Source organism: Lepisma saccharinum, chromosome 2 (assembly GCF_977018435.1).
Source record: "Lepisma saccharinum chromosome 2, izLepSacc3.1, whole genome shotgun sequence".
In the NCBI taxonomy this organism is placed as follows: Eukaryota; Metazoa; Arthropoda; class Insecta; order Zygentoma; family Lepismatidae; genus Lepisma; species Lepisma saccharinum.
The window spans coordinates 1,149,447-1,221,535 of NC_139230.1; positions in this window are offsets into that span (position 1 = coordinate 1,149,447).

The following is a 72,089-nucleotide window of genomic DNA, read 5'->3' on the forward strand; positions in this document are numbered from 1 at the left end:
ATATGCTCCACAGTGATTTTGTAATCTGTGTTTTGGCCACTCGTTCCTTTAGTTTGGTTTCCTTCAGCGGCCCATCCTTTTTATAACCATTCCATATGCAACATAGGGTTTTTGAGACTTGTTCTTTCGCGATCAAATCTTTTACCGATTGTCCTTCGGCGATCCAGTGTTTTTGTGACATTTCCATATCCAACACAGTGTTTTTGAGACTTGTCCTTTGGCAACCAGTTCTTTTAGCGACGAGCCTTTCGGCGACCAGTTTTTTGTGATCTTTTCATAAGCTGGACAGTGTTTTTGAGACCTGTCCTTTAGCGACCCGTTCTTCAAGCGACGTGTCCTTCGGCGAACCAGTCTTTTTGTGACCTTTCCATATGCCACACAGTCATTTTGAGACTTGTCCTTCGGCCAGTTTTTCCTTTAAAAAGCGTGTATTTCGGCGACACAGTCTATTTGTGACCTTTCTACATGCTGCATAATTTTCTTGAGACTTGTCCTTTGGCGACCCGTTCTTTTAAATACGTGTCCCTCGGAGGCTCAGTCTTTCGGTAACCTTTCCATATTCTACACAGTGCTCTTGAGACTTGTCCTTTGGCAACCCGTTCTTTTAAAGGCGTGTCCCTCGGAGCTCAGTCTTTTGGTAACCTTTCCATATTCTACACAGTGCTCTTGAGCCTTGTCCTTTGGTGACCCGTTCTTTTAGCGGCGTGTCCTTCATCGACCCAGTCTTTCTGCAACATTTCCATTTGATATACAGTGTTATTGAGTTTTGTCCTTTGGCGACCTGTTGTTTAGCGGCGTGCTAAACGGCGACCCAGTGTTTTTTGTGACCTTTCCATATGCAACACAGTGTTTTTGAGACTTGTCCTTTGGAGACCCGTTCTTTAAGCGGCGTGTCTTTCGGCCACCAGTCTTTTTGTGATCTTTTCATAAGCTGGACAGTGTTTTTGATACATGTTCCATCGCGATCCTTTCTTATAGCGGCGTGTCCATCGGCGACCCAGTGTTTGTGTTACCTTTCCATATGCAACACAGCGTTTTTGAGAATTGTCCTGTGGCCACCCGTTCCTTTAGCGGCATTTCCTTCCTCGACCCAGTCTTTGGTGACCTTTCCATATGATACACAGTGATTTTGAGACTTAGTCACTTTCGACCCGTTCTTCTAGTGGTGAGTCATTCAGCGACCAGACCTCTTATTACCTTTCTATATGCTACACAGTGTTTTTGAGACTTGTTCTTTTAGCGATCCGTTTCCTTAGCGGTGTGTCCTTCATTGACCCTGTGTTCTTGTGACCTCTCCATATGCTACACAGTGATTTTGAGACCTGTCCTTTGTTGACCCGTTCTTTTAGCGGCGTTTCTTGAGGCGACGCAGACTTCTTGCGACCCTTCCATATGCTACACAGTGATTTTGTAATCTGTGTTTTGGCCACTCGTTCCTTTAGTTTTGTTTCCTTCAGCGGCCCAGCCTTTTTATAACCATTCCATATGCAACATATGGTTTTTGAGACTTGTTCTTTCGCGATCAATTCTTTTAGCGGACTGTCCTTCGGCGATCCAGTGTTTTTGTGACATTTCCATATGCAACACAGTATTTTTGATACTTGTCCTTTGGCAAAAAGTTCTTTTAGCGACGAGCCTTAAGGCGACCAGTTTTTTGTGATCTTTTCATAAGCTGGACAGTGTTTTTGAGACCTGTCCTTTAGCGACCCGTTCTGGAAGCGACGTGTCCTTCGGCGAACCAGTCTTTTTGTGACCTTTCCATATGCCACACAGTCATTTTGAGACTTGTCCTTCGGCCAGATTTTCCTTTAAAAAGCGTGTATTTCGGCGACACAGTCTATTTGTGACCTTTCTACATGCTGCATAGTTTTCTTGAGACTTGTCCTTTGGCGACCCGTTCTTTTAAATACGTGTCCCTCGGAGGCTCAGTCTTTTGGTAACCTTTCCATATTCTACACAGTACTCTTGAGACTTGTCCTTTGGCAACCCGTTCTTTTAGCGGCGTGTCCGTCATCGACCCAGTCTTTCTGCAACATTTCCATTTGATATACAGTGTTATTGAGTTTTGTCCTTTGGCGACCTGTTCTTTAGCGGCGTGCTAAACGGTGACCCAGTGTTTTTTGTGACCTTTCCATATGCAACACAGTGTTTTTGAGACTTGTCCTTTGGCGACCCGTTCTTTAAGCGGCGTGTCTTTCGGCCACCAGTCTTTTTGTGATCTTTTCATAAGCTGGACAGTGTTTTTGATACATGTTCTATCGCGATCCGTTCTTTTAGCGGCGTGTCCATCGGCGACCCAGTGTTTGTGTTACCTTTCCATATGCAACACAGCGTTTTTGAGACTTGTCCTGTGGCCACCCGTTCCTTTAGCGGCATTTCCTTCCGCGACCCAGTCTTTGGTGACCTTTCCATATGAAACACAGTGATTTTGAGACTTAGTCACTTTCGACCCGTTCTTCTAGTGGTGTGTCATTCAGCGACCAGACCTTTTATGACCTTTCTATATGCTACACAGTGTTTTTGAGACTTGTTCCTTTAGCGATCCGTTTCCTTAGCGGTGTGTCCTTTCGTTGACTCGGTGTTCTTGTGACCTCTCCATATGCTACACAGTGATTTTGAGACCTGTCCTTTGTTGACCCGTTCTTTTAGCGGCGTTTCATTAGGCGACGCAGTCTTCTTGCGACCCTTCCATATGCTCCACAGTGATTTTGTAATCTGTGTTTTGGCCACTCGTTCCTTTAGTTTGGTTGCCTTCAGCGGCCAGCATTTTTATAACAATTCCATATGCAACATAGGGTTTTTGAGACTTGTTCTTTCGCGATCAAATCTTTTAGCGGATTGTCCTTCGGCGATCCAGTGTTTTTGTGACATTTCCATATGCAACACAGTGTTTTTGAGACTTGTCCTTTGGCAACCAGTTCTTTTAGCGACGAGCCTTTCGGCGACCAGTTTTTTGTGATCTTTTCATAAGCTGGACAGTGTTTTTGAGACCTGTCCCTTAGCGACAATTTCTTGAAGCAACGTGTCCTTCGGTGAAACTGTCTTTTTGTGACCTTTCCATATGCCACACAGTCATTTTGAGACTTGTCCTTTGTCGACCCGTTCTTTTAAAGGCGTGTCCCTCGGAGCTCAATCTTTTGGTAACCTTTCCATATTCTACACAGTGCTCTTGAGACTCATCTTTTGGTGACCTTTTCTATTAGCGGCGTGTCCTTCAGCGAACCAGTCTTTCTGCTACATTTCCATATCATTCATAGTGTTATTGAATATTGTCCTTTGGCGACACGTTCTTTAGCGGCGTCTCTCTCGGCGATCCAGTCTTTTTGTGACCCTTCCATATACTACACAGTGTATTTGAGACTTATTCTTTGGCGACCCTTTCCTTTAGCGGAGTTTCATTTAGCGGCCCAGGCTTTTAATCAAGTTTCAAAACAGGCACAGTCTTTTGGTAACCTTTCCATATTCTGCACAGTGCTCTTGAGCCTTGTCCTTTGGTGACCCGTTCTTTTAGCGGCGTGTCCTTCGTCGACCCAGTCTTTCTGCAACATTTCCATCTGATATACAGTGTTATTGAGTCTTGTCCTTTGGCGACCCGTTCTTCAGCGGCGTGCTAAACGGCGACCCAGTGTTTTTTGTGACCTTTCCATATGCAACACAGTGTTTTTGAGACGTGTCCTTTGGCGACCCGTTCTTTTAGCGGCGTGAATTTCGGCGACCAGTTTTTTGTGATCTTTTCATAAGCTGGACCGTGTTTTTGAGAACTGTCCTTTAGCGACCCGTTCTTGAAGCGACGTGTCCTTAGGCGAACCAGTCTTTTTGTGACCTTTCCACATGCCACACAGTCATTTTGATACTTGTCCTTTGGCGACCCGTTCTTTTAAATACGTGTCCCTCGGGGGCTCAGTCTTTTGGTAACCTTTCCATATTCTACACAGTGCTCTTGACACTTGTCCTTTGGCGACCCGTTCTTTTAAAGGCGTGTCCCTCGGAGCTCAGTCTTTTGGTAACCTTTCCATATTCTACACAGTGGTCTTGAGCCTTGTCCTCTGGTGACCCGTTCTTTCAGCGGCGTGTCCTTCATCGACCCAGTCTTTCTACAACATTTCCATTTGATATACAGTGTTATTGAGTCTTGTCCTTTGGCGACACGTTCTTTAGCGGCGTGCTAAACGGCGACACAGTGTTTTTTGGGACCTTTCCATATGCAACACAGTGTTTTTGAGACTTGTCCTTTGGCGACCCGTTCTTTTAGCGGCGTGTCTTTCGGCCACCAGTCTTTGGTGACCTTTCCATATGATACACAGTGATTTTGAGACTTAGTCACTGGCGACCCGTTCTTTTAGTGGTGTGTCATTCAGCGACCCGACCTTTTATGACCTTTCTATATGCTACACAGTGTTTTTGAGACTTGTTCTTTCAGCGAAATGTTTCCTTAGCGGTGTGTCCTTCATTGACTCGGTGTTCTTGTGACCTCTCCATATGCTACACAGTGATTTTGAGACCTGTCCTTTGTTGACCCGTTCTTTTAGCGGCGTTTCTTTAGGCAACGCAGTCTTCTTGCGACCCTTCGATATTCTCCGCAGTGATTTTGTAATCTGTGTTTTGGCCATTCATTCCTTTAGTTTGGTTTCCTTCAGCGGCCTATCCTTTTTATAACCATTCCATATGCAACATAGGGTTTTTGAGACTTGTTCTTTCGCGATCAATTCTTTTAGCGACGTGTCCTTCGGCGACCTAGTGATTCTGTTACCTTTCCATATGCAACACCTCGTTTTTGAGACTTGTCCTGTGTCGACCCGTTCCTTTAGCAGCATTTCCTTCCGCGACTCAGTCTTTGATGAACTTTCCATATGATACACAGTGATTTTGAGACTTAGTTATTGGCGAACCGTTCTTTTAGTGGCGTGTCATTCAGCGACCCAGTCCCTTTATGACCTTTCTATATGCTACACAGTGTTTTTGAGACTTGTTCTTTCAGCGAAATGCTTCCTTAGCGTTGTGTCCTTCATTGACCCGGTGTTCTTGTGACCTCTCCATATGCTACACAGTGATTTTGAGACCTGTCCTTTGTTGACCCGTTCTTTTAGCGGCGTTTCTTGAGGCGACGCAGTCTTCTTGCGACCCTTCCATATGCTACAAAGTGATTTTGTAATCTGTGTTTTGGCCACTCGTTCCTTTAGTTTTGTTTCCTTCAGCGGCCCAGCCTTTTTATAACCATTCCATATGAAACATTGGGTTTTTGAGACTTGTTCTTTCGCGTTCAATTCTTTTAGCGGATTGTCCTTCGGCGATCCCGTGTTTTTGTGACATTTCCATATGCAACACAGTATTTTTGAGACTTGTCCTTTGGCAACCAGTTCTTTTAGCGACGAGCCTTTCGGCTACCAGTTTTTTGTGATCTATTCATAAGCTGGACAGTGTTTTTGAGACCTGTCCTTTAGCGACCCGTTCTTGAAGCGACGTGTCCTTCGGCGAACCAGTCTTTTTGTTACCTTTCCATATGCAACACAGCGTTTTTGAGACTTGTCCTGTGGCGACCCGTTATTTAGCGGCATTTCCTTACGCGACCCAGTCATTGGTGACCTTTCCATATGATACACAGTGATTTTGAGATTTAGTCATTGGCGACCCGTTCTTTTAGTGGTGTGTCATTCAGCGACAAGACCTTTTATGACCTTTCAATATGCTACACAGTGTTTTTGAGACTTGTTCTTTTAGTGATCCGTTTCCTTAGCGGTGTGTCCTTCATTAACTCGGTGTTCTTGTGACCTCTCCGTATGCTACACAGTGATTTTGAGACCTGTCCTTTGTTCACCCGTTCTTTTAGCGGCGTTTCTTTAGGCGACGCAGTCTTCTTGCGACCTTTCCATATGCTCCACAGTGATTTTGTAATCTGTGTTTTGGCCAATCGTTCCTTTAGTTTGGTTTCCTTCAGCGGCCCAACCTTTTTATAACCATTCCATATGCAACACAGTGTTTTTGAGACGTGTCCTTTCGCGATCCGTTCCTCTAGCGCCGTGTCCATCGGCGACCCAGTGCTTTTGTGACATTTCCATATGCAACACAGTGTTTTTGAGACTTGTCCTTTGGCGACCCGTTCTTTTACCTGTGTGCCTTTCGGCGACTAGTCTTTTGTGTTATTTTCATAAGCTGGACAGTGTTTTTGAGACCTGTCCTTTAGCGACCCGTTCTTGAAGCGACGTGTCCTTCGGCGAACCATTCCTTTTGTGACCTTTCCATAAGACACACAGTCATTTTGAGACATATCCTTCGGCCAGTTTTTCCTTTAGCAAGCGTGTATTTCGGCGACAGAGTCTATTTGTGACCTTTCTACATGCTGCATAGTTTTCTGGAGACTTGCCCTTTGGCGACCCGTTCTTTTAAATACGTGTCCCTCGGAGGCTCAGTCTTTTGGTAACCTTTCCATATTCTACACAGTGCTCTTGAGACTTGTCCTTTGGCGACCCGTTCTTTTGAAGGCGTGTCCCTCGGAGCTCAGTCTTTTGGTAACCTTTCCATATTCTACACAGTGCTCTTGAGACACATCTTTTGGTGACCTTTTCTATTAGCGGCGTGTCTTTCAGCGACCAATTCTTTCTGTTACATTTCCATATCATTCATAGCGTTATTGAATCTTGTCCTTTGGCGACACTTTCTTTAGCGGCGTCTCTCTCGGCGACCCAGTCTTTTTGTGACCCTTCCATATACGACACAGTGTATTTGAGACTTATTCTCTGGCGACCCTTTCCTTTAGCGGAGTTTCCTTTAGCAGCCCAGGCTTTTAATCAAGTTTCAAAACGTGTCCCTCGCAGGCACAGTCTTTTGGTAACGTTTCCATATTCTGCACAGTGCTCTTGAGCCTTGTCCTTTGGTGACCCGTTCTTTTAGCGGCGTGTCCTTCATCGACCCAGTCTTTCTGAAACATTTCCATCTGATATACAGTGTTATTGAATCTTGTCCTTTGGCGACCGGTTCTTTAGCGGCGTGCTAAACGGCGACCCAGTGTTTTTTGTGACCTTTCCATATGCAACACAGTGTTTTTGAGACGTGTCCCTTGGCGAACCGTTCTTTTAGCGGCGTGTCTTTCGGCCACCAGTCTTTTTGTGATCTTTTCATAAGCTGGACAGTATTTTTGATACATGTTCTTTCGCGATCCGTTCCTCTAGCGCCGTGTCCATCGGAGACCCAGTGTTTGTGTTACCTTTCCATATGCAACACAGCGTTTTTGAGACTTTCTCCTGTGGCGACCCGTTATTTAGCAGCATTTCCTTCCTCGACCCAGTCATTGGTGACCTTTCCATATGATACACAGTGATTTTGAGACTTAGTCATTGGCGACCCTTTTTTTTTTTGTGGTGTGTCATTCAGCGACCAGACCTTTTATGACCTTTCTATATGCTACACAGTGTTTTTGAGACTTGTTCTTTTAGCGATCCGTTTATTTAGCGGTGTGTCCTTTCGTTGACTCGGTATTCTTGTGACCTCTCCATATGCTACACAGTGATTTTGAGACCTGTCCTTTGTTGACCCGTTCTTTTAGCGGCGTTTCTTTAGGCGACGCAGTCTTCTTGCGACTCTTCCATATGCTCCACAGTGATTTTGTAATCTGTGTTTTAGCCACTCGTTCCTTTAGTTTGGTTGCCTTCAGCGGCCAGCCTTTTTATAACCATTCCATATGCAACATAGGGTTTTTGAGACTTGTTCTTTCGCGATCAAATCTTTTAGCGGATTGTCCTTCGGCGATCCAGTGTTTTTGTGACATTTCCATATGCAACACAGTGTTTTTGAGACTTGTCTCTTGGCGACCCGTTCTTTTAGCGGCGTGACTTTCGGCGACCAGTTTTTTGTGATCTTTTCATAAGCTGGACCGTGTTTTTGAGAACTGTCCTTTAGCGACCCGTTCTTGAAGCGACGTGTCCTTCGGCGAACCAGTCTTTTTGTGACCTTTCCACATGCCACACAATCATTTTGATACTTGTCCTTTCGCGACCCGTTCTTTTAAATACGTGTCCCTCGGAGGCTCAGTCTTTTGGTAACCTTTCCATATTCTACACAGTGGTCTTGAGCCTTGTCCTCTGGTGACCCGTTCTTTCAGCGGCGTGTCCTTCATCGACCCAGTCTTTCTGCAACATTTCCATTTGATATACAGTGTTATTGAGTCTTGTCCTTTGGCGACACGATCTTTAGCGGCGTGCTAAACGGCGACCCAGTGTTTTTTGTGACCTTTCCATATGCAACACAGTGTTTTTGAGACTTGTCCTTTGGCGACACGTTCTTTTATCGGCGTGTCTTTCGGCCACCAGTCTTTGGTGACCTTTCCATATGATACACAGTGATTTTGAGACTTAGTCACTGGCGACCCGTTCTTTTAGTGGTGTGTCATTCAGCGACCAGACCTTTTATGACCTTTCAATATGCTACACAGTGATTTTGAGACTTGTTCTTTTAGCGATCCGTTTCCTTAGCGGTGTGTCCTTCATTGACTCGGTGTTCTTGTGACCTCTCCATATGCTACACAGTGACTTTGAGACCTTTCCTTTGTTGACCCGTTCTTTTAGCGGCGTTTCTTTAGGCAACGCAGTCTTCTTGCGACCCTTCCATATGCTCCACAGTGATTTTGTAATCTGTGTTTTGGCCACTCGTTCCTTTAGTTTGGTTGCCTTCAGCGGCCAGCCTTTTTATAACCATTCCACATGCAACATAGGGTTTTTGAGACTTGTTCTTTCGCGATCAAATTTTTTAGCGGATTGTCCTTCGGCGATCCAGTGTTTTTGTGACATTTCCATATGCAACACAGTGTTTTTGAGACTTGTCCTTTGGCAACCAGTTCTTTTAGCGACGAGCCTTTCGGCGACCAGTTTTTTGTGATCTTTTCATAAGCTGGACAGTGTTTTTGAGACCTGTCCTTTAGCGACAATTTCTTGAAGCAACGTGTCCTTCGGCGAAACTGTCTTTTTGTGACCTTTCCATATGCCACACAGTCATTTTGAGACTTGTCCTTTGGCGAACCGTTCTTTTAAAGGCGTGTCCCTCGGAGCTCAATCTTTTGGTAACCTTTCCATATTCTACACAGTGCTCTTGAGACTCATCTTTTGGTGACCTTTTCTATTAGCGGCGTGTCCTTCAGCGACCCATTCTTTCTGCTACATTTCCATATCATTCATAGTGTTATTGAATCTTGTCCTTTGGCGACACGTTCTTTAGCGGCGTCTCTCTCGGCGACCCAGTATTTTTGTGACCCTTCCATATACTACACAGTGTATTTGAGACTTATTCTTTGGCGACCCTTTCCTCTAGCGGAGTTTCCTTTAGCGGCTCAGGCTTTTAATCAAGTTTCAAGGCGTGTCCCTCGCAGGCACTGTATTTGGTAACCTTTCCATATTCTGCGCAGTGCTCTTGAGCCTTGTCCTTTGGTGACCCGTTCTTTTAGCGGCGTGCCTTTCGGCGACCAGTTTTTTGTGATATTTTCATAAGCTGGACAGTGTTTTTGAGAACTGTCCTTTAGCGACCCGTTCTTTAGCGGCGACTCTCTCGGCGACCAAGTCTTCTTGTGATTCTTCCATATACTACACAGTGTACTTGAGCCTTATTCTTTGGCGACCCAATCCTTTAGCGGAGTTTCCTTTAGCGCCAAGGCTTTTTATCAAGTTTCAAGGCGTGTCCCTCGCAGGCACAGTATTTGGTAACCTTTCCATATTCTGCACAGAGCTCTTTATACTTGTCCTTTGGTGACCTTTCCTTTTAGCGGAGTGTCCTTCAGCTACATAGCCTTTCTGCTACATTTCCATATGATATACAGTGTTATTGAGTCTTGTCCTTTGGTGACCCGTTCTTTCAGCGGCGTGCCCTCTCCGACACAGTATTTTCCGACCTTTCCATATGCTACACATTCTTTTTGTAATCTGTATTTTGGCCATTCGTTCCTTTATCGTTGTTTCCTTCAGCGGCCCAAACTTTTTATAACATTTCCACATGCAACACAGCGTTTTTGAGACTTGATCTTTCGCGATCAATTCTTTTAGCAGCGTGTCCATCGGCGTTCCAGTGTTTTTGTGACCTTTTCATATGCAACACACTGTTTTTGAGACTTGTCCTTCGGCGACTAATATTTTTGTTACCTTTCCACAACCTGGACACTGTTTTTCAGACTTGTCCTTTAGGGACCCGTTCTTGAAGCCACGTGCCCTTCGGCGACCCAGACTTTTTGTGACCTTTCCATATGCCACACAGTCATTTTGAGACTTCTCCTTCGGCCAGATTTTCCTTTAACAAGCGTGTACTTCGGCGACACAGTGTTTTTGTGACCTTTCTACATGCTGAATAGTTTTCTTGAGACTTGCCCTTTGGAGACCCGTTCTTTTAAAGACGTGTCCCTCGGAGGCACACTAGTTTGGTTGAATTTCCTTATTCTACACACTGCTCTTGAGACTTGTCCTTTGGGGACCCGTTGTTTTAGCGGCGTGTCCTTCATCGACCCAGTCTTTCTCGGAGGCTCAGTCTATTGGTAACCTTTCCATATTATACACAGTGCTCTTGAGCCTTGTCCTTTGGTGACTCGTTCTTTTAGCGGCGTGTCCCTCATCGACCCAGTCTTTCTGCTACATTTCCGTCTGATATACAGTGTTATTGAGTCTTGTCCTTTGGCGACCCGTTCTTTAGCTGCGTGCTAATCGGCGACCCAGTGTTTGTGTCACCTTTCCATATGCGACACAGCGTTTTTGAGACTTGTCCTGTGGCGACCCGTTCCTTTAGCGGCATTTCCTTCCGCGACCCAGTCTTTGGTGACCTATCCATATGCTACACAGTGATTTTGAGACCTGTCCTTTGTTGACCCGTTCTTTTAGCGGCGTGTCCTTCAGCGACCCAGTCTTTCTGCTACATTTCCATATCATTCATAGTGTTATTGAATCTTGTCCATTGGCGACCCGTTCTTTAGTGGCGTCTCTCTCGGCGACCCAGTCTTTTTGTGACCCTTCCATTCACTACATGGTGTTTTTGAGACTTATTCTTTGGTGACCATTTCCTTTAGCGGCCCAGGCTTTTTATCAAGTTTCAAGGTGTGTCACTCGCAGGCACAGTATTTTGGTTACCTTTCCATATTCTGCACAGTGCTCTTTATACTTGTCCTTTGGTGACCTTTCCTTTTAGCGGAGTGTCCTTCAGCTACTTAGCCTTTCTGCTACATTTCCATATGATATACAGTGTTATTGAGTCTTGTCCTTTGGTGATCCGTTCTCTCAGCGGCGTCTCCTTCGGCGAGCAGTCCTTTTGTGACCATTCGATATGGTACACAGTGTTTTTAAGCCTTGTCCTCTGGCGACCCGTTCTTTTACCGGCGTGCCTTTCGGCGACCAGTTTTTTGTGATCTTTTCATAAGCTGGACAGTGTTTTTGAGACCTGTCCTTTAGCGACCCGTTCTTGAAGCAACGTGTCCTTCGGCGAACCAGTCTTTTTGTGACCTTTCCATATGCCACATAGTCATTTTGAGACTTATCCTTTGGCGACCCGTTCTTTTAAAGGTGTGTCCCTCACAGGCACAGTATTTTGGTAACATTTCCATATTCTGCACAGTGCTCTTTATACTTGTCTTTTGGTGACCTTTCCTTTTAGCGGAGTGTCCTTCAGCTACATAGCCTTTCTGCTACATTTCCATATGATATACAGTGTTATTGAGTCTTGTCCTTTGGTGACCCGTTCTTTCAGCGACGTGCCCTTCGGCGACACAGTTTTTTCCGACCTTTCCATATGCTACACAGTGATTTTGTAATCTGTATTTTGGACATTCGTTCCTTTAGCGTGGTTTCCTTCAGCGGCCCAACGTTTTCATAAAATTTCCATATGCAACACAGCGTTTTTGAGACTTGATCTCTCGCGATCAATTCTTTTAGCGGCGTTTCCATCGGCGTTCCAGTGTTTTTGTGACCTTTTCATATGCAACACACTGTTTTTGAGACTTGTCCTTCGGCGACCAGTATTTTTGTTACCTTTCCACAACCTGGACACTGTTTTTCAGACTTGTCCTTTAGGGACCCGCTCTTGAAGCAACGTGCCCTTCGGCGACCCAGACTTTTTGTGACCTTTCCATATGCCACACAGTCATTTTGAGACTTCTCCTTCGGCCAGTTTTTCCTTTAACAAGCGTGTACTTCGGCGACACAGCCTTTTTGTGACCTTTCTACATGCTCCATAGTTTTCTTGAGACTTGCCCCTTGGCGACCTGTGCTTTTAAAGGCGTGTCCCTCGGAGGTACACTAGTTTGGTTGAATTTCCTTATTCTACACAATGCTCTTGAGACTTGTCCTTTGGGGACCCGTTGTTTTAGCGGCGTGTCCTTCATCGACCCATTCTTTCTGCTACATTTCCATCTGATATACACTGTTATTGAGTCTTGTCCTTTGGCGAAGCGTTCTTTAGCGGCGTCTAATAGGCGTCCCAGAGTTTTTGTGACCTTTCCATATGCAACACAGTGTTTTTGAGACTTGTCCTTTGGCGACCCGTTCTTTTGTGGCGTGTCATTCAGCGACCCAGTCCTTTTATAACAGTAGTTGTATTTGTGGTATAACCAGGACGAGAAATGATGAACCCCCCTCAAGCAGATTTGTCTATACTTAAAACTAGCTCAACATGAGCATATGAGCTTTTTGCTCAAGTGTGGAACCCTGTCTAATCCAAGATTTTTGTAAAAATGCCCTCAGGAATTTCCTGTGAAATGATGAGCCCCCTCAGATTGATTTGCCCATACTTATAAAAGGCACTTCTGTGAGATTGTTGTCTATAATCCTATCAAAAATATGCCCCTCTTGATATTTTTTTTGGCCACACCTAAAACAGCCAAAAAGCTACACTCACACCCACCCACATACACACATATTTACTTCTTTTTTAAGTTCAATTGGGCACCAGGCTCAATTTGCTTATCTAATATTAAAACAATGCAATTCTTCTAGAAGAATTGCTCTGTGACCCTCTTATTTCTTACATCATATGTTTCCATGTTTCAAGTGATTCTCCTCTGTGTTAGTGTTTGTTTAGATCAAAGTGATTAATGTGCACAATTCCCGACACGGACATGCATGTCTAGAATGGCAATAACCTTGTTATGTATTGATTTTTGCTTTGCATGTTTCAAGTGGTTCTTCTCTGCGTCAGTACTTACAGAAATTTCCGAGTAATGAAGCTTTGCGTGCAAACAAAATTGCATCAGCCAGTATTGTGAGAGTGGTTGAGGAGAACAGATGTGTTGTTACAGTGCTTCTCATACTTACAGGCCTGTTTGCTTTAATTCATATTAAATATATTTCTGGTATATTGAACAATATAAAATCTGATATTTGTTGTAATCCACTCTTATTTAGATTCAGGCTTATATCTGCCCCAGCCTGTTATACAAAAATCAATACATAACAAGGTTATTGCCATTCTAGACATGCATGTCCGTGCAGGTATTTGTGCTAGGTCAGTGTGAATGAATATTTATTTTCTTTTTCCACTTGTAGGCTATTAGCTTTACAACCTGTCATAAAAAGCATAGAATTTTGATTTGAACCCCAAGAAATTTTATATAAATACCAAAGCCAAAAAATATTAACACACACACACACATACACACAAAAATATACAAAGCACACAGCTGAACCCAACTGATATTTTTTATTAAGCATAGAATTTTGATTTGAATCCCAGGAAATTGTATATGATAAACAACAACAAAAATGCCGAACCAAAAATATTGTAATCAATGCAATAAGAATATATCCAGCCCCAATTGGGCCAGACACCAAAGGAATTGTAGCCCAGACAAATACAGAACTCCCACAAAAATATGCCCCAAATGTAATAGAAAATATAGCATGGAATATTTCACATATAAACATAAAGATACTTGCTCTGCACAGTCATCAATATTGCCCTCACAACCATCTACATCTGGTCTGAAAAGAAAGCATGAAGCACCTGTTAATGCTGGACCTGCAAAACAGCCACGCTATGCACCACCTATCCATAGCAGTTTTAATAGCCAATTAAGAGATTATCGGTTTGTATCAGAGCCAAGATGTGGTATTGAGAATTTTTTGAACAGTATAAATTCTGATGTGCAGGCAATTCTTAATGCACAAAATGGCTCTTATAAGCTGTCCCTCAAATTGTTTACACAATATAAGAAACCAAATGGCACAAAATTTACACAGCCCCACATAACAGAAACTGTACCGGTATATTCAAATGCAAATTCAGACAAAATAATAAGCAGTTTGATGGAACAATTGAATATTAAACACTCTGAATTTGCTGGAAAAGAGTCTGGGTGGAGCCTATGCGGCTCTCCACACAAGTTATATGTTAATATTTCTGAATTCAGCCCATTACAAGGTTCTACATATTTGCCATTACCTGCCAATATTAAAAACAAAACAGCCGTGGTTAATATAAAAAATAATGATGATAAATGCTTTTTGTGGTGTATTTTAGCTGCTTGGTATCCAGTTTCCAGGCATCCTGAGAGAATAACTTATTACAAACAACATGAGCACGATTTTGATGAGGCAATGGAGGGTTTAGAATATCCAATGTCTGTTCAGAATATTGATAAATTTGAAAAAAAGGCCAGGAATATCAATGATAAACAATTATCTATTAATGTATTTATTTGTTCCACTGGCCGTGGCAATTGCTTGATAGAACCTCTCAGAATCAGTATATTTGATGATGAATCTGCTGTTCCGATTGATCTGCTCTTAATTGAAGGGGTTGGCACATATCATTACACTCTGATACATAATCTTGAAGCTTTAGTGAGAACACAACTAGACAAATCCAATACAATATTCAAGTTGTGTAGAAGATGTTTAAGTGTATTTGATGGTAGAAAAATGGTGAATGGTGTTTGTGAAGAGAATGCAGAAATTGCAAAAAATAAGTTAATTGAGCATCTGAAATACTGTGGCAACTATAAACCTGTTCATATGGTGATGCCCAATCCAAGAGAAAATGCAGAATTTAAAAAGTTTGAAGCCTTGTTGGAACACCCAGCATATATTGTCTGTGATTTTGAATCAAATCTCAAACCTCTTGCATTCTGCAATCCAGATCCTGAAGAATCTTCAATTACACCATACCAGTTACATGAACCTTCCAGCTTTTATTATGTGATTGTACAGGATGGTGTTGTTAGTAAAGAATATTCATACATGGGACCAGATGCCATTAAAAAATTTGCACATAGAATAGAAAATGAGTGCCGTGACATAGCATCTAACATCTTATTAAAATCAAAACCCATGTTGCCTTTAACAGAGAAACAGATTGAAGATTTCAACAATGCAGAAAAATGCCCGGTATGTGATTGTGAATTTTCAGATACAAAAATCAAGGTGAAACACCATTCTCATACAGATGGTAAATTCAAAATGGCCCTGTGTAATAGCTGTAATAATAAGATCAAGAGACCAAAATTTGTCCCCATATTTTGCAATGGAGCATCCAATTATGATTTTCATCATCTAATCAGATACGAGGGGTTTGACAAGCAGAATTTAAATATTTTAGCTGAAAATGATGAGAAATATATTGCTATTAGCAAAATAATTAAAGTTAATGGTGTTCCTATTCACATAAGATTTCTTGATTCTTACAGAATTTTATCTGCTAGCCTGGCTACACTGGCCACTCAATTATCTGATGATCAATTCAAAATCACATGTGCTTTGTTTCCAAATCAGGACCTGAAATTAATTAGGCGGAAGGGTGTATATCCATATGACTATGTTACAGATTTTTCTAAATTTGATGAGTGTGCTCTGCCACCACAACAAGAGTTTTACAGCAAAATCAGAGGATCTGGAATCACTGATGATGATTATCACCATGCCCAATTGATGTGGAACAATTTAAAATGCCAGACATTTGGTGATTATCACATGGCATATTTAAAACTTGATGTGACCCTCTTAGCTGATATATTGCAGGCATTCAGAAAATCTTCCATGAAAAATTATGAACTGGATCCAGTGTATTTTTACAGTGCCCCGGGCCTAGCATGGGCTGCAATGTTTTTAAACACCAAAAAGCAATTGGATCTGATCCAAGATCAAGATATGTATCTGTTTATGGAGCAATGTATAAGAGGAGGGATGGTGCAATGTTCTCAGAGATATGCCAGAGCAAATAACAAATATATGCTTGATTATAATCCAGCACTGCCATCAAATTATATATTGTATGTGGATGCAGAATGGGTTGAAGATTTTAATATTGAGGATCTTCAGGACTTTGATGACAGTAATTATGGCCTATTCTTAGAGGTTGATCTGACAATTCCTGATAATTTACATAACAAATTTTCTGATCTGCCCCCAATTCCCGAGGTTCAGTGCTCACCTGGCTCTAAACAGAAGAAATTGATGATGACACTGGAGCCAAAACAGGGTTATGTCATATATTACAAAAACCTCCAGTTCCTGATGAATCATGGTGTTCAAGTGACCAAAATTGGCAAAGTTTTGAGGTTCAGGCACTCAAAATGGTTGAAGCCATATATTGATACAAACACAGAGCTTCGAACATCTGCAAAAAGCCAATTTGATAAGGCATTGTTTAAATTAATGGTCAATTCTGTGTATGGCAAAACAATTGAAAATGTCAGAAAACATACCGATGTTAAAATAATTACTGACCCCAGCCTGAGCAAAAAATTGGTTGCAAAGCCTAATTTCAATTATAGAAGAATTTATGATGAAAATATGGCACTTTTCAACATGAAAAAAACAAAAATTAAGTTTGATAAACCTATTTATGTAGGGGCTACAATATTGGAATTGGCCAAATTACACATGTTAATATTGTATTATGATGTGTTGAAACCTTTTTATAAGGATCATGTAAAATTGATGTACATGGACATTCTTGATATTCAAACAGAAGATGTTTATAAAGATATGTCACAGCCTGAATTGCTTGAATATTTTGATACCAGTGAACATACAATAATTCAACCCCACAACAAAAAGGTGCCTGGCAAGTTAAAAGATGAGACACTTGGTGATGTTATTGTGGCATTTGCTGGGTTAAGGGCCAAGATGTATAGTTTTGAAACATGTAGTGGTGTTGTTGCCAAAAAAGCCAAGGGCATTGGCAGAGTAACTGTTGAAAAAGAGCTTGAATTTGAGGATTACAAAAATTGCCTCAAATTATGTAGCACAATCAAAATATCAGAATCCAGAATCCAGAGTGTGGATCACTTATTGACTAGCAATATTGTAAGAAAAGTGGCTCTGGACCCACATGATGATAAGAGATTCATTTTATCATGTGGCATACATACTCTACCATGGGGTCATTGTGATTTGAAAAATGGGGATCAATGCCCAATTACAGAGCATGATTTGAAATAAATAAACATGCCTATGAACTTATTTGGGTTTAAAAAACAAGCTATTATGGATCTGCCAGCACCACAATACTCTTCTGATATAATATCTAAACTGAGTGCCTTGTTAATTATTCATCTGAACAGCATACTTACAGATGTTGATGATAAAACAGGCAAAATATTGTACATATTTAACAATAATTTAAATCATTACCAATTACCTGTAGGTGGGCAATTACAATTTATTACAACTCCTGAGGGTAATGTTAAAATTTCAGTAGGGAGAAATATTTACAGAATTAAGCACTCAAACATGATTTCTGGCACTGTTTATACTGTTTCTGCTGGTGACTGCTTATATATTGAGGTCCCTGGATCATATGACAAGCTTATACCCTTTTTTATAGAATTAAGAATCAGATATTCAATAATAAATAACCACTAAACAAAATGCCTAATGATATTTTTGGCCATACAAGGCATGAAGATCACAGTGATGAGATTTTGATGCTTGATGTCAGAGTCAAGAAATTAAGAAGTGATTTACAAGCTTTACAAACCACACTCAATGCCAGTCTTCAATTAGAAATTACAAATTTGCAATCACAATGCATGGACCCTCTTCTTAAAATTGATTCTGAACTCAAATTACTGCTTCAGAAATATACTGATTTGGCCACATTGGATAATTTTCAAAGTTTGGAAGAGGCTGTAGCAGCTCTTCAAGCCAAATTTAAGACCCAGGCTAACAACTCTGAGCAATTGAAACAACAATTGGAAGAGCAAATAAATAATGTCCAGACACAACTCCAAACAATTGTCAAAAGCATAAAATCACAAGAAGATTTTGATCTCGTGATTTCCACTCTAAAGGAACAGATTCAGTCACTCCAAATACCTAATCTGGATCCTCTGAACAATGCCATAGCCGAGGTTAAAGAAAAAATTGAGACACTTGAAAATTTTATGAACAATTTGCCATCTTCTGATGCTTTGAATGCAATAACTCGGAGTGTAGCAAATATTAAGCTGCAACTTGAAACATATGAAGATTTTGGAAAAATTCAAAGTTCCATAACCCATCTTGAAGGTACAATAGCAGCAGTGCAAAGTGATTTGGCAAATGTACTAGAATCCCGATTGCCCGGTATTGTAGATACCCTTGTCAGTGTCCAGCAACAAATCACAAAGCTTGAAAACCTCAACACTGAATCTGAACTATCTCATTTTCATCACTTGATAGATGATATCCAAACAAAACTTGAAATTTTACAACAATCCACACCTTCTCAGGCTGATATAGCCCTGCTCCAAGATGCTATGCAAAATGTGGCTGATGCTTCTGAATTAAACAATGTAAAATTGGCACTTGAATTTTTACAAAATACAGTGTCAAATCTGCCTACATCACAGGAACTTAAAAATATTAAGAGGGCAGTGAATCGCATATTGAAATCAGAAGATATCAAGAATATCCAGGCAGAGATCAAACATCTCACTCAGGCAGTGGCCACTCTTCCAACTAATCAACATATTAATGAACTGCATGCCCTATTTGAGGATATCAGAAGACAGGTCCATGATCTTACAGCTCAAAATTCAAAATTGGCAATTGTTGAAAATTTGCAACAAATTGTAGCTAATATCAAGCAACAGCTAGGGACCATGGAATCCAATCAAGCAAATGCTCTGTCTGTTTTTGCCACCCAGCTACAAGAAATTGTGCAACAATACAAGAAACTTGTTGTGGACATAAAAATCAAGCCAGGCCATGATGATGTTGTTAGAACCATCAATGACCATCTTGAATCTGTAACAAGCAGATTGCTTACAGCAGAAAAGGAAATAACAGGCATAATTGAAAATCCTAAACATACAGTAATTCTTGAATTGTACAGCATCCCCAACAAAGAATATGATTCTCCATTTACACCAGGAGGCAAAATATATATGCTGTCCCCTGCACAATTTTATTACCAATTTTTTGTTGGGGGCACATTGAGACCAATCAAGATCAAATATTGGCTTCAACCACAGGCACACCACTACCATACCTTATCAATAACAAATGCTGATGACAAAGTGAAAATCACCAGTGTAGAATTGGAGGATTTTACAGATCCCAATACATTGGAAACAGCATATGTTGAAGATGATGGCTCTTTGGAATTTAAAATACAAATAGGGGACAAATTATATTTAGAAAATCCTGCAGTCTCAGCTGCTGAACATCCCATAGTTGCAATATTCTTGTTTACATATTATGTCTAGAAAAATTATTGTTGATGAATTACACAGACAAGCCCGACATAATTTTAAGAGACTCCCAGTAGTCACAAAGGGCATAGATGATTTATGGCAAAGCGACTTGATTGAAATGGTAAGTGGACAGTTGAATAACTTAGACAAAATCAACAAGGGCTACAAATATCAACTCACTGTAATAGACACATTTTCAAAATTTGCCTGGGCTGTGCCACTCAAATCCAAGACTGGAACATGTGTTACAGAAGCCATCAGGACAATCATCAATCAGAGTGTGTGACGTGGTCGCGTCCTTTAGTATAATGGTATAAATTTGGAAGCTAAACATAAATATGAAATAGGTTTTGTTATACCAGTAAGTACACGACCACTTCACATCAGCACTGGCCAAAAAAAAATAGAGCCACAAAAAGGTTGGTTGCCCAAAAAAACTAAAGCTGTACAAATATTCAAAAAAAACCCACAACCCTTTTCTCTTTTGCTCTATTCCACTATTTATTGCTACAGAGGTAAAATCACCATTCAATCCAAAACGATGACCACAGATATAATTGGCCCCCTTGCGCTGACTCAGAAATTAACGTGGATCATCGAGCACCAATCCCCACCATACCATATATTCCCCAGCTTATCTAATCGTCGAGATTTAATGTTGGTTTCCGTGTTCGTGGTCGTCTAGCCACGAAAACGGAAACACTCTCAACATATATATATCAAAGCAAGATGGAACGCTAGTGAACATAAAAATAATAACCATTGCATACGTCAAACTTCAATTTTAGTGTCCATTTATTGTAACAAAATTGGCACCCGGACAAATAGAAACATCTCCCCAACAATTTGACAAAAATCTCTCCCAATATATATATATGTTCAATTGTCTGAACAATATAATAAAACCCACGTAACAGAATAAATACTTCCCTTTTTTGCTACAGATCGTTAAAATTTATAACAAGGAACACCCGTTAAAATGAATACAAAGTCATATTTGTGGTTTAGGTCATCGGAATCCTATATCGACGAATTTCACAATAATCAGGTGGCGAGTTTTTAACTGTGTTATGTCAGTCATGGAATAAATGCACTAAGTTTTAAATTACAAAAACGGATAATTCCAAAAAGACTATTCCTGCAAATCATAGCTAAACAAAAAGGACCGGTCACTTACTTCAACATAAACTGAAATAAATTGAATTATACTACCCCGTTATTCCATGTCCAGACATCAATCCAATGCCACAGTCAAATTCGTATGTCAATGCGGATCCGATCACCGCCGCCCGTGACCAAAGAAGGAGAAGGAAGCTCCTTACTCTACCTATGCCTCAGCTGCAACGATCTGTTCTCTCGGGAGAAAACTTCGCCCGCAGCCGAAGCTTTCCCCCTTTAGTTACAAAGTTCTCCGCTAGGGGAAACAGTGTTGCCAAATTTACTCTGCGACGTCCGGAGCCGAGCGTCAAGAACATAATGACGCAAGAACTCCTTGTTAGAATAACGAGGAGGATGTGGTGGAGCTTTTAAAATTATGCTAGATACAAGCAAACACCACAACCTCCCCCTACATCGAAAAAAAATTAACACAGGCAGCTTACAAAACAGTCATAAAAAAAACCAAAGCAACAATCCTAATAATTTACAAGCATAACCGCAATGACCAATAAAGAGTGAAAATACTATCAAAAGTTGCCCATAAATACCATGACTAGATATAATTTGTAAGCAGATAATATATTCCACATTTCCCATAATTTTCCTGTTGTCCTTTGTTTATATTATTATTATTTTTTGTTTGTTTTTTACATTTACATTTTTTTTTTTAACCCAATAGTAATTCCTGTCAATATAAATGCGATATATGAAATATGCAAGCTTTTACCCCAATACAATATGAACACGAAATCTTCATTGATATTAAAGAAACCCACAAAGATATATGAAATCTCATTCAAGTAATAAACATACAAACATATACAAATATGATAAAAACATGACATGAAAATATCTTTCCCTGTATGAAAATATGAAAATAGCGAACCAGCGCTGTTAATATAAATACAAATCCATCCCTATGATGGATACCAATTTTCTTTAAATACTGGAGATTCAAAGTTCAGAAAATATGGAAATATTTGGGTATGCAAACAAGGCAAATAACAACTCAATCACACTTGACACCTTTTGCGGATGGAACCTGTAAAAAAGAAAGGCTGTCCTGCCAAAGAAAGTTTCTGCTCAGTAACATCCTAATGTCAGAATCCTCTTCTAGCCAGGGTACAACCATAACCTCCAATCCGACAAACTCATTCCGTTTCATTCCATAAAGTTCTCATCCACTTGGGGTCCGGATTCCCTTTTTGTGTAAAACACACCACTTCTCCAAGGACATCAGAGTGCTTCCCGCACAATGGACTCAGGAGAATACATTCACCATAGAAAGTACAGCCAATCCATATTTGCAGCCAAATCCATTTCCACACAATCTTGGCGAAACAAATCCATTTCTCGAATATTAAGGAGCCTACGTCAAAATGCATCCCGCATAATGCACTCCATTAAAGATAATCTTCTGAAATCTTGCTACGAAGATTAAATATACAAGGTATTTATACATCCTTGAAAACTTTTCACTTTAAACACTCACATGTTGAGGTACAAAAAGCATTTGTGAGATAAGCACATTGCACTCGAAAAAAAAACACATCGAGCGAACTTCACTCAGTCAACACGTGCAGGGGATCCTTGCAGGAGAAAAAATACAGTACCAAACATACCGGAAATCCATCGGTGTGAGCCCGTCTACACCGTCACAGAGATCCAAATTCCATTTTTCCTGAAGAGCCATCGATGAAACGACGAAAATGTCCAATCCCGGCTGCGACGAAAAAATTCCAGGCAGTGGCAACCATTGAAGAGTCGGTGCATGCGAACCAAGCAGAATCTGTAGTGGCAGGTCAGCAGGTGGCAAGCCTACAGCAATCGTGCATATATTGCGGAACATATCTCCATCGAAGTAAAAAACATGAAACAAAAAATAACCCAAGCATTAATAAGAAGAAAGAATAGAATAGAAGAAACAAGAAGGTATAGAAAAGAATAATGAAAATATTCACGCAACAATTATTAATCTGCCAACTTTACTACTATTTTGATTCCGAACAATACAAGCTAAGCTTTACATATTATGCCCCTGTTGAGGGGTATTCGGTAACCTAACTCTACAGAATTTTTGAAAATGCCCCCATCGTAAACAGCGGCGGCATTGCACATTTCTTACATTATGTGACCTCTGAATGGTGCCTGTTAAATTCACATTAGGAGAAGTCGTTGCGGTTAACCTTTGTATCGAAGTTTCATCTTTGGTATCATTTGCAGGAGCCACGTCAAATTCGTGCTCCATAGAAGAAGTTTCTTGAGCAAGACTTAATAATTCAGCCAAAGTTTTAGGTTTATTCTGAAACAATAGGAAACCCCGAGTCTGAGGGCGCAACTTATGCAAAATTTCGGCCACTAGGACGTCCTCTTCCCATACCAGATTAAGAGTATTGGCACAATCAATTATGTTAGAGACAAAGGCGGACATTGATTCAGATCGTGTTTGACGGCGGCATATCTTTAAATTAATCAAATTCGCCACTGACGAGGCCGGTGCCATATTTTTCCACACTTGACACTTAAGTGCAAACCAAGACGCCTTAGCGGCTATAGCTTCACGCCAAAGGATTTTTAAGTTACCAGCAGTTTTACGTAAACAATTTTGAAGCACCAAGGTATCTGGATAAATATGAAAACTTACTATTAATTGGACGTTAAGCATAAATGTAAATAGTTGTTCCAAAGAAGTACCAGTACAAATTGATAAAGCATCAATTTCAGCGTCCATATTACGTAACATGATTTTATCGGACAACGAGGAAGACACCTTAGAAGGAACATCATTATCCTTATCAGGAGTACTGGAATCCCCTTCCCCCGATGAACTAAACAGAATCTTAGGCACTTTGACGTAATCAACCCGTTTAGGTGTCGTGGAGGGATCTAACTGCATATAACCCTTTAATTGGGACATCGTAAAATGGGAAAATATACCAAAAATCCTACAAAAAATATATATATATCAAGTCAAAAGCAAGACGCAACTCTCTAAACAGTAGTGGGGGGGGGTACTCGTTTGTGCTCTGCTACCATTGAATGTTGTGACGTGGTCGCGTCCTTTAGTATAATGGTATAAATTTGGAAGCTAAACATAAATATGAAATAGGTTTTGTTATACCAGTAAGTACACGACCACTTCACATCAGCACTGGCCAAAAAAAAATAGAGCCACAAAAAGGTTGGTTGCCCAAAAAAACTAAAGCTGTACAAATATTCAAAAAAAACCACAACCCTTTTCTCTTTTGCTCTATTCCACTATTTATTGCTACAGTGGTAAAATCACCATTCAATCCAAAACGATGACCACAGATATAATTGGCCCCCTTGCGCTGACTCAGAAATTAACGTGGATCATCGAGCACCAATCCCCACCATACCATATATTCCCCAGCTTATCTAATCGTCGAGATTTAATGTTGGTTTCCGTGTTCGTGGTCGTCTAGCCACGAAAACGGAAACACTCTCAACATATATATATCAAAGCAAGATGGAACGCTAGTGAACATAAAAATAATAACCATTGCATACGTCAAACTTCAATTTTAGTGTCCATTTATTGTAACAAAATTGGCACCCGGACAAATAGAAACATCTCCCCAACAATTTGACAAAAATCTCTCCCAATATATATATATGTTCAATTGTCTGAACAATATAATAAAACCCACGTAACAGAATAAATACTTCCCTTTTTTGCTACAGATCGTTAAAATTTATAACAAGGAACACCCGTTAAAATGAATACAAAGTCATATTTGTGGTTTAGGTCATCGGAATCCTATATCGACGAATTTCACAATAATCAGGTGGCGAGTTTTTAACTGTGTTATGTCAGTCATGGAATAAATGCACTAAGTTTTAAATTACAAAAACGGATAATTCCAAAAAGACTATTCCTGCAAATCATAGCTAAACAAAAAGGACCGGTCACTTACTTTAACATAAACTGAAATAAATTGAATTATACTACCCCGTTATTCCATGTCCAGACATCAATCCAATGCCACAGTCAAATTCGTATGTCAATGCGGATCCGATCACCGCCGCCCGTGACCAAAGAAGGAGAAGGAAGCTCCTTACTCTACCTATGCCTCAGCTGCAACGATCTGTTCTCTCGGGAGAAAACTTCGCCCGCAGCCGAAGCTTTCCCCCTTTAGTTACAAAGTTCTCCGCTAGGGGAAACAGTGTTGCCAAATTTACTCTGCGACGTCCGGAGCCGAGCGTCAAGAACATAATGACGCAAGAACTCCTTGTTAGAATAACGAGGAGGATGTGGTGGAGCTTTTAAAATTATGCTAGATACAAGCAAACACCACAAGTGGAAGATCCCCGCGCTATTTGCAAACAGATAATGGCAAAGAATTTTATATTTCAGTGTTTCAACAATTTATTAAAAGCCAGGCAATACAACATTATTCGAGTTACAGTGACCTCAAGGCCTCAATTGTAGAGAGATTCAACAGAACCTTAAAAAATCTTATGTATAAACAATTTACACTTCAAGGTAATTATAAATGGATTAATATTCTTCCAGAACTTCTACAAAAATATAACAATTCTGTCCATTCCACAATCAACATGAAACCCTCTGAAGTAACTTCATCTGATGAGCAAAAATTGATCAGCACTGTTTATTATCCTAAATATCAGCCAACAACAAGAAAGGCCAAATACAGGGTGGGTGATCAAGTAAGAATCAGCAAATATAAGCACTTATTCAAAAGAGGCTTTACAAGAAACTGGAGCACTGAATTATTTACAGTGGTTCAAGTTAAACCCGGGACCCTTAACACATATATAATAAAGGATCACCGAGGAGAAATTCTCAAAGGCAGGTTCTATGAACAAGAGCTCAGCAAAACTAAACAGCCTGACACATATCTCATAGAAAAAATTATCCGCAAAAAAGGCAACAAGTTACTTGTCAAATGGCTAGGACTTCCAGAACACAGCTGGATCGATGCAAACAAAATAATAATATGAGCACCTGGGATGTTATAAAAAGGCTGCCAGAACCTGAACAACAAAATAAGAGAAATGGAAAATTGCTGCCTGAAAATATTAGGTGTCTTATTGTTGGGCCATCTGCTTGTGGTAAAACTACACTAATGGTTGATAATTTTTTATTGGCACCCAACTGGTTAGACTGGAAAAACAGGCACGTGTATATCTTCTCTAAGAGCTTGGAACAATTAAAATATCAGCAGCTGATGAAGCTATATGATGGATTGGATATTGCCACTTTTGAACCAGATGTTAAGCCACTTCATGAATGTCTCGATAATTCTGTTGTTGTGTTTGATGACATTATACTGGATAATCAAAACAAGGTTAGGAATTTCTTTACACAGGGCCGACACAAAAACATTGATTGTTTCTACCTGGCACAGACTTTTTCAAAAATACCCAAGCAACTGATCCGAGACAACAGCAATTTTATATGTGTGTTTCATCAAGACCATACCAACCTCAAACACATACATGATGAATATGTAGGTGGGGACTTGAGCTACAATGATTTTTCTAAGTTTTGCAGCAGGTGCTGGAACCAGGACAGTTATGGGTTTGTCACAATTGATATGACAAGAACATTCAATAGTGGCAAATACAGAAATAAAATCAACAATTTTCTAGACATTGAAACATAAATAAATAACCATGAAAAGGCCAATTATTGATGATCTTAAATTAAGAGATTATCTTGTAAAAAGATTTAAGGGATGGAAATCAGAGAACCGAGGAATTTATGAAAAACACAAACAAACAGAACAGCCCATAATTGATGCTATTGGTGAATTAGGTAAAAATATCAAAACTGTTACAGAGCAAAATCAAAATTTGATCACAGAGCTTGTACCTGTAGCTGCAAGAAACATATTAGATTATCCATTCACCCCACTTTCCAGTATTCATACACCTAGTCCTATTGCTCCTAGAAGAATTGAAGCTACTCAGGATCCTATTGAATTGGGTCTTCTTGCTCAAAAATATTTAACCACACCTAAAGACAATAAAGATGAGGTTTTTGGCTTATATGCTGACACAGAGCTTGATGGTAGCATCATACATAGAATTGGCAATTTCAGAGTAACATTTATGGGAGATGATCTGATTGTATATTCAGAATCTCGTCTTGGAGAAAAAGGTGCTTTTGTTAAGTACCCCGGCACACCTGGATTATGGGAACTGATGACTAGGAAAAGGCCTGGCAGCTATACAGATCAAGATTATGAATATTACAAAGAAATATTAATAAAATCAGATGCTCTATACCAGAACAATGATCCCACACAAAAAAGAGTCAAGTCTAGCAGTGGAGCAAAATACAATAATTTAATCAAGCCCATATGGTCACAGATCAAGACTGGCAGTGGAATCAAACAATACAACACCCTGCCCAAAGAATTTGTGTGGGTTGATGATGTCAGGAAACTTGTAGATAGGTTATTGGTGATAGCTGGGGAGGAAAATGCTGGGAACAACAATTTTTACAATGAAAAAGTTGGAATTATGGACATGATAAGCACCAAAATGTCTAATTTTATAGTGAATGACACTAAGGGGATTGGATATCTCATAAAAATTATTAATACTCTACCACCTAAATTTTGGAATATTTCTGAGGGTCGGGGCCTTGTTAATGACATTATAAACAAGCTGCCATTTGAACTACACATTCCAGGCTATCAATATTGTGGTCCAGGCACAAAATTGGATCATAGATTAAACAGAGGTGATCCTGGTGTTAATCCCCTAGATGCTGCTTGTAGAGACCATGACATAGCATACAACACACATTCTGATCTTGACAAGAGACATGTTGCAGACAAGAAATTAGAAGAGGCTGCATTTGGCAGATTTGTAAGCAAAGATGCTTCTTTAAGTGAAAAAATAGCAGCATTGGGAACCACCATAGCTATGAGCACCAAACAAAAATTGGGGTGGGGGTTGTGAATATGTATATAATAAACCTACAATGAAGGCCAAGGGTGTTATGTATCAAATACCTTATGCAGGTCTCAAATCTCTTGGGCCTATTGACAGTCTTTTGACCAAAAAGCAGCGCAAGAAAAAAAATTCTTGTATTGCAAAGGGGCATGGTATGAAATTGTTGCTTAGTACCCCCCAATTAAAAAAATTACAGCAATCAAGAAAAAAATCACATGTGGGGGGATTCATATTTACCATCCCTGCCATCTTAGCTGCTCTCGGGGCTGTGGGGAGCTTGGCCGGGGGATCAGCCGCCATAGCAAAAACAGTAATAGATGCCAAGAAAAATAGGGCAGAATTAGATGAATTGAAGCGCCATAACCTGGCCATTGAGAAACAAGGCAAAGGTGTTAAGAAAGCCATGAATAAGTTTAAAAAAAACAAGAGCCGCTTACAAACCAAGATATTGAAGCTTTAATCAAGCCACTGGGCATCAAACATTTTAGAGGTGTGTACATGTCTGATTCTTTACCAGAACAACCACTCAACAAAGAGTGTGGCATTGTTAATTTGGATAAGTACAAAAATCAGGGCACTCACTGGATCTGTTATCTTAAATATTTAAAAAATTAGGCATTTGTGTTTGATTCATTTGGAGGTGCTCCACCTGAAAATTTAATAAAATATCTAAATTCAGCTAATCTTTATTACAATAATGCCCGTGTTCAAAATTTCAAAGATGTTAATTGTGGACATTTGTGTTTATCAGTTCTTAGATATATGTCTCAAATAAATAACCATCAATTGAAGATTTTCAAAAAGCCTTGTGGTATTTAAAACATCATGGGGGTATTCCATCTCACCAGCCAAAATTCAATATTGAAACTCAAATTGCATGATGACATAGTGTATCCCAAAACAATAGCTCTCAGAGCATTTTATGGCATGTACTTGATCCCTAATATTACACACCACAACAATAAAATTGCAGTAGGGGATGAAAAAATTGTCATTACTCCAGGGCAATATAATCTCTCCACTCTAAATGCTCAATTACCCAGAGGTGTAGTGTTAAGTCAAAATTCTGTCACTCACAGAGTAGAAATTGTATCTGCCACAGAAACAGTGGATCTGGGTACTATAGGAGAGCTGTTAGGATTTGAGAACAACACAAAACTTGAACCAGGCATCAAACACACTGCTATGAATATACCTAAATTCTTAGCCATAGAGACTCTGAATATTCACTGTAATGTGGCTGAGGGTATGATCACCAAATCAAATGGCATAGGCACTCACAAACAAACCGGAATCATTGCAACATTCAAACCTAATTCTGAATTCATGGAGCCCATCATCTACAATCCATCCCCAACATTATATTTTCCTGTGTGTCATAATAGAATAGATAATATTGAATTGATGGTCACTAATGAAAAAGAAGAATTAGTTGATTTTGCTGGAGCCACAACAACTGCAATCATAGAGATTAATATTTAAATAAAAATACATACAAGAAGAAAATGGAAAATATTGAGAGTTATGAGCTACAATCATTCCCCCCAAACAGGAGGACATTTGCAAATTTAAATCAACCCAACACAGAGATTGAGGTTGATCTTGATGTAGGGGATGGATTTATACACCCCAACAGAGCAGATCTATACATCAAATTTGATGTTGTAAAGCTCGATGGTACAGATTATCCGGCAAATTCAAATATAAGATTGGTAGATAATTTTGTGCCACATCTATTCTCTGAAATTGAGATCAGAAATGTAACATTCCAAATATAATATATTCAATTTGGGAATATTACTCTACCTTGTCGTACGTCTATAGAGTTTATTTCGGAGAAAAGAAACTCTCTACCGCAAAATACGATAGCGCTACGGCATTTCGATGGTGTTGCCATCTGTCGTAGATAAGCTAAACTATACTCTCCTCCCCCCCCCTTTCCCTTTTTCTTGCACGAAGCCCGATCGTCATTAACACAGTTCGCATCCGGTCTTCGAAACAGCCACATACATTCGACTAGCAGCGGAGCAGGATCGCCTTGCCTATACGCAATTCCTTCGCACACGCATTGCAATGGTGAGATGGGAATACAACTTTGGAAGCCACGATTTCTAGACTCGTGAAGAGGCACACGAATGCAGTTGCGTGACCCATACCATGTGCTTGCGATTGTGATAAGGACCATCAGAAGGATTGCATTAAGGTATAGTGGACGTTTGTTGATTTCGATCCTGTTACCGACTTGCCCTTTTTGAACTGTACAATTACCCTCCCTTTCTTGTGATTATTCAGCGAGCTGTTTGTTCGGAGTTTCTTCTCCAACACATCACCCCCCCCCCCCATTTTTGACTTTTTGTAGATGTAAATGGACGTGCCGAGTATAATGGTACAGTGCTTCGGATAGTGAACTCTAGTAATTTATGCATATTTTTTGGAACTGATAATAATACCAAGTCAAGGTACGCCCGACACGAAGCATTTAGACATTTCTACCCCAATATTTCGTATAACAGTCCAATCCCAAAGAAAGAGCGATTAGATGTCTATTCTCACGCGTTTTGGAGGCTGAATAATCGATTGTGACAAAAGTAAATAAATTTTTTGTTTACTTTACGCAAGGAATTGCTGTATAGATCCTGTTGAAAGATAGGAAGCGACGGTTTAAATCGCGTTCGTTAAATGACACCGCTCATTTTTTTGTAATTCTTCCCCTTTTCCCTCTTTAATAAGTCATATCCCCCGAACACCTTAAGCAGTAGCCTCAAAGCCATGCACAATATATATATATATGTAGTGTACATTTGCATGATTGTACGTAATTGTTAAGGATTCATTGTTATTGAAGAACACCTCCGTAGATTGTTATCGGCATTGTGTTGCCTTTTGTTAAGTAGTACAGCTACGGGAACGTAGATTTACAATTGGACGTGTTCCCGGTACTTGTTTGTAAAGAATAGTCCCCCTCTTAAAAAGAGAGGTTGAGGGTCATGTAAATAATATTTAACTTTCACGTTGTTATTAAAAAGGTTAAGATAGTCTAAAACTGTTGAAATAAAAGGAGGTTAAAATTGAAGTCCTTTTTCTTTTATCTTTGCTTGCTTGCTTCTGTCCTGTTAGAGTTAAATCGAGCACATTGAAAGAATGCAATATATATAAATATAGGTTTTTGAATAAGAGCAAGGATACTGTCCTTGAATGATTAAAGTCGTGTACGTCTTTTGACTGCTCTACCCCCCCCTTTTTCTTCTTTTGAAGATTACAGTGAATAATAAATTATGCATGCCGGTTTAATCAATTAGTATTAAGAGGGTTAATTGTGATTAAGTTTTTTTGTGTCGTCATTTATTACAGGAAAATTTCTGTTGACAGCATAAATAAGCAAAGTACTAATTGGAACGGAATCTTCGTGATTTTTGACCGTTCCTCGGATTCCTGCGTTTAGCGGAACAGGACGTTGCCTTTCTGTTGGTGATTTGCATGTTTGAAACATACTTTCCCAACGAAAAGGTAGTGTCGGAAGGTGTTTGTGACCCTTGTATGGAGCAGGCGCTAACGAGGGTATATTTACCACGCGCTTCCATTAACTTATACATTAACGTACCGGGTTAGTTAGTTGCCTTAACCAGACAAGCGTCACAAAGTTTTGGTACCAGAGCAGGTTTAGTGATTTACTTTACCTTTTTCAAGTAACTTTGCAGAAAGAAGAAATTTTACACAACCCCCTCCCAAAATTTTTTTCCCTAGCTAAATTTTTGTTTTTTCTTTTCCATTTTGTGACGATTCCTTTGGTAAATTCCTGCGGCGTTTTTTTGGAACCGATTTTTTCCTATGATGGCACCTCCAGATGAAATAAAGGTTTTTGACGCTGGTTGCCAAACCACACTGTCATTTCCTGTTGCGCCTTTTCTTCCAGGCACTACTTCTTCCGTGCCTTCGGCTCCTCCACTCCCCCATTTTTCGTGGCCTAATCCGCCACTTTATAGGTGTCCTGATTTACCGGTTCGTTTTTCAACGGCTATGCCATTTCGGACATCCACACCACCCCCAACCCCCCTTCCGTCTGTTCATCCTGTTTCTTCGGGTACGTCCCAGGCCCCGACATCATTAGTGACGTCCCATTCTCCCTTGGAGACGATAAAAATGAAAAACCTCAATAGGGCAATTGATGCCTTACCAATTTGCGACGGTATGGACCCTCCTCGGCTTTTTATGTTTATGGCTGCGTTACAGCGCCTTATTGGAAATGGTCTTGTTCCCCTTGAATGGATTTTACATAATGCCATCCGCCGTACATCAGGTTTCCTCGAGACCACGTGGTTGGAGGCGTTGTCTCATTCCATACCTTGGGGGGATTTAAAGTCGAACATATGGAACAGTCTTGTTCCGAACCATCACTATCTTATCTTAGTTAACCAACATGTGACTCATCTCAAACCGTATATTATACGGAACCTTGACTCTTCTGTGTCACCTGTGGTTTCGGCACATACACAGGTGGGTCAGACACTACATAATTCTGCTGCCTCCTAGACCTACTTATGTATCAACCTTTTTGGTTTTTTTTTTTAATTATTTAAATTGTCAACATAAGAAGTGTCTTAGATGTAAGGGTATTATGGTAATTTTTATATGCATTATTGTTATTAAGTGTATTTTCCATATAAATGTGTCTATTTTTCAATACAATGTTTATGGAGTGATATTATGTAAAATTATTATTGTCTATAGTATTTTGGTTAATCACAAATATTTGTAATGCATGCGCTCTGTAATGATGCTACTTCCTTCTCTTCCTTCCTTCTGTAGGTTGTAGTCTTAACTTTCCTGTTTCTTTTTCTAACTTCTACCTTTATAATTATTCTTGATTTGATTCCTTTCCTTTTTTTTCATATTTTCGCGAGACTACGACTATTCTACAATTACGCCATGGGAGACTTCTGTTGCATCCTTGCTAGTGTAACCATCTTGCGACGAGTGTGTACTACGCCTCGGAACATTTCGCAGTGTTGCGCATCGCTTTAATTAACCCATTAGTGCCCAGCGTCCCTTTAAAAGGACGTTAGAATAAAACTGAAAATTTCTACACCGATTGTTTTGTTGATTGTTTTTTTTGTATGATTGCATTGTCGCAACAATGGTTTCTTTAGTCCATTGTTCGCTTATGTTATTTCATTCCAGTTTTTGTGTTTTACATGCAGTTGAAGTCTAGAATTCTGCAATATGGCAGCTATGGAGCGATATGGGTAAGTAATTTATGAATATTTAATAGTTCTAATTATTTTTTTAAAATATTTCTTACGTCTAATGACAGTAAAATGGATCATCTGTTAACTAAAATCATGAAAGTGAAAAAGTTTTTAACAGTGTCAGTACAACAACAACAACAATTTAGGTGTCCCTTTAAAGGGACGCTGGGCATTGACCCATTAAAAAAACCTTTATTTTCTCTTTTTTCACATGGATAAAAGTGAGGTCAGAACATAGCCATAAATTCAATTCTGATTTAAATTATGACAGAAAAACAACAATAATTTAAAGAGGCTTACTTAACAAAAGGATTAGTAGTAGCTACATGTTTTGCGCATGCGCATGTCTACATAATAGATGCACCTAATTCTGTCAATATTTTTCTTTACTTTGTAGCTCAGTAGCAGAAATCCTGCAAATTCTGGAGGGAGAAGAACAGTTTGATGATGGTTAAATATTTTCATGGAGCCCCCAGAAGAGTCTGGTGGAGTGACAGATGAAGATTCCGATGATTCGAATGGCGAGTGCTAGGAAAATCCCAACCACTTTGCTCGTCAAACTCTTATTGCAAAATGTGAAGTGCGATCGATTCGTAAGGAATATTGTGACAGTGTGCAACCTGAGGAATGTGATATTGATAGTGTAAAAAATGATACTACACATAAAAAAAGTAAAGTGTTCCCCTGTGCATAGCACCACGCCATGAAGGCGTATAGGGGTCTGTTGAATACTTCCAGTTGCTTTTTGACAGTGAAATGATGGACCTAATTATTTCACAAACTAATTTGTACTCCTCACAAAAAAAAAAAAATGAGCAGCTGTCTGTAACAAACTTCGGTCAAAATCTATGAGGAGAAACGGATTTGACGATTAAATCAAGAATTTTCATTTGGCTGAAAATTGCATGCTAGATTCAAATTATCGTCTCTATAAGCTACGCCCATTCGTTACCATGCTGCAGGAACGGTTTCTGAGAAACAATACTCTGGATAAGAATATTTCTATTGACGAAAGTATGATACCATATTATGGTCGTCATTATGCTAAGCAGTTTATACGAGGAAAGCCAATAAATTTCGGGCACACGAATTGACTTTGTGTTCGTCAGATGGCTACATGTATGCAATTGATGTTTACATGAGGACATCTGAAGATGCATTTCTGTAATTTAGACTGGGAGGTGATGTTGTCTTAGGGTTGGTGGACCAAGCTTCAGTACCAGGTTATAATGGACATATATTATACTTCGATAATTACTTCACTTCGTACCAACTATTGGCACATCTTCAAGAGGAAGGATACCAAGCCATGGAAACAATACGTGACAATGGGACTTCACTTTGTCCATTGACAAAGCAAGGAAAAGACCAGAGGAAGCTATGAATGCATGTCCAGTGGAAGGGAGGTTATTGTCTGATGGCTGGACAATAATGTTGCTAATATAGCTGCTAACTTTGGAAAGGTAGAGGAAGGCACAGTGTCAAGGTGATCACGTACTGAAAATATGCGCATTCAAATGTCTCGGCCCAGCCCTTTCGATCTCTACAATAATGGCATGCGAGGTGTTGATAAAATGGATCAGCAAGTTGCAGCTTACAGAACAAGACTTACTCAAAGGAAATGGTGGTGCCCAATTTTCGTGTATTTTTTATGTAGCTGTGGTTAACTGCTGGTATCTAAAGAAGAAAGTACGTAACTGGATGAAATGAAAGTTTGTTCCAGTTTCGCCGAGAGCTGGCTACTCTACTAAAACAGTATAGTTGTCCCTCTGGACAAGGCAGGAGATCTGCAACACCTCAACAAAGTGTTCGCTTTGATGGACTGAATCACTGTATCGTCAAAAATGCAACTCAAAGAAGATGTCAACTGTGTGGGAAGAAATCTTACTATAAATGTGAAAATGTGATATTGGACTCCATGCTGAAAGCTTCAAGAAGTATCATCACAAGTTATAAAAAAACATAAATAAATCACAATAATCTGTGAAATGGAGTAAAACTTGATGTCATTATATAAGAATGATGAGAGTATCATTAGCCTATATCTATTCTGAGTAGCAAAGAGCAATGAAAAATACTGAAGATGTTTTGTTTTTGAAAAAAATGGTATTGGAAAATTGCTGAGAGTACTCTTAAAATAATTTCTTATATATAATGTATGTATGTGAATGCAGTACAAAAAGTTTTCGTTTTTTTCTACATTGTGAATCTGCTTTCAAGTATAACAAAAATACGTATGTTGATATGATATTCTGTTCAAACATATTTTATGAAAAGTTTTTATACATGTATAGAGTAGAAACAGCAGTCCATGTTGTATGTAAAACAATTATTGTGATGTTCCAAGTCCAGGAAAGAATAAAAAATTGATGGAAAAAGAAATAGAGACTTTCTTGAAAAACATGACAGTTATCTAAGGTGAGTGCCCAGCGTCCCTTTAAAGGGACGCATTATATATAGACAATGATTGGCAACTCGGGATCAAATATCAGTTGTTGGGTTGATTTATATACAAACAAACACAATTTACAAAATAAGATTAAAATCTGATGAAAAAATCAACTTTGGGCACTAATGGGTTAATGTGTAGGCCTTTGCCTGGTAGTGATTCTGTGTTCTGGCGTCGCCCAGTTTGAAAACATTTTTGCTATCTGTTTTGCTATTTGATCTAAATGTGATGAAATTGGTAATTTTTGCCTGTGTATGATCTCTTTGCAATATTGGATCCGGGATGGCCAATATGGAGTTCCAGGTTAATTTAAGTGTCTTGTGGACTTTGATATATCATCTTTGTTGATATTTATCTAGGCATTTTCAACCGGTATGTTATTATACCTTGATGGATTTATTTTTGCCACTATTAATATTATTCTAACTATTCTGGGTGTTATACTCTGAGCTTGATATTCATATTATGTTTTGGTTCAATTTATCATAAGTAAACGCTTAGGAATTTTTCCCTGCAGGTTCCTTTTGGGGGATTGTACATTGTTGGTGTGCGTTTCTATTTTAATTGTATTTCTCTGCTCATACAGGTATTATTGCGTTAAAACGAGAAAATGGTCATTTTATAAACTATATATATTAGGGTGGTTGTCTTATGCATATTTTCATAATTTAAGTGCAACTCTTGGCTTGTAAGACTTTGAAGCTACTTGGTCGTTTAGGCCATTGTTTCCTTGTTACTTTATTTTGCGGGCAATTTTTCTTTCTTTTCCCAGGGCCCGGGAGTTTGTAACATTCCAAATATAATATATTCAATTTGGGAATATTACTCGTACCTTGTCGTACGTCTATAGAGTTTATTTCGGAGAAAAGAAACTCTCTACCGCAAAATACGATAGCGCTACGGCATTTCGATGGTGTTGCCATCTGTCGTAGATAAGCTAAACTATACTCTCCTCCCCCCCCCCCTTTCCCTTTTTCTTGCACGAAGCCCGATCGTCATTAACACAGTTCGCATCCGGTCTTCGAAACAGCCACATACATTCGACTAGCAGCGGAGCAGGATCGCCTTGCCTATACGCAATTCCTTCGCACACGCATTGCAATGGTGAGATGGGAATACAACTTTGGAAGCCACGATTTCTAGACTCGTGAAGAGGCACACGAATGCAGTTGCGTGACCCATACCATGTGCTTGCGATTGTGATAAGGACCATCAGAAGGATTGCATTAAGGTATAGTGGACGTTTGTTGATTTCGATCCTGTTACCGACTTGCCCTTTTTGAACTGTACAATTACCCTCCCTTTCTTGTGATTATTCAGCGAGCTGTTTGTTCGGAGTTTCTTCTCCAACACATCACCCCCCCCCCCCATTTTTGACTTTTTGTAGATGTAAATGGACGTGCCGAGTATAATGGTACAGTGCTTCGGATAGTGAACTCTAGTAATTTATGCATATTTTTTGGAACTGATAATAATACCAAGTCAAGGTACGCCCGACACGAAGCATTTAGACATTTCTACCCCAATATTTCGTATAACAGTCCAATCCCAAAGAAAGAGCGATTAGATGTCTATTCTCACGCGTTTTGGAGGCTGAATAATCGATTGTGACAAAAGTAAATAAATTTTTTGTTTACTTTACGCAAGGAATTGCTGTATAGATCCTGTTGAAAGATAGGAAGCGACGGTTTAAATCGCGTTCGTTAAATGACACCGCTCATTTTTTTGTAATTCTTCCCCTTTTCCCTCTTTAATAAGTCATATCCCCCGAACACCTTAAGCAGTAGCCTCAAAGCCATGCACAATATATATATATATGTAGTGTACATTTGCATGATTGTACGTAATTGTTAAGGATTCATTGTTATTGAAGAACACCTCCGTAGATTGTTATCGGCATTGTGTTGCCTTTTGTTAAGTAGTACAGCTACGGGAACGTAGATTTACAATTGGACGTGTTCCCGGTACTTGTTTGTAAAGAATAGTCCCCCTCTTAAAAAGAGAGGTTGAGGGTCATGTAAATAATATTTAACTTTCACGTTGTTATTAAAAAGGTTAAGATAGTCTAAAACTGTTGAAATAAAAGGAGGTTAAAATTGAAGTCCTTTTTCTTTTATCTTTGCTTGCTTGCTTCTGTCCTGTTAGAGTTAAATCGAGCACATTGAAAGAATGCAATATATATAAATATAGGTTTTTGAATAAGAGCAAGGATACTGTCCTTGAATGATTAAAGTCGTGTACGTCTTTTGACTGCTCTACCCCCCCCTTTTTCTTCTTTTGAAGATTACAGTGAATAATAAATTATGCATGCCGGTTTAATCAATTAGTATTAAGAGGGTTAATTGTGATTAAGTTTTTTTGTGTCGTCATTTATTACAGGAAAATTTCTGTTGACAGCATAAATAAGCAAAGTACTAATTGGAACGGAATCTTCGTGATTTTTGACCGTTCCTCGGATTCCTGCGTTTAGCGGAACAGGACGTTGCCTTTCTGTTGGTGATTTGCATGTTTGAAACATACTTTCCCAACGAAAAGGTAGTGTCGGAAGGTGTTTGTGACCCTTGTATGGAGCAGGCGCTAACGAGGGTATATTTACCACGCGCTTCCATTAACTTATACATTAACGTACCGGGTTAGTTAGTTGCCTTAACCAGACAAGCGTCACAAAGTTTTGGTACCAGAGCAGGTTTAGTGATTTACTTTACCTTTTTCAAGTAACTTTGCAGAAAGAAGAAATTTTACACAACCCCCTCCCAAAAATTTTTTTCCCTAGCTAAATTTTTGTTTTTTCTTTTCCATTTTGTGACGATTCCTTTGGTAAATTCCTGCGGCGTTTTTTTGGAACCGATTTTTTCCTATGATGGCACCTCCAGATGAAATAAAGGTTTTTGACGCTGGTTGCCAAACCACACTGTCATTTCCTGTTGCGCCTTTTCTTCCAGGCACTACTTCTTCCGTGCCTTCGGCTCCTCCACTCCCCCATTTTTCGTGGCCTAATCCGCCACTTTATAGGTGTCCTGATTTACCGGTTCGTTTTTCAACGGCTATGCCATTTCGGACATCCACACCACCCCCAACCCCCCTTCCGTCTGTTCATCCTGTTTCTTCGGGTACGTCCCAGGCCCCGACATCATTAGTGACGTCCCATTCTCCCTTGGAGACGATAAAAATGAAAAACCTCAATAGGGCAATTGATGCCTTACCAATTTGCGACGGTATGGACCCTCCTCGGCTTTTTATGTTTATGGCTGCGTTACAGCGCCTTATTGGAAATGGTCTTGTTCCCCTTGAATGGATTTTACATAATGCCATCCGCCGTACATCAGGTTTCCTCGAGACCACGTGGTTGGAGGCGTTGTCTCATTCCATACCTTGGGGGGATTTAAAGTCGAACATATGGAACAGTCTTGTTCCGAACCATCACTATCTTATCTTAGTTAACCAACATGTGACTCATCTCAAACCGTATATTATACGGAACCTTGACTCTTCTGTGTCACCTGTGGTTTCGGCACATACACAGGTGGGTCAGACACTACATAATTCTGCTGCCTCCTAGACCTACTTATGTATCAACCTTTTTGGTTTTTTTTTTTAATTATTTAAATTGTCAACATAAGAAGTGTCTTAGATGTAAGGGTATTATGGTAATTTTTATATGCATTATTGTTATTAAGTGTATTTTCCATATAAATGTGTCTATTTTTCAATACAATGTTTATGGAGTGATATTATGTAAAATTATTATTGTCTATAGTTTGGGTATTTTGGTTAATCACAAATATTTGTAATGCATGCGCTCTGTAATGATGCTACTTCCTTCTCTTCCTTCCTTCTGTAGGTTGTAGTCTTAACTTTCCTGTTTCTTTTTCTAACTTCTACCTTTATAATTATTCTTGATTTGATTCCTTTCCTTTTTTTCATATTTTCGCGAGACTACGACTATTCTACAATTACGCCATGGGAGACTTCTGTTGCATCCTTGCTAGTGTAACCATCTTGCGACGAGTGTGTACTACGCCTCGGAACATTTCGCAGTGTTGCGCATCGCTTTAATTAATGTGTAGGCCTTTGCCTGGTAGTGATTCTGTGTTCTGGCGTCGCCCAGTTTGAAAACATTTTTGCTATCTGTTTTGCTATTTGATCTAAATGTGATGAAATTGGTAATTTTTGCCTGTGTATGATCTCTTTGCAATATTGGATCCGGGATGGCCAATATGGAGTTCCAGGTTAATTTAAGTGTCTTGTGGACTTTGATATATCATCTTTGTTGATATTTATCTAGGCATTTTCAACCGGTATGTTATTATACCTTGATGGATTTATTTTTGCCACTATTAATATTATTCTAACTATTCTGGGTGTTATACTCTGAGCTTGATATTCATATTATGTTTTGGTTCAATTTATCATAAGTAAACGCTTAGGAATTTTTCCCTGCAGGTTCCTTTTGGGGGATTGTACATTGTTGGTGTGCGTTTCTATTTTAATTGTATTTCTCTGCTCATACAGGTATTCTTGCGTTAAAACGAGAAAATGGTCATTTTATAAACTATATATATTAGGGTGGTTGTCTTATGCATATTTTCATAATTTAAGTGCAACTCTTGGCTTGTAAGACTTTGAAGCTACTTGGTCGTTTAGGCCATTGTTTCCTTGTTACTTTATTTTGCGGGCAATTTTTCTTTCTTTTCCCAGGGCCCGGGAGTTTGTAACATTCCAAATATAATATATTCAATTTGGGAATATTACTCGTACCTTGTCGTACGTCTATAGAGTTTATTTCGGAGAAAAGAAACTCTCTACCGCAAAATACGATAGCGCTACGGCATTTCGATGGTGTTGCCATCTGTCGTAGATAAGCTAAACTATACTCTCCTCCCCCCCCCCCCTTTCCCTTTTTCTTGCACGAAGCCCGATCGTCATTAACACAGTTCGCATCCGGTCTTCGAAACAGCCACATACATTCGACTAGCAGCGGAGCAGGATCGCCTTGCCTATACGCAATTCCTTCGCACACGCATTGCAATGGTGAGATGGGAATACAACTTTGGAAGCCACGATTTCTAGACTCGTGAAGAGGCACACGAATGCAGTTGCGTGACCCATACCATGTGCTTGCGATTGTGATAAGGACCATCAGAAGGATTGCATTAAGGTATAGTGGACGTTTGTTGATTTCGATCCTGTTACCGACTTGCCCTTTTTGAACTGTACAATTACCCTCCCTTTCTTGTGATTATTCAGCGAGCTGTTTGTTCGGAGTTTCTTCTCCAACACATCACCCCCCCCCCCCCATTTTTGACTTTTTGTAGATGTAAATGGACGTGCCGAGTATAATGGTACAGTGCTTCGGATAGTGAACTCTAGTAATTTATGCATATTTTTTGGAACTGATAATAATACCAAGTCAAGGTACGCCCGACACGAAGCATTTAGACATTTCTACCCCAATATTTCGTATAACAGTCCAATCCCAAAGAAAGAGCGATTAGATGTCTATTCTCACGCGTTTTGGAGGCTGAATAATCGATTGTGACAAAAGTAAATAAATTTTTTGTTTACTTTAAGCAAGGAATTGCTGTATAGATCCTGTTGAAAGATAGGAAGCGACGGTTTAAATCGCGTTCGTTAAATGACACCGCTTAGTTTGGTTGCCTTCAGCGGCCAGCCTTTTTATAACAATTCCATATGCAACATAGGGTTTTTGAGACTTGTTCTTTCGCGATCAAATCTTTTAGCGGATTGTCCTTCATCGATCCAGTGTTTTTGTGACATTTCCATATGCAACACAGTGTTTTTGAGACTTGTCCTTTGGCAACCAGTTCTTTTTAGCGGCGAGCCTTTCGGCGACCAGTTTTTTGTGATCTTTTCATAAGCTGGACAGTGTTTTTGAGACCTGTCCTTTAGCGACCCGTTCTTGAAGCAACGTGTCCTTCGGCGAACTAGTCTTTTTGTGACCTTTCCATATGCCACACAGTCATTTTGAGACTTATCCTTCGACCAGTTATTCCTTTAACAAGCGTGTATATCGGCGACACAGACTATTTGTGACCTTTCTACATGCTGCATAGTTTTCTTGAGACTTGTCCTTTGGCGACCCGTTCTTTTAAAGGCGTGTCCCTCGGAGCTCAGTATTTTGGTAACCTTTCCATATTCTACACAGTGCTCTTGAGACTTGTCCTTTGGTGACCGGTTCTTTTAGCGGCGTGTCCTTCATCGACCTTGTTTTTCTGCAACATTTCCATTTGATATACAGTGTTATTGAGTCTTGTCCTTTGGCGACAAGTTCTTTAGCGGCGTGCTAAACGGCGACCCAATGTTTGTGTTACCTTTCCATATGCAACACAGCGTTTTTGAGACTTGTCCTGTGGCCACCCGTTCCTTTAGCGGCATTTCCTTCCTCGACCCAGTCTTTGGTGACCTTTCCATATGATACACAGTGATTTTGAGACTTAGTCACTGGCGACCCGTTCTTTTAGTGGTGTGTCATTCAGCGACCAGACCTTTTATGACCTTTCAATATGCTACACAGTGTTTTTGAGACTTGTTCTTTTAGCGATCCGTTTCCTTAGCGGTGTGTCCTTTATTGACTCGGTGTTGTTGTGACCTCTCCATATGCTACACAGTGATTTTGCGACCTGTCCTTTGTTGACCCGTTCTTTTAGCGGTGTTTCTTTAGACGACGCAGTCCTCTTGCGACCCTTCCATATGCTCCACAGTGATTTTGTAATCTGTGTTTTGGCCACTCGTTCCTTTAGTTTGGTTTCCTTCAGCGGCCTATCCTTTTTATAACCATTCCATATGCAACATATGGTTTTTGAGACTTGTTCTTTCGCGATCAATTCTTTTAGCGTAGTTTCCTTCGGCGACCTAGTGTTTCTGTTACCTTTCCATATGCAACACCTCGTTGTTGAGACTTGTCCTGTGGCGACCCGTTCCTTTAGCAGCATTTCCTTCCGCGACTCAGTCTTTGATGAACTTTACATATGACACACAGTGATTTTGAGACTTAGTTATTGGCGACCCGTTCTTTTCGTGGCGTGTCATTCAGCGACCCAGTCCTTTTATGACCTTTCTATATGCTACACAGTGTTTTTGAGACTTGTTCTTTAAGCGAAAGTTTCCTTAGCGGTGTGTCCTTCATTGACCCTGTGTTCTTGTGACCTCTCCATATGCTACACAGTGATTTTGAGACCTGTCCTTTGTTGACCCGTTCTTTTAGCGGCGTTTCTTGAGGCGACGCAGACTTCTTGCGACCCTTCCATATGCTACACAGTGATTTTGTAATCTGTGTTTTGGCCACTCGTTCCTTTAGTTTTGTTTCCTTCAGCGGCCCAGCCTTTTTATAACCATTCCATATGCAACATAGGGTTTTTGAGACTTGTTCTTTCGCGATCAATTCTTTTAGCGGATTGTCTTTCGGCGATCCAGTGTTTTTGTGACATTTCCATATGCAACACAGTATTTTTGATACTTGTCCTTTGGCAAAAAGTTCTTTTAGCGACGAGCCTTTCGGCGACCAGTTTTTTGTGATCTTTTCATAAGCTGGACAGTGTTTTTGAGACCTGTCCTTTACCGACCCGTTTTTGAAGCGACGTGTCCTTCGGCGAACCAGTCTTTTTGTGACCTTTCCATATGCCACACAGTCATTTTGAGACTTGTCCTTCGGCCAGATTTTCCTTTAAAAAGCGTGTATTTCGGCGACACAGTCTATTTGTGACCTTTCTACATGCTGCATAGTTTTCTTGAGACTTGTCCTTTGGCGACCCGTTCTTTTAAATACGTGTCCCTCGGAGGCTCAGTCTTTTGGTAACCTTTCCATATTCTACACAGTACTCTTGAGACTTGTCCTTTGGCAACCCGTTCTTTTAGCGGCGTGTCCGTCATCGACCCAGTCTTTCTGCAACATTTCCATTTGATATACAGTGTTATTGAGTTTTGTCCTTTGGCGACCTGTTCTTTAGCGGCGTGCTAAACGGTGACCCAGTGTTTTTTGTGACCTTTCCATATGCAACACAGTGTTTTTGAGACTTGTCCTTTGGCGACCCGTTCTTTAAGCGGCGTGTCTTTCGGCCACCAGTCTTTTTGTGATCTTTTCATAAGCTGGACAGTGTTTTTGATACATGTTCTATCGCGATCCGTTCTTTTAGCGGCGTGTCCATCGGCGACCCAGTGTTTGTGTTACCTTTCCATATGCAACACAGCGTTTTTGAGACTTGTCCTGTGGCCACCCGTTCCTTTAGCGGCATTTCCTTCCGCGACCCAGTCTTTGGGGACCTTTCCATATGATACACAGTGATTTTGAGACTTAGTCATTTTCGACCCGTTCTTCTAGTGGTGTGTCATTCAGCGACCAGACCTTTTATGACCTTTCTATATGCTACACAGTGTTTTTGAGACTTGTTCCTTTAGCGATCCGTTTACTTAGCGGTGTGTCCTTTCGTTGACTCGGTGTTCTTGTGACCTCTCCATATGCTACACAGTGATTTTGAGACCTGTCCTTTGTTGACCCGTTCTTTTAGCGGCGTTTCATTAGGCGACGCAGTCTTCTTGCGACCCTTCCATATGCTCCACAGTGATTTTGTAATCTGTGTTTTGGCCACTCGTTCCTTTAGTTTGGTTGCCTTCAGCGGCCAGCCTTTTTATAACAATTCCATATGCAACATAGGGTTTTTTAGACTTGTTCTTTCGCGATCAAATCTTTTAGCGGATTGTCCTTCGGCGATCCAGTGTTTTTGTGACATTTCCATATGGAACACAGTGTTTTTGAGACTTGTCCTTTGGCAACCAGTTCTTTTAGCGACGAGCCTTTCGGCGACCAGTTTTTTGTGATCTTTTCATAAGCTGGACAGTGTTTTTGAGACCTGTCCCTTAGCGACAATTTCTTGAAGCAACGTGTCCTTCGGCGAAACTGTCTTTTTGTGACCTTTCCATATGCCACACAGTCATTTTGAGACTTGTCCTTTGTCGACCCGTTCTTTTAAAGGCGTGTCCCTCGGAGCTCAATCTTTTGGTAACCTTTCCATATTCTACACAGTGCTCTTGAGACTCATCTTTTGGTGACCTTTTCTATTAGCGGCGTGTCCTTCAGCGAACCAGTCTTTCTGCTACATTTCCATATCATTCATAGTGTTATTGAATATTGTCCTTTGGCGACACGTTCTTTAGCGGAGTCTCTCTCGGCGACCCAGTCTTTTGTGACCGTTCCATATACTACACAGTGTATTTGAGACTTATTCTTTGGCGACCCTTTCCTTTAGCGGAGTTTCCTTTAGCGGCCCAGGCTTTTAATCAAGTTTCAAAACAGGCACAGTCTTTTGGTAACCTTTCCATATTCTACACAGTGCTCTTGAGCCTTGTCCTTTGGTGACCCGTTCTTTTAGCGGCGTGTCCTTCATCGACCCAGTCTTTCTGCAACATTTCCATCTGATATACAGTGTTATTGAGTCTTGTCCTTTGGCAACCCGTTCTTCAGCGGCGTGCTAAACGGCGACCCAGTGTTTTTTGTGACCTTTCCATATGCAACACAGTGTTTCTGAGACGTGTCCTTTGGCGACCCGTTCTTTTAGCGGCGTGAATTTCGGCGACCAGTTTTTTGTGATCTTTTCATAAGCTGGACCGTGTTTTTGAGAACTGTCCTTTAGCGACCCGTTCTTGAAGCGACGTGTCCTTAGGCGAACCAGTCTTTTTGTGACCTTTCCACATGCCACACAGTCATTTTGATACTTGTCCTTTGGCGACCCGTTCTTTTAAATACGTGTCCCTCGGGGGCTCAGTCTTTTGGTAACCTTTCCATATTCTACACAGTGCTCTTGACACTTGTCCTTTGGCGACCCGTTCTTTTAAAGGCGTGTCCCTCGGAGCTCAGTCTTTTGGTAACCTTTCCATATTCTACACAGTGGTCTTGAGCCTTGTCCTCTGGTGACCCGTTCTTTCAGCGGCGTGTCCTTCATCGACCCAGTCTTTCTACAACATTTCCATTTGATATACAGTGTTATTGAGTCTTGTCCTTTGGCGACACGTTCTTTAGCGGCGTGCTAAACGGCGACCCAGTGTTTGTGTTACCTTTCCATATGCAACACCTCGTTTTTGAGACTTGTCCTGTGGCGACCCGTTCCTTTAGCAGCATTTCCTTCCGCGACTCAGTCTTTGATGAACTTTCCATATGATACACAGTGATTTTGAGACTTAGTTATTGGCGAACCGTTCTTTTAGTGGCGTGTCATTCGGCGACCCAGTCCCTTTATGACCTTTCTATATGCTACACAGTGTTTTTGAGACTTGTTCTTTTAGTGATCCGTTTCCTTAGCGGTGTGTCCTTCATTGACTCGGTGTTCTTGTGACCTCTCCGTATGCTACACAGTGATTTTGAGACCTGTCCTTTGTTGACCCGTTCTTTTAGCGGCGTTTCTTTAGGCGACGCAGTCTTCTTGCGACCTTTCCATATGCTCCACAGTGATTTTGTAATCTGTGTTTTGGCCAATCGTTCCTTTAGTTTGGTTTCCTTCAGCGGCCCAACCTTTTTATAACCATTCCATATGCAACACAGTGTTTTTGAGACGTGTCCTTTCGCGATCTGTTCCTCTAGCGCCGTGTCCATCGGCGACCCAGTGTTTTTGTGACATTTCCATATGCAACACAGTGTTTTTGAGACTTGTCCTTTGGCGACCCGTTCTTTTACCTGTGTGCCTTTCGGCGACTAGTCTTTTGTGTTATTTTCATAAGCTGGACAGTGTTTTTGAGACCTGTCCTTTAGCGACCCGTTCTTGAAGCGACGTGTCCTTCGGCGAACCATTCCTTTTGTGACCTTTCCATAAGACACACAGTCATTTTGAGACATATCCTTCGGCCAGTTTTTCCTTTAGCAAGCGTGTATTTCGGCGACAGAGTCTATTTGTGACCTTTCTACATGCTGCATAGTTTTCTGGAGACTTGCCCTTTGCCGACCCGTTCTTTTAAATACGTGTCCCTCGGAGGCTCAGTCTTTTGGTAACCTTTCCATATTCTACACAGTGCTCTTGAGACTTGTCCTTTGGCGACCCGTTCTTTTGAAGGCGTTTCCCTCGGAGCTCAGTCTTTTGGTAACCTTTCCATATTCTACACAGTGCTCTTGAGACACATCTTTTGGTGACCTTTTCTATTAGCGGCGTGTCTTTCAGCGACCCATTCTTTCTGTTACATTTCCATATCATTCATAGTGTTATTGAATCTTGTCCTTTGGCGACACTTTCTTTAGCGGCGTCTCTCTCGGCGACCCAGTCTTTTTGTGACCCTTCCATATACGACACAGTGTATTTGAGACTTATTCTCTGGCGACCCTTTCCTTTAGCGGAGTTTCCTTTAGCAGCCCAGGCTTTTAATCAAGTTTCAAAACGTGTCCCTCGCAGGCACAGTCTTTTGGTAACGTTTCCATATTCTGCACAGTGCTCTTGAGCCTTGTCCTTTGGTGACCCGTTCTTTTAGCGGCGTGTCCTTCATCGACCCAGTCTTTCTGAAACATTTCCATCTGATATACAGTGTTATTGAGTCTTGTCCTTTGGCGACCGGTTCTTTAGCGGCGTGCTAAACGGCGACCCAGTGTTTTTTGTGACCTTTCCATATGCAACACAGTGTTTTTGAGACGTGTCCCTTGGCGAACCGTTCTTTTAGCGGCGTGTCTTTCGTCCACCAGTCTTTTTGTGATCTTTTCATAAGCTGGACAGTATTTTTGATACATGTTCTTTCGCGATCCGTTCCTCTAGCGCCGTGTCCATCGGAGACCCAGTGTTTGTGTTACCTTTCCATATGCAACACAGCGTTTTTGAGACTTTCTCCTGTGGCGACCCGTTATTTAGCAGCATTTCCTTCCTCGACCCAGTCATTGGTGACCTTTCCATATGATACACAGTGATTTTGAGACTTAGTCATTGGCGACCCTTTTTTTTTTGTGGTGTGTCATTCAGCGACCAGACCTTTTATGACCTTTCTATATGCTACACAGTGTTTTTGAGACTTGTTCTTTTAGCGATCCGTTTACTTAGCGGTGTGTCCTTTCGTTGACTCGGTGTTCTTGTGACCTCTCCATATGCTACACAGTGATTTTGAGACCTGTCCTTTGTTGACCCGTTCTTTTAGCGGCGTTTCTTTAGGCGACGCAGTCTTCTTGCGACTCTTCCATATGCTCCACAGTGATTTTGTAACCTGTGTTTTGGCCACTCGTTCCTTTAGTTTGGTTGCCTTCAGCGGCCAGCCTTTTTATAACCATTCCATATGCAACATAGGGTTTTTGAGACTTGTTCTTTCGCGATCAAATCTTTTAGCGGATTGTCCTTCGGCGATCCAGTGTTTTTGTGACATTTCCATATGCAACACAGTGTTTTTGAGACTTGTCTCTTGGCGACCCGTTCTTTTAGCGGCGTGACTTTCGGCGACCAGTTTTTTGTGATCTTTTCATAAGCTGGACCGTGTTTTTGAGAACTGTCCTTTAGCGACCCGTTCTTGAAGCGACGTGTCCTTCGGCGAACCAGTCTTTTTGTGACCTTTCCACATGCCACACAGTCATTTTGATACTTGTCCTTTCGCGACCCGTTCTTTTAAATACGTGTCCCTCGGAGGCTCAGTCTTTTGGTAACCTTTCCATATTCTACACAGTGCTCTTGAAACTTGTCCCTTGGCGACCCGTTCTTTTAAAGGCGTGTCCCTCGGAGCTCAGTCTTTTGGTAACCTTTCCATATTCTACACAGTGGTCTTGAGCCTTGTCCTCTGGTGACCCGTTCTTTCAGCGGCGTGTCCTTCATCGACCCAGTCTTTCTGCAACATTTCCATTTGATATACAGTGTTATTGAGTCTTGTCCTTTGGCGACACGATCTTTAGCGGCGTGCTAAACGGCGACCCAGTGTTTTTTGTGACCTTTCCATATGCAACACAGTGTTTTTGAGACTTGTCCTTTGGCGACACGTTCTTTTATCGGCGTGTCTTTCGGCCACCAGTCTTTGGTGACCTTTCCATATGATACACAGTGATTTTGAGACTTAGTCACTGGCGACCCGTTCTTTTAGTGGTGTGTCATTCAGCGACCAGACCTTTTATGACCTTTCAATATGCTACACAGTGATTTTGAGACTTGTTCTTTTAGCGATCCGTTTCCTTAGCGGTGTGTCCTTCATTGACTCGGTGTTCTTGTGACCTCTCCATATGCTACACAGTGATTTTGAGACCTTTCCTTTGTTGACCCGTTCTTTTAGCGGCGTTTCTTTAGGCAACGCAGTCTTCTTGCGACCCTTCCATATGCTCCACAGTGATTTTGTAATCTGTGTTTTGGCCACTCGTTCCTTTAGTTTGGTTGCCTTCAGCGGCCAGCCTTTTTATAACCATTCCATATGCAACATAGGGTTTTTGAGACTTGTTCTTTCGCGATCAAATCTTTTAGCGGATTGTCCTTCGGCGATCCAGTGTTTTTGTGACATTTCCATATGCAACACAGTGTTTTTGAGACTTGTCCTTTGGCAACCAGTTCTTTTAGCGACGAGCCTTTCGGCGACCAGTTTTTTGTGATCTTTTCATAAGCTGGACAGTGTTTTTGAGACCTGTCCTTTAGCGACAATTTCTTGAAGCAACGTGTCCTTCGGCGAAACTGTCTTTTTGTGACCTTTCCATATGCCACACAGTCATTTTGAGACTTGTCCTTTGGCGAACCGATCTTTTAAAGGCGTGTCCCTCGGAGCTCAATCTTTTGGTAACCTTTCCATATTCTACACAGTGCTCTTGAGACTCATCTTTTGGTGACCTTTTCTATTAGCGGCGTGTCCTTCAGCGACCCATTCTTTCTGCTACATTTCCATATCATTCATAGTGTTATTGAATCTTGTCCTTTGGCGACACGTTCTTTAGCGGCGTCTCTCTCGGCGACCCAGTATTTTTGTGACCCTTCCATATACTACACAGTGTATTTGAGACTTATTCTTTGGCGACCCTTTCCTCTAGCGGAGTTTCCTTTAGCGGCTCAGGCTTTTAATCAAGTTTCAAGGCGTGTCCCTCGCAGGCACTGTATTTGGTAACCTTTCCATATTCTGCGCAGTGCTCTTGAGCCTTGTCCTTTGGTGACCCGTTCTTTTAGCGGCGTGCCTTTCGGCGACCAGTTTTTTGTGATATTTTCATAAGCTGGACAGTGTTTTTGAGAACTGTCCTTTAGCGACCCGTTCTTTAGCGGCGACTCTCTCGGCGACCAAGTCTTCTTGTGATTCTTCCATATACTACACAGTGTACTTGAGACTTATTCTTTGGCGACCCAATCCTTTAGCGGGGTTTCCTTTTGCGCCAAGGCTTTTTATCAAGTTTCAAGGCGTGTCCCTCGCAGGCACAGTATTTGGTAACCTTTCCATATTCTGCACAGAGCTCTTTATACTTGTCCTTTGGTGACCTTTCCTTTTAGCGGAGTGTCCTTCAGCTACATAGCCTTTCTGCTACATTTCCATATGATATACAGTGTTATTGAGTCTTGTCCTTTGGTGACCCGTTCTTTCAGCGGCGTGCCCTCTCCGACACAGTATTTTCCGACCTTTCCATATGCTACACATTCTTTTTGTAATCTGTATTTTGGCCATTCGTTCCTTTATCGTGGTTTCCTTCAGCGGCCCAAACTTTTTATAACATTTCCACATGCAACACAGCGTTTTTGAGACTTGATCTTTCGCGATCAATTCTTTTAGCAGCGTGTCCATCGGTGTTCCAGTGCTTTTGTGACCTTTTCATATGCAACACACTGTTTTTGAGACTTGTCCTTCGGCGACCAATATTTTTGTTACCTTTCCACAACCTGGACACTGTTTTTCAGACTTGTCCTTTAGGGACCCGTTCTTGAAGCCACGTGCCCTTCGGCGACCCAGACTTTTTGTGACCTTTCCATATGCCACACAGTCATTTTGAGACTTCTCCTTCGGCCAGATTTTCCTTTAACAAGCGTGTACTTCGGCGACACAGTGTTTTTGTGACCTTTCTACATGCTGAATAGTTTTCTTGAGACTTGCCCTTTGGAGACCCGTTCTTTTAAAGACGTGTCCCTCGGAGGCACACTAGTTTGGTTCAATTTCCTTATTCTACACACTGCTCTTGAGACTTGTCCTTTGGGGACCCGTTGTTTTAGCGGCGTGTCCTTCATCGACCCAGTCTTTCTCGGAGGCTCAGTCTATTGGTAACCTTTCCATATTATACACAGTGCTCTTGAGCCTTGTCCTTTGGTGACTCGTTCTTTTAGCGGCGTGTCCCTCATCGACCCAGTCTTTCTGCTACATTTCCATCTGATATACAGTGTTATTGAGTCTTGTCCTTTGGCGACCCGTTCTTTAGCGGCGTGCTAATCGGCGACCCAGTGTTTGTGTCACCTTTCCATATGCGACACAGCGTTTTTGAGACTTGTCCTGTGGCGACCCGTTCCTTTAGCGGCATTTCCTTCCGCGACCCAGTCTTTGGTGACCTATCCATATGCTACACAGTGATTTTGAGACCTGTCCTTTGTTGACCCGTTCTTTTAGCGGCGTGTCCTTCAGCGACCCAGTCTTTCTGCTACATTTCCATATCATTCATAGTGTTATTGAATCTTGTCCATTGGCGACCCGTTCTTTAGTGGCGTCTCTCTCGGCGACCCAGTCTTTTTGTGACCCTTCCATTCACTACATGGTGTTTTTGAGACTTATTCTTTGGTGACCATTTCCTTTAGCGGCCCAGGCTTTTTATCAAGTTTCAAGGTGTGTCACTCGCAGGCACAGTATTTTGGTTACCTTTCCATATTCTGCATAGTGCTCTTTATACTTGTCCTTTGGTGACCTTTCCTTTTAGCGGAGTGTCCTTCAGCTACTTAGCCTTTCTGCTACATTTCCATATGATATACAGTGTTATTGAGTCTTGTCCTTTGGTGATCCGTTCTCTCAGCGGCGTCTCCTTCGGCGAGCAGTCCTTTTGTGACCATTCGATATGGTACACAGTGTTTTTAAGCCTTGTCCTCTGGCGACCCGTTATTTTACCGGCGTGCCTTTCGGCGACCAGTTTTTTGTGATCTTTTCATAAGCTGGACAGTGTTTTTGAGACCTGTCCTTTAGCGACCCGTTCTTGAAGCAACGTGTCCTTCGGCGAACCAGTCTTTTTGTGACCTTTCCATATGCCACATAGTCATTTTGAGACTTATCCTTTGGCGACCCGTTCTTTTAAAGGTGTGTCCCTCACAGGCACAGTATTTTGGTAACATTTCCATATTCTGCACAGTGCTCTTTATACTTGTCTTTTGGTGACCTTTCCTTTTAGCGGAGTGTCCTTCAGCTACATAGCCTTTCTGCTACATTTCCATATGATATACAGTGTTATTGAGTCTTGTCCTTTGGTGACCCGTTCTTTCAGCGACGTGCCCTTCGGCGACACAGTTTTTTCCGACCTTTCCATATGCTACACAGTGATTTTGTAATCTGTATTTTGGACATTCGTTCTTTTAGCGTGGTTTCCTTCAGCGGCCCAACGTTTTCATAAAATTTCCATATGCAACACAGCGTTTTTGAGACTTGATCTCTCGCGATCAATTCTTTTAGCGGCGTTTCCATCGGCGTTCCAGTGTTTTTGTGACCTTTTCATATGCAACACACTGTTTTTGAGACTTGTCCTTCGGCGACCAGTATTTTTGTTACCTTTCCACAACCTGGACACTGTTTTTCAGACTTGTCCTTTAGGGACCCGCTCTTGAAGCAACGTGCCCTTCGGCGACCCAGACTTTTTGTGACCTTTCCATATGCCACACAGTCATTTTGAGACTTCTCCTTCGGCCAGTTTTTCCTTTAACAAGCGTGTACTTCGGCGACACAGCCTTTTTGTGACCTTTCTACATGCTCCATAGTTTTCTTGAGACTTGCCCTTTGGCGACCTGTGCTTTTAAAGGCGTGTCCCTCGGAGGTACACTAGTTTGGTTGAATTTCCTTATTCTACACAGTGCTCTTGAGACTTGTCCTTTGGGGACCCGTTGTTTTAGCGGCGTGTCCTTCATCGACCCATTCTTTCTGCTACATTTCCATCTGATATACACTGTTATTGAGTCTTGTCCTTTGGCGAAGCGTTCTTTAGCGGCGTCTAATAGGCGTCCCAGAGTTTTTGTGACCTTTCCATATGCAACACAGTGTTTTTGAGACTTGTCCTTTGGCGACCCGTTCTTTTGTGGCGTGTCATTCAGCGACCCAGTCCTTTTATAACAGTAGTTGTATTTGTGGTATAACCAGGACGAGAAATGATGAACCCCCCTCAAGCAGATTTGTCTATACTTAAAACTAGCTCAACATGAGCATATGAGCTTTTTGCTCAAGTGTGGAACCCTGTCTAATCCAAGATTTTTGTAAAAATGCCCTCAGGAATTTCCTGTGAAATGATGAGCCCCCTCAGATTGATTTGCCCATACTTATAAAAGGCACTTCTGTGAGATTGTTGTCTATAATCCTATCAAAAATATGCCCCTCTTGATATTTTTTTTGGCCACACCTAAAACAGCCAAAAAGCTACACTCACACCCACCCACATACACACATATTTACTTCTGGTTTAAGTTCAATTGGGCACCAGGCTCAATTTGCTTATCTAATATTAAAACAATGCAATTCTTCTAGAAGAATTGCTCTGTGACCCTCTTATTTCTTACATCATATGTTTCCATGTTTCAAGTGATTCTCCTCTGTGTTAGTGTTTGTTTAGATCAAAGTGATTAATGTGCACAATTCCCGACATGGACATGCATGTCTAGAATGGCAATAACCTTGTTATGTATTGATTTTTGCTTTGCATGTTTCAAGTGGTTCTTCTCTGCGTCAGTACTTACAGAAATTTCCGAGTAATGAAGCTTTGCGTGCAAACAAAATTGCATCAGCCAGTATTGTGAGAGTGGTTGAGGAGAACAGATGTGTTGTTACAGTGCTTCTCATACTTACAGGCCTGTTTGCTTTAATTCATATTAAATATATTTCTGGTATATTGAACAATATAAAATCTGATATTTGTTGTAATCCACTCTTATTTAGATTCAGGCTTATATCTGCCCCAGCCTGTTATACAAAAATCAATACATAACAAGGTTATTGCCATTCTAGACATGCATGTCCGTGCAGGTATTTGTGCTAGGTCAGTGTGAATGAATATTTATTTTCTTTTTCCACTTGTAGGCTATTAGCTTTACAACCTGTCATAAAAAGCATAGAATTTTGATTTGAACCCCAAGAAATTTTATATAAATACCAAAGCCAAAAAATATTAACACACACACACACACATACACACAAAAATATACAAAGCACACAGCTGAACCCAACTGATATTTTTTATTAAGCATAGAATTTTGATTTGAATCCCAGGAAATTGTATATGATAAACAACAACAAAAATGCCGAACCAAAAATATTGTAATCAATGCAATAAGAATATATCCAGCCCCAATTGGGCCAGACACCAAAGGAATTGTAGCCCAGACAAATACAGAACTCCCACAAAAATATGCCCCAAATGTAATAGAAAATATAGCATGGAATATTTCACATATAAACATAAAGATACTTGCTCTGCACAGTCATCAATATTGCCCTCACAACCATCTACATCTGGTCTGAAAAGAAAGCATGAAGCACCTGTTAATGCTGGACCTGCAAAACAGCCACGCTATGCACCACCTATCCATAGCAGTTTTAATAGCCAATTAAGAGATTATCGGTTTGTATCAGAGCCAAGATGTGGTATTGAGAATTTTTTGAACAGTATAAATTCTGATGTGCAGGCAATTCTTAATGCACAAAATGGCTCTTATAAGCTGTCCCTCAAATTGTTTACACAATATAAGAAACCAAATGGCACAAAATTTACACAGCCCCACATAACAGAAACTGTACCGGTATATTCAAATGCAAATTCAGACAAAATAATAAGCAGTTTGATGGAACAATTGAATATTAAACACTCTGAATTTGCTGGAAAAGAGTCTGGATGGAGCCTATGCGGCTCTCCACACAAGTTATATGTTAATATTTCTGAATTCAGCCCATTACAAGGTTCTACATATTTGCCATTACCTGCCAATATTAAAAACAAAACAGCCGTGGTTAATATAAAAAATAATGATGATAAATGCTTTTTGTGGTGAATTTTAGCTGCTTTGTATCCAGTTTCAAGGCATCCTGAGAGAATAACTTATTACAAACAACATGAGCACGATTTTGATGAGGCAATGGAGGGTTTAGAATATCCAATGTCTGTTCAGAATATTGATAAATTTGAAAAAAAGGCCAGGAATATCAATGATAAACAATTATCTATTAATGTATTTATTTGTTCCACTGGCCGTGGCAATTGCTTGATAGAACCTCTCAGAATCAGTATATTTGATTATGAATCTGCTGTTCCGATTGATCTGCTCTTAATTGAAGGGGTTGGCACATATCATTACACTCTGATACATAATCTTGAAGCTTTAGTGAGAACACAACTAGACAAATCCAATACAATATTCAAGTTGTGTAGAAGATGTTTAAGTGTATTTGATGGTAGAAAAATGGTGAATGGTGTTTGTGAAGAGAATGCAGAAATTGCAAAAAATAAGTTAATTGAGCATCTGAAATACTGTGGCAACTATAAACCTGTTCATATGGTGATGCCCAATCCAAGAGAAAATGCAGAATTTAAAAAGTTTGAAGCCTTGTTGGAACACCCAGCATATATTGTCTGTGATTTTGAATCAAATCTCAAACCTCTTGCATTCTGCAATCCAGATCCTGAAGAATCTTCAATTACACCATACCAGTTACATGAACCTTCCAGCTTTTATTATGTGATTGTACAGGATGGTGTTGTTAGTAAAGAATATTCATACATGGGACCAGATGCCATTAAAAAATTTGCACATAGAATAGAAAATGAGTGCCGTGACATAGCATCTAACATCTTATTAAAATCAAAACCCATGTTGCCTTTAACAGAGAAACAGATTGAAGATTTCAACAATGCAGAAAAATGCCCGGTATGTGATTGTGAATTTTCAGATACAAAAATCAAGGTGAAACACCATTCTCATACAGATGGTAAATTCAAAATGGCCCTGTGTAATAGCTGTAATAATAAGATCAAGAGACCAAAATTTGTCCCCATATTTTGCAATGGAGCATCCAATTATGATTTTCATCATCTGATCAGATATGAGGGGTTTGACAAGCAGAATTTAAATATTTTAGCTGAAAATGATGAGAAATATATTGCTATTAGCAAAATAATTAAAGTTAATGGTGTTCCTATTCACATAAGATTTCTTGATTCTTACAGAATTTTATCTGCTAGCCTGGCTACACTGGCCACTCAATTATCTGATGATCAATTCAAAATCACATGTGCTTTGTTTCCAAATCAGGACCTGAAATTAATTAGGCGGAAGGGTGTATATCCATATGACTATGTTACAGATTTTTCTAAATTTGATGAGTGTGCTCTGCCACCACAACAGGAGTTTTACAGCAAAATCAGAGGATCTGGAATCACTGATGATGATTATCACCATGCCCAATTGATGTGGAACAATTTAAAATGCCAGACATTTGGTGATTATCACATGGCATATTTAAAACTTGATGTGACCCTCTTAGCTGATATATTGCAGGCATTCAGAAAATCTTCCATGAAAAATTATGAACTGGATCCAGTGTATTTTTACAGTGCCCCGGGCCTAGCATGGGCTGCAATGTTTTTAAACACCAAAAAGCAATTGGATCTGATCCAAGATCAAGATATGTATCTGTTTATGGAGCAATGTATAAGAGGAGGGATGGTGCAATGTTCTCAGAGATATGCCAGAGCAAATAACAAATATATGCTTGATTATAATCCAGCACTGCCATCAAATTATATATTGTATGTGGATGCAGAATGGGTTGAAGATTTTAATATTGAGGATCTTCAGGACTTTGATGACAGTAATTATGGCCTATTCTTAGAGGTTGATCTGACAATTCCTGATAATTTACATAACAAATTTTCTGATCTGCCCCCAATTCCCGAGGTTCAGTGCTCACCTGGCTCTAAACAGAAGAAATTGATGATGACACTGGAGCCAAAACAGGGTTATGTCATATATTACAAACACCTCCAGTTCCTGATGAATCATGGTGTTCAAGTGACCAAAATTGGCAAAGTTTTGAGGTTCAGGCACTCAAAATGGTTGAAGCCATATATTGATACAAACACAGAGCTTCGAACATCTGCAAAAAGCCAATTTGATAAGGCATTGTTTAAATTAATGGTCAATTCTGTGTATGGCAAAACAATTGAAAATGTCAGAAAACATACCGATGTTAAAATAATTACTGACCCCAGCCTGAGCAAAAAATTGGTTGCAAAGCCTAATTTCAATTATAGAAGAATTTATGATGAAAATATGGCACTTTTCAACATGAAAAAAACAAAAATTAAGTTTGATAAACCTATTTATGTAGGGGCTACAATATTGGAATTGGCCAAATTACACATGTTAATATTGTATTATGATGTGTTGAAACCTTTTTATAAGGATCATGTAAAATTGATGTACATGGACATTCTTGATATTCAAACAGAAGATGTTTATAAAGATATGTCACAGCCTGAATTGCTTGAATATTTTGATACCAGTGAACATACAATAATTCAACCCCACAACAAAAAGGTGCATGGCAAGTTAAAAGATGAGACACTTGGTGATGTTATTGTGGCATTTGCTGGGTTAAGGGCCAAGATGTATAGTTTTGAAACATGTAGTGGTGTTGTTGCCAAAAAAGCCAAGGGCATTGGCAGAGTAACTGTTGAAAAAGAGCTTGAATTTGAGGATTACAAAAATTGCCTCAAATTATGTAGCACAATCAAAATATCAGAATCCAGAATCCAGAGTGTGGATCACTTATTGACTAGCAATATTGTAAGAAAAGTGGCTCTGGACCCACATGATGATAAGAGATTCATTTTATCATGTGGCATACATACTCTACCATGGGGTCATTGTGATTTGAAAAATGGGGATCAATGCCCAATTACAGAGCATGATTTGAAATAAATAAACATGCCTATGAACTTATTTGGGTTTAAAAAACAAGCTATTATGGATCTGCCAGCACCACAATACTCTTCTGATATAATATCTAAACTGAGTGCCTTGTTAATTATTCATCTGAACAGCATACTTACAGATGTTGATGATAAAACAGGCAAAATATTGTACATATTTAACAATAATTTAAATCATTACCAATTACCTGTAGGTGGGCAATTACAATTTATTACAACTCCTGAGGGTAATGTTAAAATTTCAGTAGGGAGAAATATTTACAGAATTAAGCACTCAAACATGATTTCTGGCACTGTTTATACTGTTTCTGCTGGTGACTGCTTATATATTGAGGTCCCTGGATCATATGACAAGCTTATACCCTTTTTTATAGAATTAAGAATCAGATATTCAATAATAAATAACCACTAAACAAAATGCCTAATGATATTTTTGGCCATACAAGGCATGAAGATCACAGTGATGAGATTTTGATGCTTGATGTCAGAGTCAAGAAATTAAGAAGTGATTTACAAGCTTTACAAACCACACTCAATGCCAGTCTTCAATTAGAAATTACAAATTTGCAATCACAATGCATGGACCCTCTTCTTAAAATTGATTCTGAACTCAAATTACTGCTTCAGAAATATACTGATTTGGCCACATTGGATAATTTTCAAAGTTTGGAAGAGGCTGTAGCAGCTCTTCAAGCCAAATTTAAGACCCAGGCTAACAACTCTGAGCAATTGAAACAACAATTGGAAGAGCAAATAAATAATGTCCAGACACAACTCCAAACAATTGTCAAAAGCATAAAATCACAAGAAGATTTTGATCTCGTGATTTCCACTCTAAAGGAACAGATTCAGTCACTCCAAATACCTAATCTGGATCCTCTGAACAATGCCATAGCCGAGGTTAAAGAAAAAATTGAGACACTTGAAAATTTTATGAACAATTTGCCATCTTCTGATGCTTTGAATGCAATAACTCGGAGTGTAGCAAATATTAAGCTGCAACTTGAAACATATGAAGATTTTGGAAAAATTCAAAGTTCCATAACCCATCTTGAAGGTACAATAGCAGCAGTGCAAAGTGATTTGGCAAATGTACTAGAATCCCGATTGCCCGGTATTGTAGATACCCTTGTCAGTGTCCAGCAACAAATCACAAAGCTTGAAAACCTCAACACTGAATCTGAACTATCTCATTTTCATCACTTGATAGATGATATCCAAACAAAACTTGAAATTTTACAACAATCCACACCTTCTCAGGCTGATATAGCCCTGCTCCAAGATGCTATGCAAAATGTGGCTGATGCTTCTGAATTAAACAATGTAAAATTGGCACTTGAATTTTTACAAAATACAGTGTCAAATCTGCCTACATCACAGGAACTTAAAAATATTAAGAGGGCAGTGAATCGCATATTGAAATCAGAAGATATCAAGAATATCCAGGCAGAGATCAAACATCTCACTCAGGCAGTGGCCACTCTTCCAACTAATCAACATATTAATGAACTGCATGCCCTATTTGAGGATATCAGAAGACAGGTCCATGATCTTACAGCTCAAAATTCAAAATTGGCAATTGTTGAAAATTTGCAACAAATTGTAGCTAATATCAAGCAACAGCTAGGGACCATGGAATCCAATCAAGCAAATGCTCTGTCTGTTTTTGCCACCCAGCTACAAGAAATTGTGCAACAATACAAGAAACTTGTTGTGGACATAAAAATCAAGCCAGGCCATGATGATGTTGTTAGAACCATCAATGAGCATCTTGAATCTGTAACAAGCAGATTGCTTACAGCAGAAAAGGAAATAACAGGCATAATTGAAAATCCTAAACATACAGTAATTCTTGAATTGTACAGCATCCCCAACAAAGAATATGATTCTCCATTTACACCAGGAGGCAAAATATATATGCTGTCCCCTTCACAATTTTATTACCAATTTTTTGTTGGGGGCACATTGAGACCAATCAAGATCAAATATTGGCTTCAACCACAGGCACACCACTACCATACCTTATCAATAACAAATGCTGATGACAAAGTGAAAATCACCAGTGTAGAATTGGAGGATTTTACAGATCCCAATACATTGGAAACAGCATATGTTGAAGATGATGGCTCTTTGGAATTTAAAATACAAATAGGGGACAAATTATATTTAGAAAATCCTGCAGTCTCAGCTGCTGAACATCCCATAGTTGCAATATTCTTGTTTACATATTATGTCTAGAAAAATTATTGTTGATGAATTACACAGACAAGCCCGACATAATTTTAAGAGACTCCCAGTAGTCACAAAGGGCATAGATGATTTATGGCAAAGCGACTTGATTGAAATGGTAAGTGGACAGTTGAAAAACTTAGACAAAATCAACAAGGGCTACAAATATCAACTCACTGTAATAGACACATTTTCAAAATTTGCCTGGGCTGTGCCACTCAAATCCAAGACTGGAACATGTGTTACAGAAGCCATCAGGACAATCATCAATCAGAGTGTGTGACGTGGTCGCGTCCTTTAGTATAATGGTATAAATTTGGAAGCTAAACATAAATATGAAATAGGTTTTGTTATACCAGTAAGTACACGACCACTTCACATCAGCACTGGCCAAAAAAAAATAGAGCCACAAAAAGGTTGGTTGCCCAAAAAAACTAAAGCTGTACAAATATTCAAAAAAAAACCACAACCCTTTTCTCTTTTGCTCTATTCCACTATTTATTGCTACAGAGGTAAAATCACCATTCAATCCAAAACGATGACCACAGATATAATTGGCCCCCTTGCGCTGACTCAGAAATTAACGTGGATCATCGAGCACCAATCCCCACCATACCATATATTCCCCAGCTTATCTAATCGTCGAGATTTAATGTTGGTTTCCGTGTTCGTGGTCGTCTAGCCACGAAAACGGAAACACTCTCAACATATATATATCAAAGCAAGATGGAACGCTAGTGAACATAAAAATAATAACCATTGCATACGTCAAACTTCAATTTTAGTGTCCATTTATTGTAACAAAATTGGCACCCGGACAAATAGAAACATCTCCCCAACAATTTGACAAAAATCTCTCCCAATATATATATATGTTCAATTGTCTGAACAATATAATAAAACCCACGTAACAGAATAAATACTTCCCTTTTTTGCTACAGATCGTTAAAATTTATAACAAGGAACACCCGTTAAAATGAATACAAAGTCATATTTGTGGTTTAGGTCATCGGAATCCTATATCGACGAATTTCACAATAATCAGGTGGCGAGTTTTTAACTGTGTTATGTCAGTCATGGAATAAATGCACTAAGTTTTAAATTACAAAAACGGATAATTCCAAAAAGACTATTCCTGCAAATCATAGCTAAACAAAAAGGACCGGTCACTTACTTCAACATAAACTGAAATAAATTGAATTATACTACCCCGTTATTCCATGTCCAGACATCAATCCAATGCCACAGTCAAATTCGTATGTCAATGCGGATCCGATCACCGCCGCCCGTGACCAAAGAAGGAGAAGGAAGCTCCTTACTCTACCTATGCCTCAGCTGCAACGATCTGTTCTCTCGGGAGAAAACTTCGCCCGCAGCCGAAGCTTTCCCCCTTTAGTTACAAAGTTCTCCGCTAGGGGAAACAGTGTTGCCAAATTTACTCTGCGACGTCCGGAGCCGAGCGTCAAGAACATAATGACGCAAGAACTCCTTGTTAGAATAACGAGGAGGATGTGGTGGAGCTTTTAAAATTATGCTAGATACAAGCAAACACCACAACCTCCCCCTACATCGAAAAAAAATTAACACAGGCAGCTTACAAAACAGTCATAAAAAAAACCAAAGCAACAATCCTAATAATTTACAAGCATAACCGCAATGACCAATAAAGAGTGAAAATACTATCAAAAGTTGCCCATAAATACCATGACTAGATATAATTTGTAAGCAGATAATATATTCCACATTTCCCATAATTTTCCTGTTGTCCTTTGTTTATATTATTATTATTTTTTGTTTGTTTTTTACATTTACATTTTTTTTTTAACCCAATAGTAATTCCTGTCAATATAAATGCGATATATGAAATATGCAAGCTTTTACCCCAATACAATATGAACACGAAATCTTCATTGATATTAAAGAAACCCACAAAGATATATGAAATCTCATTCAAGTAATAAACATACAAACATATACAAATATGATAAAAACATGACATGAAAATATCTTTCCCTGTATGAAAATATGAAAATAGCGAACCAGCGCTGTTAATATAAATACAAATCCATCCCTATGATGGATACCAATTTTCTTTAAATACTGGAGATTCAAAGTTCAGAAAATATGGAAATATTTGGGTATGCAAACAAGGCAAATAACAACTCAATCACACTTGACACCTTTTGCGGATGGAACCTGTAAAAAAGAAAGGCTGTCCTGCCAAAGAAAGTTTCTGCTCAGTAACATCCTAATGTCAGAATCCTCTTCTAGCCAGGGTACAACCATAACCTCCAATCCGACAAACTCATTCCGTTTCATTCCATAAAGTTCTCATCCACTTGGGGTCCGGATTCCCTTTTTGTGTAAAACACACCACTTCTCCAAGGACATCAGAGTGCTTCCCGCACAATGGACTCAGGAGAATACATTCACCATAGAAAGTACAGCCAATCCATATTTGCAGCCAAATCCATTTCCACACAATCTTGGCGAAACAAATCCATTTCTCGAATATTAAGGAGCCTACGTCAAAATGCATCCCGCATAATGCACTCCATTAAAGATAATCTTCTGAAATCTTGCTACGAAGATTAAATATACAAGGTATTTATACATCCTTGAAAACTTTTCACTTTAAACACTCACATGTTGAGGTACAAAAAGCATTTGTGAGATAAGCACATTGCACTCGAAAAAAAAACACATCGAGCGAACTTCACTCAGTCAACACGTGCAGGGGATCCTTGCAGGAGAAAAAATACAGTACCAAACATACCGGAAATCCATCGGTGTGAGCCCGTCTACACCGTCACAGAGATCCAAATTCCATTTTTCCTGAAGAGCCATCGATGAAACGACGAAAATGTCCAATCCCGGCTGCGACGAAAAAATTCCAGGCAGTGGCAACCATTGAAGAGTCGGTGCATGCGAACCAAGCAGAATCTGTAGTGGCAGGTCAGCAGGTGGCAAGCCTACAGCAATCGTGCATATATTGCGGAACATATCTCCATCGAAGTAAAAAACATGAAACAAAAAATAACCCAAGCATTAATAAGAAGAAAGAATAGAATAGAAGAAACAAGAAGGTATAGAAAAGAATAATGAAAATATTCACGCAACAATTATTAATCTGCCAACTTTACTACTATTTTGATTCCGAACAATACAAGCTAAGCTTTACATATTATGCCCCTGTTGAGGGGTATTCGGTAACCTAACTCTACAGAATTTTTGAAAATGCCCCCATCGTAAACAGCGGCGGCATTGCACATTTCTTACATTATGTGACCTCTGAATGGTGCCTGTTAAATTCACATTAGGAGAAGTCGTTGCGGTTAACCTTTGTATCGAAGTTTCATCTTTGGTATCATTTGCAGGAGCCACGTCAAATTCGTGCTCCATAGAAGAAGTTTCTTGAGCAAGACTTAATAATTCAGCCAAAGTTTTAGGTTTATTCTGAAACAATAGGAAACCCCGAGTCTGAGGGCGCAACTTATGCAAAATTTCGGCCACTAGGACGTCCTCTTCCCATACCAGATTAAGAGTATTGGCACAATCAATTATGTTAGAGACAAAGGCGGACATAGATTCAGATCGTGTTTGACGGCGGCATATCTTTAAATTAATCAAATTCGCCACTGACGAGGCCGGTGCCATATTTTTCCACACTTGACACTTAAGTGCAAACCAAGACGCCTTAGCGGCTATAGCTTCACGCCAAAGGATTTTTAAGTTACCAGCAGTTTTACGTAAACAATTTTGAAGCACCAAGGTATCTGGATAAATATGAAAACTTACTATTAATTGGACGTTAAGCATAAATGTAAATAGTTGTTCCAAAGAAGTACCAGTACAAATTGATAAAGCATCAATTTCAGCGTCCATATTACGTAACATGATTTTATCGGACAACGAGGAAGACACCTTAGAAGGAACATCATTATCCTTATCAGGAGTACTGGAATCCCCTTCCCCCGATGAACTAAACAGAATCTTAGGCACTTTGACGTAATCAACCCGTTTAGGTGTCGTGGAGGGATCTAACTGCATATAACCCTTTAATTGGGACATCGTAAAATGGGAAAATATACCAAAAATCCTACAAAAAATATATATATCAAGTCAAAAGCAAGACGCAACTCTCTAAACAGTAGTGGGGGGGGGTACTCGTTTGTGCTCTGCTACCATTGAATGTTGTGACGTGGTCGCGTCCTTTAGTATAATGGTATAAATTTGGAAGCTAAACATAAATATGAAATAGGTTTTGTTATACCAGTAAGTACACGACCACTTCACATCAGCACTGGCCAAAAAAAAATAGAGCCACAAAAAGGTTGGTTGCCCAAAAAAACTAAAGCTGTACAAATATTCAAAAAAAACCACAACCCTTTTCTCTTTTGCTCTATTCCACTATTTATTGCTACAGTGGTAAAATCACCATTCAATCCAAAACGATGACCACAGATATAATTGGCCCCCTTGCGCTGACTCAGAAATTAACGTGGATCATCGAGCACCAATCCCCACCATACCATATATTCCCCAGCTTATCTAATCGTCGAGATTTAATGTTGGTTTCCGTGTTCGTGGTCGTCTAGCCACGAAAACGGAAACACTCTCAACATATATATATCAAAGCAAGATGGAACGCTAGTGAACATAAAAATAATAACCATTGCATACGTCAAACTTCAATTTTAGTGTCCATTTATTGTAACAAAATTGGCACCCGGACAAATAGAAACATCTCCCCAACAATTTGACAAAAATCTCTCCCAATATATATATATGTTCAATTGTCTGAACAATATAATAAAACCCACGTAACAGAATAAATACTTCCCTTTTTTGCTACAGATCGTTAAAATTTATAACAAGGAACACCCGTTAAAATGAATACAAAGTCATATTTGTGGTTTAGGTCATCGGAATCCTATATCGACGAATTTCACAATAATCAGGTGGCGAGTTTTTAACTGTGTTATGTCAGTCATGGAATAAATGCACTAAGTTTTAAATTACAAAAACGGATAATTCCAAAAAGACTATTCCTGCAAATCATAGCTAAACAAAAAGGACCGGTCACTTACTTTAACATAAACTGAAATAAATTGAATTATACTACCCCGTTATTCCATGTCCAGACATCAATCCAATGCCACAGTCAAATTCGTATGTCAATGCGGATCCGATCACCGCCGCCCGTGACCAAAGAAGGAGAAGGAAGCTCCTTACTCTACCTATGCCTCAGCTGCAACGATCTGTTCTCTCGGGAGAAAACTTCGCCCGCAGCCGAAGCTTTCCCCCTTTAGTTACAAAGTTCTCCGCTAGGGGAAACAGTGTTGCCAAATTTACTCTGCGACGTCCGGAGCCGAGCGTCAAGAACATAATGACGCAAGAACTCCTTGTTAGAATAACGAGGAGGATGTGGTGGAGCTTTTAAAATTATGCTAGATACAAGCAAACACCACAAGTGGAAGATCCCCGCGCTATTTGCAAACAGATAATGGCAAAGAATTTTATATTTCAGTGTTTCAACAATTTATTAAAAGCCAGGCAATACAACATTATTCGAGTTACAGTGACCTCAAGGCCTCAATTGTAGAGAGATTCAACAGAACCTTAAAAAATCTTATGTATAAACAATTTACACTTCAAGGTAATTATAAATGGATTAATATTCTTCCAGAACTTCTACAAAAATATAACAATTCTGTCCATTCCACAATCAACATGAAACCCTCTGAAGTAACTTCATCTGATGAGCAAAAATTGATCAGCACTGTTTATTATCCTAAATATCAGCCAACAACAAGAAAGGCCAAATACAGGGTGGGTGATCAAGTAAGAATCAGCAAATATAAGCACTTATTCAAAAGAGGCTTTACAAGAAACTGGAGCACTGAATTATTTACAGTGGTTCAAGTTAAACCCGGGACCCTTAACACATATATAATAAAGGATCACCGAGGAGAAATTCTCAAAGGCAGGTTCTATGAACAAGAGCTCAGCAAAACTAAACAGCCTGACACATATCTCATAGAAAAAATTATCCGCAAAAAAGGCAACAAGTTACTTGTCAAATGGCTAGGACTTCCAGAACACAGCTGGATCGATGCAAACAAAATAATAATATGAGCACCTGGGATGTTATAAAAAGGCTGCCAGAACCTGAACAACAAAATAAGAGAAATGGAAAATTGCTGCCTGAAAATATTAGGTGTCTTATTGTTGGGCCATCTGCTTGTGGTAAAACTACACTAATGGTTGATAATTTTTTATTGGCACCCAACTGGTTAGACTGGAAAAACAGGCACTTGTATATCTTCTCTAAGAGCTTGGAACAATTAAAATATCAGCAGCTGATGAAGCTATATGATGGATTGGATATTGCCACTTTTGAACCAGATGTTAAGCCACTTCATGAATGTCTCGATAATTCTGTTGTTGTGTTTGATGACATTATACTGGATAATCAAAACAAGGTTAGGAATTTCTTTACACAGGGCCGACACAAAAACATTGATTGTTTCTACCTGGCACAGACTTTTTCAAAAATACCCAAGCAACTGATCCGAGACAACAGCAATTTTATATGTGTGTTTCATCAAGACCATACCAACCTCAAACACATACATGATGAATATGTAGGTGGGGACTTGAGCTACAATGATTTTTCTAAGTTTTGCAGCAGGTGCTGGAACCAGGACAGTTATGGGTTTGTCACAATTGATATGACAAGAACATTCAATAGTGGCAAATACAGAAATAAAATCAACAATTTTCTAGACATTGAAACATAAATAAATAACCATGAAAAGGCCAATTATTGATGATCTTAAATTAAGAGATTATCTTGTAAAAAGATTTAAGGGATGGAAATCAGAGAACCGAGGAATTTATGAAAAACACAAACAAACAGAACAGCCCATAATTGATGCTATTGGTGAATTAGGTAAAAATATCAAAACTGTTACAGAGCAAAATCAAAATTTGATCACAGAGCTTGTACCTGTAGCTGCAAGAAACATATTAGATTATCCATTCACCCCACTTTCCAGTATTCATACACCTAGTCCTATTGCTCCTAGAAGAATTGAAGCTACTCAGGATCCTATTGAATTGGGTCTTCTTGCTCAAAAATATTTAACCACACCTAAAGACAATAAAGATGAGGTTTTTGGCTTATATGCTGACACAGAGCTTGATGGTAGCATCATACATAGAATTGGCAATTTCAGAGTAACATTTATGGGAGATGATCTGATTGTATATTCAGAATCTCGTCTTGGAGAAAAAGGTGCTTTTGTTAAGTACCCCGGCACACCTGGATTGTGGGAACTGATGACTAGGAAAAGGCCTGGCAGCTATACAGATCAAGATTATGAATATTACAAAGAAATATTAATAAAATCAGATGCTCTATACCAGATCAATGATCCCACACAAAAAAGAGTCAAGTCTAGCAGTGGAGCAAAATACAATAATTTAATCAAGCCCATATGGTCACAGATCAAGACTGGCAGTGGAATCAAACAATACAACACCCTGCCCAAAGAATTTGTGTGGGTTGATGATGTCAGGAAACTTGTAGATAGGTTATTGGTGATAGCTGGGGAGGAAAATGCTGGGAACAACAATTTTTACAATGAAAAAGTTGGAATTATGGACATGATAAGCACCAAAATGTCTAATTTTATAGTGAATGACACTAAGGGGATTGGATATCTCATAAAAATTATTAATACTCTACCACCTAAATTTTGGAATATTTCTGAGGGTCGGGGCCTTGTTAATGACATTATAAACAAGCTGCCATTTGAACTACACATTCCAGGCTATCAATATTGTGGTCCAGGCACAAAATTGGATCACAGATTAAACAGAGGGGATCCTGGTGTTAATCCCCTAGATGCTGCTTGTAGAGACCATGACATAGCATACAACACACATTCTGATCTTGACAAGAGACATGTTGCAGACAAGAAATTAGAAGAGGCTGCATTTGGCAGATTTGTAAGCAAAGATGCTTCTTTAAGTGAAAAAATAGCAGCATTGGGAACCACCATAGCTATGAGCACCAAACAAAAATTGGGGTGGGGGTTGTGAATATGTATATAATAAACCTACAATGAAGGCCAAGGGTGTTATGTATCAAATACCTTATGCAGGTCTCAAATCTCTTGGGCCTATTGACAGTCTTTTGACCAAAAAGCAGCGCAAGAAAAAAAATTCTTGTATTGCAAAGGGGCATGGTATGAAATTGTTGCTTAGTACCCCCCAATTAAAAAAATTACAGCAATCAAGAAAAAAATCACATGTGGGGGGATTCATATTTACCATCCCTGCCATCTTAGCTGCTCTCGGGGCTGTGGGGAGCTTGGCCGGGGGATCAGCCGCCATAGCAAAAACAGTAATAGATGCCAAGAAAAATAGGGCAGAATTAGATGAATTGAAGCGCCATAACCTGGCCATTGAGAAACAAGGCAAAGGTGTTAAGAAAGCCATGAATAAGTTTAAAAAAAACAAGAGCCGCTTACAAACCAAGATATTGAAGCTTTAATCAAGCCACTGGGCATCAAACATTTTAGAGGTGTGTACATGTCTGATTCTTTACCAGAACAACCACTCAACAAAGAGTGTGGCATTGTTAATTTGGATAAGTACAAAAATCAGGGCACTCACTGGATCTGTTATCTTAAATATTTAAAAAATGAGGCATTTGTGTTTGATTCATTTGGAGGTGCTCCACCTGAAAATTTAATAAAATATCTAAATTCAGCTAATCTTTATTACAATAATGCCCGTGTTCAAAATTTCAAAGATATTAATTGTGGACATTTGTGTTTATCAGTTCTTAGATATATGTCTCAAATAAATAACCATCAATTGAAGATTTTCAAAAAGCCTTGTGGTATTTAAAACATCATGGGGGGTATTCCATCTCACCAGCCAAAATTCAATATTGAAACTCAAATTGCATGATGACATAGTGTATCCCAAAACAATAGCTCTCAGAGCATTTTATGGCATGTACTTGATCCCTAATATTACACACCACAACAATAAAATTGCAGTAGGGGATGAAAAAATTGTCATTACTCCAGGGCAATATAATCTCTCCACTCTAAATGCTCAATTACCCAGAGGTGTAGTGTTAAGTCAAAATTCTGTCACTCACAGAGTAGAAATTGTATCTGCCACAGAAACAGTGGATCTGGGTACTATAGGAGAGCTGTTAGGATTTGAGAACAACACAAAACTTGAACCAGGCATCAAACACACTGCTATGAATATACCTAAATTCTTAGCCATAGAGACTCTGAATATTCACTGTAATGTGGCTGAGGGTATGATCACCAAATCAAATGGCATAGGCACTCACAAACAAACCGGAATCATTGCAACATTCAAACCTAATTCTGAATTCATGGAGCCCATCATCTACAATCCATCCCCAACATTATATTTTCCTGTGTGTCATAATAGAATAGATAATATTGAATTGATGGTCACTAATGAAAAAGAAGAATTAGTTGATTTTGCTGGAGCCACAACAACTGCAATCATAGAGATTAATATTTAAATAAAAATACATACAAGAAGAAAATGGAAAATATTGAGAGTTATGAGCTACAATCATTCCCCCCAAACAGGAGGACATTTGCAAATTTAAATCAACCCAACACAGAGATTGAGGTTGATCTTGATGTAGGGGATGGATTTATACACCCCCACAGAGCAGATCTATACATCAAATTTGATGTTGTAAAGCTCGATGGTACAGATTATCCGGCAAATTCAAATATAAGATTGGTAGATAATTTTGTGCCACATCTATTCTCTGAAATTGAGATCAGAAATGTAACATTCCAAATATAATATATTCAATTTGGGAATATTACTCTACCTTGTCGTACGTCTATAGAGTTTATTTCGGAGAAAAGAAACTCTCTACCGCAAAATACGATAGCGCTACGGCATTTCGATGGTGTTGCCATCTGTCGTAGATAAGCTAAACTATACTCTCCTCCCCCCCCCCTTTCCCTTTTTCTTGCACGAAGCCCGATCGTCATTAACACAGTTCGCATCCGGTCTTCGAAACAGCCACATACATTCGACTAGCAGCGGAGCAGGATCGCCTTGCCTATACGCAATTCCTTCGCACACGCATTGCAATGGTGAGATGGGAATACAACTTTGGAAGCCACGATTTCTAGACTCGTGAAGAGGCACACGAATGCAGTTGCGTGACCCATACCATGTGCTTGCGATTGTGATAAGGACCATCAGAAGGATTGCATTAAGGTATAGTGGACGTTTGTTGATTTCGATCCTGTTACCGACTTGCCCTTTTTGAACTGTACAATTACCCTCCCTTTCTTGTGATTATTCAGCGAGCTGTTTGTTCGGAGTTTCTTCTCCAACACATCACCCCCCCCCCCATTTTTGACTTTTTGTAGATGTAAATGGACGTGCCGAGTATAATGGTACAGTGCTTCGGATAGTGAACTCTAGTAATTTATGCATATTTTTTGGAACTGATAATAATACCAAGTCAAGGTACGCCCGACACGAAGCATTTAGACATTTCTACCCCAATATTTCGTATAACAGTCCAATCCCAAAGAAAGAGCGATTAGATGTCTATTCTCACGCGTTTTGGAGGCTGAATAATCGATTGTGACAAAAGTAAATAAATTTTTTGTTTACTTTACGCAAGGAATTGCTGTATAGATCCTGTTGAAAGATAGGAAGCGACGGTTTAAATCGCGTTCGTTAAATGACACCGCTCATTTTTTTGTAATTCTTCCCCTTTTCCCTCTTTAATAAGTCATATCCCCCGAACACCTTAAGCAGTAGCCTCAAAGCCATGCACAATATATATATATATGTAGTGTACATTTGCATGATTGTACGTAATTGTTAAGGATTCATTGTTATTGAAGAACACCTCCGTAGATTGTTATCGGCATTGTGTTGCCTTTTGTTAAGTAGTACAGCTACGGGAACGTAGATTTACAATTGGACGTGTTCCCGGTACTTGTTTGTAAAGAATAGTCCCCCTCTTAAAAAGAGAGGTTGAGGGTCATGTAAATAATATTTAACTTTCACGTTGTTATTAAAAAGGTTAAGATAGTCTAAAACTGTTGAAATAAAAGGAGGTTAAAATTGAAGTCCTTTTTCTTTTATCTTTGCTTGCTTGCTTCTGTCCTGTTAGAGTTAAATCGAGCACATTGAAAGAATGCAATATATATAAATATAGGTTTTTGAATAAGAGCAAGGATACTGTCCTTGAATGATTAAAGTCGTGTACGTCTTTTGACTGCTCTACCCCCCCCCCCTTTTTCTTCTTTTGAAGATTACAGTGAATAATAAATTATGCATGCCGGTTTAATCAATTAGTATTAAGAGGGTTAATTGTGATTAAGTTTTTTTGTGTCGTCATTTATTACAGGAAAATTTCTGTTGACAGCATAAATAAGCAAAGTACTAATTGGAACGGAATCTTCGTGATTTTTGACCGTTCCTCGGATTCCTGCGTTTAGCGGAACAGGACGTTGCCTTTCTGTTGGTGATTTGCATGTTTGAAACATACTTTCCCAACGAAAAGGTAGTGTCGGAAGGTGTTTGTGACCCTTGTATGGAGCAGGCGCTAACGAGGGTATATTTACCACGCGCTTCCATTAACTTATACATTAACGTACCGGGTTAGTTAGTTGCCTTAACCAGACAAGCGTCACAAAGTTTTGGTACCAGAGCAGGTTTAGTGATTTACTTTACCTTTTTCAAGTAACTTTGCAGAAAGAAGAAATTTTACACAACCCCCTCCCAAAATTTTTTTTCCCTAGCTAAATTTTTGTTTTTTCTTTTCCATTTTGTGACGATTCCTTTGGTAAATTCCTGCGGCGTTTTTTTGGAACCGATTTTTTCCTATGATGGCACCTCCAGATGAAATAAAGGTTTTTGACGCTGGTTGCCAAACCACACTGTCATTTCCTGTTGCGCCTTTTCTTCCAGGCACTACTTCTTCCGTGCCTTCGGCTCCTCCACTCCCCCATTTTTCGTGGCCTAATCCGCCACTTTATAGGTGTCCTGATTTACCGGTTCGTTTTTCAACGGCTATGCCATTTCGGACATCCACACCACCCCCAACCCCCCTTCCGTCTGTTCATCCTGTTTCTTCGGGTACGTCCCAGGCCCCGACATCATTAGTGACGTCCCATTCTCCCTTGGAGACGATAAAAATGAAAAACCTCAATAGGGCAATTGATGCCTTACCAATTTGCGACGGTATGGACCCTCCTCGGCTTTTTATGTTTATGGCTGCGTTACAGCGCCTTATTGGAAATGGTC